Below are 65,128 nucleotides of genomic sequence, written 5' to 3' on the forward strand. Positions count from 1 at the left end.
ACAAAGTGTGAAATTTACTCCACACTCATTATGTTGTCATCAATATCCTTCTAACCGTTTTAAGTTGTAAATAGATGAGCCACAAATTGGAAAAGATCAGAAATCTGCTGGAAGGGAGTTGAAAGTTCAGTGCTATTGTAAGCTTTACTTCATGTCAATACCAATTTGTTTCACCTAATGATCTGCATGGGAATAAGCATAAAGTCTGTAAACAGGTGTGTGCTCGTGGTTATAAATCGTGTACTTGAGTTCATGGAGACTCTCTGGCCTGTGCCTGACATCTCCCATTGCTCAAGGTTGCTTACACCTTTCCCTAGGCAGGGCAGCCACCAGACCAGAGGTCACCTGGGTGCAGCAGGACCCGCTAACCTCATGCCATCTTCCCCTTCATCCCCACATCTCTGCGTCCTCCCTAGCACACAGGAATGACATCCTAAATGGCCGCTCAAAGGCTGGACGTTTTAACATCAGCATCCTTTCTTTATCTGAAAGCTGAATTTCAAGTGCTTCTCTGGACCATCCACCATGCATTTTCTGTTTTATACCAAACATCTTTGGATCTTCTCTTCTGTGGATTTTTTTTTAGTGTTTGTTTATTTTTCACTGTGCTGGATCTTTGTTGCTGAGCAGGCTTTTCTCTAGTTATGGCAAGAAGGGGCTGCTCTCTGGGTGTGGTGCACGAGCTTCTCATTGCAGTAGTTTCTCCCGTGGAGCCTGGGGTCCAGAGCACAGGCTCAGTAGTTGTGGCACTGTGGCTTAGCTGCCCCGCGGCATGTGGAATCTTCCCAGACCAGGGATCAAACCTGGGTCTCCAGCATCATCAGGTAGATTCTTTATCACTGAGCCACCAGGGAAGCCCTCTTTTGTGGATTTACTAATATTTCTTTTTTTAATTTTATTTTTTTGGCTGCACCACATGTGTGTGGGATCTTAATTCTCCGACCAGGCATCAAATCTGAGCCCCCACATTTTAACCGTTGAACCACCAGGGAAGTTCCAGTTTATTAGTATTTTTAAACCAGCAATAATATCTATAATTTTCCCCCATAAAAAAGTACAAAGTACAAAGTGAAGTTGCTCAGTCTTGTCCAACTCTTTGCGATCCCATGGACTGTAGCTTATTGGGTTCCTCCATCCTTGGAATTTTCCAGGCAAGAGTACTAGAGTGGGTTGCCATTTCCTTCTCCAGGGGATCTTCCCAAACCAGGGATTGAACCCGGGTCTCCCGCATTGCTGGCAGACACTTTACTGTCTGAGCCACCAGGGAAGCATGCATAATTCCCCCATGGTGTGCATCATTTAAGTTTTAATCTGTGTTATTCTTATATTCTGTCTCTTTTTACCTCCCGATATACACACAGTAAAAATATTATGCCCAATACTTCACTTGTTAGAATACCTTTTGCCTGCACATTTACACATTTCTGACTCATTTTCTACCATGCTGTGATGAGAAACTTAGACTTACAATGACCACAGTCTTTTGTACTAAGTAATACTGGCTATCATTTGTCTAGATCTGAGTAATACCTGATATAGAGACCAGGAACTTGGCAGCCAGTGTTTAAGGGACTTACTTAACATTACTCTGTTAGTAAGTGGTGGCTCTGACGCTTATTTCATGTCTCTTTTGACTCTAGAACATGTTTTCTTAACCCATGGCCTGGTTATGGTACCAAGTATTTGAAATAAGTACTGACACTAACATTTGATTGCTGTACCAGTCCCCTAAACTTCTAGACTCCTCATCTTTCCACATAATTCTTATAATTTTAGGAAGGTTGAGGGAATCCTTGTGCATTCTGTCCCGTCTTTATGCTGCTAACCGCAGGCATCTTCGCCTAGTCAATCCCACTCAGCAATTGCCCCAAGCCACACTCCCCATCCATCAAAACTCAGATGGTAGATGAAAGCAACCTGCTTTATTTTCAGACCTTAAGTGTAAAACGAATCCCACTTTAGAATCAGTCTAGCAGTCACTTTAGAAATGGTTTATAGTTTTGTCCTTGAACAGTAACGTTAAAATTTGGACATAACCTTTCCAATCTTCCTAGCCTGAAGATGAGCAAAACCTAGGGGCTGAAAATAACCAAGAGGATTTGAAATGGCTGGTGCACACCAAATTCCTTTTGTGATTAATAAATAACAAAATAATACACAATAAACACTCCACTTGAATAAGATTGAAAGATATTTTGTGGTTTAGATTTTCACCATTTGGGGGGGCTCCTCGTTGAGGGACATAGAGCAATTCATTTTCAGCCTGTCTTTCTGTTATCTGATTTGAAGGTCTGTACATCAAAGAGGTGAGAATACCTAGAGCTGGGGTTGAGTAGGTGTGAATTCCAGATTGATGGCAATTAGTATTTTAATAAGGTATCAGGTTGAATAAGGTCCTTTTTATCCTGATGTCAGTCTGCTCTCAAAATAACTTTTCCCCCGAATCTAGACTGTTTGGATGAATTTTGTATTATTAGAATGTTTTCAAATGTTCTTAGCAACTCTCACCTGTTCTCCAGATGAACCTTGTAATTACATTGCCAATTTCCAAAAAGTAGTCCCATCAGCATATTGATTGGGTTTTTAATAAGTAGATAAACTAATCTGGGACAAATTAACATTTTTACAGTATTCAACCCTGGTATCTAGAAGTATGCATATGTCTCCATCTTTTTAAAACTTTTTTTAAAACTATTTAAATTTATAAGTAATAAGTATATTTTGCTGTTTTACCTCCCAAACTATACTCATCTTATGCTATTTTTTAAAAAGCAATTTCTGCTTTTATATCTGCCATTTCATTCCTTCTGTTTTCCTAAGATTAGTTTTAATATTTTTATATTTATTTTTTATGAAGTATAGTTAATTTATAAATTTTATATTTTAGGTATTCAGCAGAGAGATTCAGTGTTTTTTACAGATTATATTTCATTAAAAGTTATTAAAAGATAATGGCTATTACTCCCTGTGCTATACAATATATCCTTGTTGCTTATCTGTTTTGTACATGGTAGTCTGTATCTTTTAATTCCATCTTGCCTCTTCCCTCTTTCTCTCCTCAACTAGTAACCACTATTTTTCTATCGTGTGAGCCTGTTTCTGTTTTGCTATGTACATTAGTTTGTTTTACTTCTTGGATCATGCATGTGAACGATACAGTATTTGTCTTTCTCTGACCTCTTTCACTAGGCATAATAATCTCTTAGGCTTCCCTGGTGGTTCAGATGGTAAAGAATCAGCCTGCAATGCAGGAGGACCTGGGCCCATCTATATTGCAGATGGCTGAATTTCATTCTTTCTATGGCTGAGTAATATTCCATTATGTGTGTGTGTGTGTATACAGATATTTCCCCCAGTAGTCTTTTATCCATTTGTCTGCTGATGGACGTGGATTGCTTCCATATCTTGGCTATTGTAAATAGTGCTGCTATGAACATTGGGGTGCATGTATCTTTTTGAATTAGTGTTTTGTTTTTTCCCATATATATACCTGGGAATGGGCTTCTCTTGTGGCTCAGCTGGTAAAGAATCTGCCTGCAATGAGGAAGATATGGGTTCAATCCCTGGGTCCGGAAGATCCCCTGTAGAAGGGAAAGGCTACCCACTCCAGTATTCTGGCCTGGAGAATTCCATGGACTGTATAGCTGTATAGTCCATGGGGTCAATGAGCGACCTTGACTTTCACTTTCACTTTCACCCAAGAATGGGGTTGCTGTATCATTTAATTGTTCTAGTTTCTTTCTTTCTTTTTTTTTTTGAGGAACCTCCAAACTGTTTTCCGTAATGGCTGCACTAATTTACATTCCCACCAACAGCGTACAAGAGTTCTCTTTTCTTCACATCTTCACCAGCATTTGCCATTTGTAGATTTTCAGTTCAGTTCAGTTCAGTCACTCAGTTGTGTCCGACTCTTTGCGACCCCATGAATCGCAGTACTCCAGGCCTCCCTGTCCATCACCAACTCCCGGAGTTCACTCAGACTCACGTCCATCGAGTCAGTGATGCCATCCAGCCATCTCATCCTCTGTCGTCCCCTTCTCCTCCTGCCCCCAATCCCTCCCAGCATCAGGGTCTTTTCCAATGAGTCAACTCTTCCCATGAGGTGGCCAAAGTATTGGAGTTTCAGCTTCAGCATCAGTCCTTCCAATGAACACCCAGGACTGATCTCCTTTAGAATGGACTGGTTGGATCTCTTTGCAGTCCAAGGGACTCACAAGGGTCTTCTCCAATACCACAGTTTAAAAGCATCAATTCTTGGATGACAGCCATTCTGACAGATGTGTGGTGATACCTCATTGTGGCTTTGATTTGCATTTCTCTAATAATTAGCAATGTTGAGGATCTTTTCACATGCCTGTTGGCCATCTGTATGTCTTCTTTGGCAAAAAATTTCTATTCAGGTCTTCTGCCCATTTTTTGATTGAGTTGTTTTTTTTGACATTGAATTGTATGGACTATTCATACACTTTGGATATTAACCTTTTGTTAGTCATGTCATTTTCAAACATTTTCTCCCATATATAGGTTGTCTTTTTGTTTTGTTGATGTCTTCCTATCCTGTGAAGAAGTATTTAAGTTTAATTAGATCCAAGTTGTTTATTTTTGCTTTTATTTTTTTGCCTTGCATAATAGATCTAAGAAAATATTGCTGTAATTTATGTCAGAGTATTCTGCCTATGTTCTCTTCTAGGAATTTTATGGTATCATGTCATACACTTAGGTCTTTAATCCATTTTGAGTTTATTTTTGTGTATGGTATGAGGAAATGTTCTGAACTCAATGTTTTACACGTAGCTATCCAGTTTTCCCAGTATTACTTATTACTTATTAAAGAGACTATCTTTTTCCCCATTGCATATTGTCTCCTCTTTTATCATAGATTAATTGACCAGAAGCACATGGGTTTATTTGGGGGTTCTTTCTTCTGTTCCATTCATCTGTGTGTCTGCTTTGTGTCAGTACCATTCTATTTTGATTACTGTAGCTTTATAGGATAATCTGAAGCCTGCAAGGGTGGTACCTCCAGCTTTGTTCTTTTCTCAAGATTGTTTTGGCAATTCTGTGTTTTTTTTTTTAAATAGTTCCATGTTAATTTTAGGATTACTGTTCTAATTCTGTGAAAACTGGCATGGGTATTTTGATGGAGGATGCATTAAATCTGTAGATTGTTTTAGGTAGTAAGGCCATTTTTAACAATATTCTTCCAATTCAAGAGCACAAGGTATCTTTCCATTTCTTTGTGTCATTTCTTTGTATTCTTATCCTTTTTTCTTTTACAAAATAAAAAAATGATTTGAGTCTGAGTTTACCTGTTAATAGTGCTTTGACTGCCTTCCATTGGACTTCATGTATTCATAGCTGATCTTTTTAAAATTACTGTTTTCCTCTTTAAACTTTTATTATTTGGGGTAATAGCTGGATCATCAAAAAAGCAAGAGAGTTCCAAAAAAATATCTATTTCTGCTTTATTGACTATGCCAAAGCCTTTGACTGTGTGGATCACAATAAACTGGAAAATTCTGAAAGAGATGGGAATACCAGACCACCTGACCTGCCTCTTGAGAAACCTATATGCAGGTCAGGAAGCAACAGTTAGAACTGGACATGGAACAACAGACTGGTTCCAAATAGGAAAAGGAGTACGTCAAGACTGTATATTGTCACCCTGCTTATTTAACTTATATGCAGAGTACATCATGAGAAATGCTGGACTGGAAGAAGCACAAGCTGGAATCAAGATTGCTGGGAGAAATATCAATAACCTCAGATATGCAGATGACACCACCCTTATGGCAGAAAGTGAAGAGGAACTAAAGAGCCTCTTGATAAAAGTGAAAGAGGAGAGTGAAAAAGTTGGCTTAAAGCTCAACATTCAGAAAACAAAGATCATGGCATCTGGTCCCATCACTTGATGGGAAATAGATGGGGAAACAGTGGAAACAGTGTCAGACTTTATTTTTGGGGGCTCCAAAATCACTGCAGATAGTGACTGCAGCCATGACATTAAAAGATGCTTACTCCTTGGAAGGAAAGTTATGACCAACCTAGATGGCATATTCAAAAGCAGAGATATTACTTTGCCAACAAAGGTCTATCTAGTCAAGGCTATGGTTTTTCCAGTGGTCATGTATGGATGTGAGAGTTGGACTGTGAAGAAAGCTGAGCACAGAAGAACTGATGCTTTTGAACTGTGGTGTTGGAGAAGACTCTTGTGAATCCCTTGGACTGCAAGGAGATCCAACCAGTCCATCCTAAAGGAGACCAGTCCTGGGTGTTCATTGGTAGGACTCATGCTGAAGCTGAAACTCCAACACTTTGGCCACCTGATGCGAAGAACTGACTCATTGGAAAAGACTCTGATGCTGGGAGGGATTGGGGGCAGGAAGAGAAGGGGATGACAGAGGATGAGATGGCTGGATGGCATCACCGAGTCGATGGACATGAGTTTGGGTAAACTCTGGGAGTTGGTGATGGACAGGGAGGCCTGGCGTGCTGCAATTCATGGGGTCGCAAAGAGTCGGACATGACTGAGCGACTGAACTGACTGACTGACTGAGAGGATGTGACCAAAAACTATTAACAGTAAAAATACCAATAGCTAGTATATATCGAGTGCTTATTATTTACCAACCACAGTAATAAGTTCTGTAAAAACTCATTTTGTCCTCATAATACCTATAGAAGGTAGGTATTATTAATCTTCACATTTTGCAGATTAAGAAACCATGGTTCAGTTAGTAAGCCAGAATGTGGCTCCACAATTTCTGCATTGTGCTTTCAATCCACATAGTAATCCCCACTCATCTGAACTTATTGAGATTGTCGTATGGGCTCTTATTTAAGTTCAGCTGTTGGTAATATAGCATATGTGCTTGATAAAAATGCTGTTGAAATTCATCAGTTTTGAAGTAGATCTATTAATGGACACTCCATTTGTCATTATTTGTATTGCCTCCCTCATAAAAGACCAAGAAGAGGTTTATTCAAGTCTCAATGATCATGCTTCTCTCTGTGTCTCCTGATTGTGCCTGAAATAACTAAACCTTTTAAAATTTGTAAAGATCTGCCTGCCCCATCATTGAGCCTGTTTGCCACAGTTTCAATCCTGTCCTTTATTAACTCCAAAGTGAATTTTGAAAAATTATTAAAAAAAACAATATATTGCCTTTTGGTTTCCCCACAAGCCTATCTCCACTGTCTCTCTCTCTCTCTTTTTTTTGCCTCACTCCATTGCATTTTCATCTCAGCTTCTCCCATTACTTTATTCTGTTTTGTAGAAACTGTATCTTCTTACATACTACTAACAATATCATATTACCCTCTACAATTTTCTTCTAGTTTCAGAGGCCCTCCCCACCAAGCCATGAAAATTGCATCCTTCTTTCTCCCCATGCTTTCTCTTTTTTCTCTGTTTATCCTAAACTTGCTTCCTGCTAAGAGACAGGGCATGGGAGTATCATTGGCCTTACTCTCGGCCCCTTTCTTGCTCTGTATTCGGCTTGAGTGTCAATGTGCAGGACCCCTACTCTGGTTCCTTGGTCCTTCAGGCTTTTTGTACCCAGCTTTGCTGAACAGAAATGGGACCTCTTTCCCCCAGCTCAACTTCCTGATGCTCTGACCAACGTGAACAGTCAAGGACAATCTAGGCTTGCGTGCTGAATAGAGCTTGTCTCATCTCCATCTTGGCTACCAACAGTTTTTCTCAAATGTGCATCCAGAAACCCATGAGTTCTATGAGAGTTTTAAAATCCTGTCTTTTTACTTTTATAATAATCTGAAAGCATTTATTATTATAAAGATTAATTTCCATTTCAGTGATAATTTACAAATGGAAGACATTTGCACAGGGCCAAGGTTTCATTTTTTTTACATCACAGATCTTAATTATCATGAGTCATTATTAGTACAACTAGCAGATTTCCTGATTTTGATAATTTTTTTATATTAATAAAAAAAGAAAGCTCTTGTCTTTAGGAAGTAGACATTGGAGTAATTATGAATGTGAATGAAGGCTACAGAGATTTTTCAGATGAGTGTATGTGTGTATACTGTAGGCTTGTAGATTGATAAATGAGCAAGTGGGGCAAAATGTCAAAAACATGTTAACAACTGATGAATTCGGTGAAGCTTATATGGATGTTCTTTATATTTCTTACAGTTCTTAGGTGTGAAATCATATAAAAAATATTTTTTTAAGTGTCATGACTTTCATGGACCTAGGTTCGATAAGTGCTCTTAAAGTATACAATTTTTTTTTCCTTAAAAGTTATTCAAGTTGAGAAATGTGAGTAAATCCTCCACTATCCCACCAGGCTGACCAGTTTTAGAACCCCAGCCGTTTTCCTTTCCTGCTTAGAATGTTCCGCTGGTCCTTGAGCACCACATTTCTAGCCTGGCCCACAGGACTCTCCTGACATAACCCTTGCCCAGTCCCAGCTGCGACAACTCACTGCACTTAATTTAAAAGCACTAAGTATCAGTACTTGTGGCTTCATAGGAGGACTCTGTGGTTTCCCTCTTCTCTGCCTTCGGCCTGGTTTCTCATGTTGTACAAACTGCCATCTTCTAACTTGCCCTCCTTACACACCCTTCTTTCTTTAACTGAATAAGTGTTAAGCATTTGCTAAAGTCCAGTTCAGACTCCTCCTCCTCCAGGAAGCCTTTTTTGAATCCTCTCAGGCTGTGTCCACTCTGGGCTCCAAGGGCCCCCCTGTGGGACCCTCCGTCACAGCCCTCTTACTGCTGTCTGTGTCTCCACTGGACTGTGAGCTCCAAAAAGGCAGAGAAGTCTGACCTAGCACAGTGACTGGGAACAGAGAGGACATTAGCCCTGAGGAGTAGAGAAGCTTAGCAGATGGTTAAGTGGGGTCCTGCCATGTGTGCAAGAAGAGAATAGAGCCACCTTGTGATGGATGAGTTTAAAAGTTCCTAAAGTATCTGCCTTCTTTGAATGTCTCCCATGATTGTTTCTCAATGTTTGAAATTTCCACCTAATATCCTTTCTTAGTAATATTGGTTCTAAAAAGATAAAGTTTAGCTACACTTAAGTTTTCTGGTATGGATGACCTATTTGTGTGCATTTGCTAGTGGTAAGCAATCCTCCTGCCAATGCAGGAGATGCAAAAGATGTGGGTTTGATCCCTGGGTCAGGAAGATTCCCTGAAGAAGGAAATAGCAACCCACTCTAGTATTCTTGCCTGGAGAATCCCATGGACAGAGGAGATTCATGGGCTACAGTCCACAGGGTCTCAAAGAGTTGGACGCAACTGAGCGACATGTGTGTTATTATAACAGCACAGATGATCACCATTAATGAATATCCTATAGGTCTGTAAGCACTTTGATTTATAACTGATGTAAGTTTCTTGAGGGTCTCAACTATCTTTCCATGTATTTTTGTTCTTTCCAGCCCGGCAAAGTCCCTGAACATACTAAGTGCTCAATAAAAGTATGTTGTGTAAATAAGTGAATGAAAGACGTTCGCACGTGTTATCTCAATAGATACTCACAGACAAAACCCAAAGCCAGGAGAGGTGGTTGACTACAAACCTTCCGACATCATTTACCTAAAGGAACGAACTGTTTGGAGTCAGAGAGGGGGCCACCCCAAAGTAACACACTTGTCTCATGAGTGTGTGCGTTTGCTCATGAACTGGGGCTAGCAAGAGTAAACTTTTTGAAGAGGAGGAATGATGATGGATTTACCTGAGCCTCAAGTAGGTGCTGAGATACCTTTTCTGAATCCCACGGATTCAACAAAGGGTTAATGGAAGCTTTTGAGCTGGCTAGATAATTAACAGGATTAAATCTCTACCTGTCAATTAAGCCAATATATTTGAGTATAATGCTATTTAATTCTGTTGCAGGAACAGTGCAATAAATCAAAGTTTACAGATGTCTTCAGCAAGCCCTTGATGGATGAAACACTGTAACTCAGAGGTGCATAGAAAATCTCAAATAAGATAACCTCCCATGTGATTAATATAGCTGTCTGCATTGGCATTGGCTCCAGAAGGTTCTAATCCAAACATGTTTAACATCACATACTTTATTGTGACAGATTTAGACACCAGAACTAACTAACCAGGCAAACGGTGCTTAATTATACTGACTCACTGTGGACCTCAGCCATAAAGCTGGGATGCAGAATTAGGTGTTAATTCCCATCACACACAGTCACATACAGCACAGGCAGCCCAGTGTCCAGAGTGCCTTCCAGGGTCTGGTGCACAAAGCACTGAGCAGAGGAATAATCTGATTCCTCTAAGGGACACTCCGTTTCTCTCTGTTCAGTGGTGCTTGTCTGCAGGCCTCATTCAGACTGCCTGACCACCAAATGCCATTACTGATCACAAGGGGAAAAGAGACAAGTGAAGATGAACATGTCTATGAATATTTCCCCTTAAAAAACAAAAAGAATTGAGGTTCAAGATTTTTTTTTTAAAATATTTATTTGGCTGTATTAGGTCTTAGTTGCGATGAGTAGGATCTTCCTTGTGTCATACAGGATCTTTCATCGTGGCTTAGTAGCTGTTGCATGATGGCTTAGGTTCTCCAAGGCATGTGGGATCTTCATTTCCTGATCAAGGATTGAACCTATGTCCCCTGCGTTGTTGTTGTTGTTGTTTAGTCATTAAGTCGTGTCCAAGTCTTCTGTGTCCCCATGGACTGTCCCCTACCAATCTCCTCTGTCCATGGGATTTTCCAGGCAAGGATACTGGAGTGGGTTGCATTTCCTTCTCCAGAGGGTCTTCCTGACCTAGGGATCGAATCAGTGGTCAAACCTGCATCTACTGGATTGGCAGGTGGATTGTTTACTGCCATCAGGGGAAGCCCCTTCCCTGCATTGCAAGACAGATTTTTAACTACTGGACTACCAGGGAAGACTCCCTCAAGTCTTTTTTAATAAACAAAGTTGGTACCTACTAAAGTACATTTACATGATTGGAAGTCTATTGTTGAACAGACTTGGATAAATACTTGTTAACATTCAGTATTTATTCTGGAAAACAATTCCAAAAGCATGGCCTTCTAAACAGGTATACAAATTTCGTTATCTAAGTGGGCTAGAAACTTGCAGATAGAAACAGCTAGAAACAACTCCCAGCCCTGTTGCTGAGCTGAACTTACTCAGAGAGGACCCCTCTCTGTCCCATAGGAGAAGCAAAATATGCAAAATTGATGCTAATTTTCCCAATAGGATCAAGTTGTCGGATTCCATCTGTGCTAATGTCATACCGGAACCATAGAGGAATGGGTCTCAGTCATTGCTTGCTGACGGACTGAAGGATCAATAAGGTGTGACACCTGTGCAAAGATGGTGTGAGACAGACATAAAGCAAAACAATGGTCTCTGCTCTCAGGACATGCCTAATTTATTGGGGAGAGCATCTCAACACATAGTAAGAATCAGTTATGGTGTTGGCTATACATGAAATAAGAATTCAGTGAGGAGAGACCAGTGTGGGCTGCAATTAACCAAGATAATCTTCATAAAGATTAGGCTAACTATGGAGAACAGTGTGGAGATTCCTTAAAAAACTGGAAATAGAACTGCCTTATGACCCAGCAATCCCACTGCTGGGCATACACACTGAGGAAACCAGAATTGAAAGAGACATGTGTACCCCAGTGTTCATCGCAGAACTGTTTATAATAGCCAGGACATGGAAGCAACCTAGGTTTATCAGCAGATGAATGGATAAGATGTGGTACACATACACAATGGAGTATTACTCAGCCATTAAAGGGAATACATTTGAATCAGTTCTAATGAGGTGGATGAAACTGGAGCCTATTATACAGAGTGAAGAAGTGAAGTCGCTCAGTCGTGTCCGACTCTTTGCAACCCCAGGAACTGTAGCCTACAACACTCCTCCATCCATGGGATTATCCAGGCAACAGTACTGGAGTAGGTTGCCATTTCCTTTTCCAGAGGATCTTCCCAACCCAGGGATCGAACCTGGGTCTCCTGCATTGTAGGCAGATGCTTTACCATCTGAGCCACCAGGGAAGTCATTATACAGAGTGAAGTAAGCCAGAAAGAAAAACACCAATACAGTATACTAACACATATATATGGAATTTAGAAAGGTAGTAACGATAACCCTGTATGTGAGACAGCAAAAGAGACAGGTATATGGAACAGTTTTTTGGACTCTGTGGGAGAGGACAAGGGGGGGATGGTTTGGGAGAATGGCATTGAAACATGTATAATATCATATATGAAATGAGTCACCAGTCCAGGTTCGAAGCACGATACTGGTTGCTTGGGGCTGGTGCACTGGGATGACCCAGAGGGATGGTATGGGAAGGGAGGTGGGAGGGGGGTTCAGGATTGGGAACACGTGTACACCCGTGGTGGATTCATGTTGATGTATGGCAAAACCAATACAATACTGTAAAGTAATTAACCTCCAATTAAAATAAATAAATTTATATATAAAAAAAGATTAGGCTGAGATGGTTAGAGAAAGTGGAGGCTTTGGACAGAGACAATGAAATAGGATGTTCAAGATGGGAGAAAACACAGAAGTATGGAAGTAGAAATTGATGTGTTGAGTCAGGGAGGCATTTAAAGAATGTGTATTACCTGTTAGTGGTGGGTGGGATGGGTGTGATAACACCACCCAGAAAAGCACCCAGAGAAGTCTAAACCTAAAACCAGTGTCAAAAGAGAGACATTCGACATAATTGGGTAAAGATGTGACAACATGAGAAGAGGGTTTTAAGAACCTTCATCTAGCAGGGGGTGTGTAGAATGAACTGGAGAAGAACAAGATGAGTTGGAGCAGGCAGGTAGGAAGCTATTGCAAAATCTTGACTTTGGTAGTCAGAGAAGAATTAAGACAAAAGGGATCAACCCAGGAGAATAAAGGGAAAATGACCCAAATTCTCTCTATTTCCATTTTGCAGCTGTAAATTTTGCCAAGTGGAAATATAAATAATGTCTGTGATAGACTCCCCAAATACCTATTCCACCCAAATGCTCATCCTCTTACACCTGAGCTGATGATTCTCAACCAATCGTGACGATTTTATCCTTCTCACCAGTGATGGCTTCAGGATTGTGCTTGTGATCACTTCTGACCAATGGGAAGTAGCTTCTGGGAAATATTTTCTCTCTGTAAGTAAGAAACACAAGATGGGATGATCTCTTATAACCTTCTGAACATCATCCTGTGTAGATGTGATGTCTGGAACTGTTGTACTGCCTCACTACCAACTTCAGAAAATAATCTAAGTCCTTGATGATAATCTAAGTCCTTGATAATGTGATCAAGCTGCTGGATGGGCTAGCCCTGAGCCCCACAAAGCCCCTAGACTCTTAAAAATGTGAGATAATTCAGCTCCTTACTGTTTCAGTTTGTTTGTGTAGGGGTGGGAGGGTTGCTGCTGCTGCTAAGTCACTTCGGTCATGTCCGACTCTGTGCAACCCCATAGACGGCAGCCCACCAGGCTCCCCCGTCCCTGGGATTCTCCAGGCAAGAGCACTGGAGTGGGGTGCCATTGCCTTCTCCAGGGAGGGTTGCTACTTATAGTCAAACATTCTAATTGCAGTTCTGTCTTCTTGAGGTGAGGATAGAAAACTTTTGTGACAATGGCACCCCACTCCAGTACTCTTGCCTGGAAAATCCCATGGACGGAGGAGCCTGGTAGGCTGAAGTCCATGGGGTCGCTAAGAGTCGGACACGACTGAGTTACTTCCCTTTCACTTTTCACTTTCATGCATCGGAGAGGGAAATGGCAACCCACTCCAGTGTTCTTGCCTGGAGAGTCCCAGCCTGGTGGGCTGCCCTCTATGGGGTCGCACAGAGTCGGACACGACTGAAGTGACTTAGCAGTAGCAGTACACGGAAAAGGAGGAGGAGTTGTGATTCAAAATTTACAACACAATTTAAGACTTGTTTTTAAATCATTTCATGAATCTGTTGCTAAGCAAAACATACAATTTCAATTATGGCACAACAAACAGATTATGTAATCCTCAGATTTACTAAAATTGGTATTTTCCTTCCATTCCCACTAACAAAGATGCCACTAACTCAGATGGAAATTAGTGCCTTCCTGCTTACTTTGCAGGAATAATTATTAGTGATTGCCATCTATATTTTTATTATTCTTCAAGAACTCTGTGGGATGGTGGCTGAGATTTTAACTACTAATATTCTGAGTGATTTCAGTTCATTTTAAGAGTTGACTATAGCTATAGCAGGCTAAAAGCCCACACTGTACTGGTTAGGATAAGCTAGGTGATGCTGCAGTAACAATGTAAATATCTCAGGGGCTTAACAGTAAATGGTTCCTTCTCACTCACATAAAGTCCACTTTGAATCTAGAAAACTGTCTGGGCAACTGTACTCCATGTGGTGATTCAGCGGCACCAGATATTCATTTGACTCACCCCACCCAGGCTTCCAGGATCATCATGGCAGGAGAATAGAGGGCTGGAGAGTCTTACCTCATCAAATAAGCATTCAGTCCTGGAGAATGACACCCCAGTTACAACCCACTGACAGGCACTAATCACATGGTCTGCCTGACCACCAGGAAAGCAGGGACATGAAACCCACCTGTACGCCCCCCAGAGAGAGAATAACTAGGTATGAGTGTGGTATTAGCATACGCAAACTATTATATATAGAATGGATAAACAAGGTCCTACTGTATAGGACCCAATCCATCCCAGGCTCCAATCCATTCCTCCCCCTCGATAACCCCAAGTCTGTTCTCCATGTTTGTGAGTCTGGTTTTGTTTCATATATAAGTTTGTGCTGTGTTTTAGATTCCACATATAAGTGGTTTCAGGCTTCCTTGGTGGCTCAGTGGTAAAGAATCCACCTGTCAAGCAGGAGACGTGGGTCCAGAAGATCCCCTGGAAAAGCAAATGGCAAACTGCTCCTGTATTATTGTCTGGAAAATCCCATGGACAAAGGAGCCTGGCGGGCTACAGTCCATGGAGTTGCAAAGAGTCAGACATGACTTAGCAAGTAAACAGCAGCAGCAACACAAGTGATATCATATGGTATCTGTCTGTCTCTTTCTGACTTAACTTCACTTAGTATGGTGACCTCTTGGTCCATCCATGTTGCTGCAAATGACGTTATTCTTTTTTGTGGCCCTCGCAAGGGTTCAATGTGTGAACCTCATTCATCATATGTGTTATGGGAGGTGGGGAAGTAGACCTGAGGACTACTGTCTTGGCGAAGGCCCTGTTTGTTTTGGCCTCTTCCCTGTTTGTTTTGCTTGCGTTCCGGCGGCTGGACTACTGGGTTAGGGGACAGCAGAGGCTTCTCCAACAAGAAAACGTGCATGACTTCCGTTTCAGGAGGGTTGTTCCTCTCTGAGTGCTAGGTCCTGGGAGGGCTGTCCTGGTGGGAGGAGCAGCTCTGTTCCATGCACTTTCTCCTTTCTTGTTGCGCCCCCTACCCTCCAGGGCATTGGGTCTGGATGGCCAAAGCTGGGTCACCTCGCCTACATGCTGGCTTGCAGAAATTTAGGGAAGGTTCCCTGGTGGCTCAGAGGGTAAAGAGTCTGCCTGCAATGTGGGAGACCCAGCTTTGATCCCTGGGTCAGGAAGATCCCCTGGAGAAGGAAATGGCAACCCACTCTAGTATTCTTGCCATAAAAATCCCATAGACAGAGAAGCCTGGTGGGCTACAGTCCATGGGATCACTAAGAGTTGGACATGACTGAGCGACTAACACACACACAATTTTCTTTTAGTTAGAATGCTGCTTTTTTTTTTTGCCATGCCACATGGCATATGGTCTTTTAGTTCCCTCACCAGGGATCGAACCTATGCCCCCTGCAGCGGAAGCATGGAGTTTCCCATTGGCCCACCAGGGAAGTTCCAAGGGAAAGTGATTTTCTTTTTTTAGTCATTCTCTTATTTTTATTTTCCTTATTAGAAACAGGGAATATATTTTGATATACTGTTACTCACAAAACAACCAAGAATCTCATGTGTTTACCGGCAGGAACAGTGTTGTCACGGGAATTGCCCACTGCAGCCACTTACCGTGGTGGCCCCTGAAAGCACATCAGTGGCTGCGGGCTGCTGCCTCTTTTTTTTTTTAAGAGTGCTTTTTAACATTTTATTTATTTGTTTTTTGGTTGCTCTGGGGCTCGAGGGCTTTCTCTAGCTGCAGTGAGCAGGGACCACTGTCTAAGGTGTGGTGCTTGGGCTTCTTGCTGCACAGGCTTCCAATTGCAGTGACTTCTCTTGTTGCGGAGCATGGGATCTACAGCACGCGGGCTCAGTTGCCTCAAGGCATGTGGAATCTTCCCAGACCAGGGATTGAACCCATGTCCCCTACACGGGTAGGAAGACTTTTAACCACTGAACCACGAGGGAAGTCCTGAAAGTAATTTTCTTATAAGCAACAGTGGCAGGTGTTGGGGCAATAATTGCAGTCTCTCACACTCATGCCAACCAGTTATTCCTTACTCGCTTCTTCTTTGGTAATTCTGTGAAGGGCCAAGTCTATTGGCTCAGGAACAGCGGGAACCCAGAGCATGAGGGGGAAATATATTATCACAAATGCAGAGTGTCTCATTCGGCGTGACCAGCTGTTTCCTTGTGCCAGTGAGAACAGAATGTAAAACATAGTCTTAAAATTCAGTGCAGAGACACACAGTTGATATAGGAAAGGACTGTCTTTTGGAGGGGTTAAAACATTGTAAGCTGGGATATTGTAAAAGACTGTCAAATCATCTTTCCTGCAGTCTCTTTCAGAACGCCATTGTTAGTGATCATTTCTGCCTGGAAAGCAGAAGGTGAGCAAGGTGACCCCTTGAACTCCCTCCAGATTTATGATTTTTATTACTGTGATCCCTAACAGGCATGTCATTCCTGCCATACCCTCCCAAAAGCAACTTAAAAAAATAACCTGTGTAAAAAGAAATGCTATCAGAGAGGGGGGAAAGTCAATTCCTAAATAATTCTACTTTCATGTTAGGAGATTTCCTTTCTTCTATTGTTCTGGTTTAGGCCATTTGCATGGAAACTGAATCATCATCCATCCACTAGCGTTACTTCTCCTTGTGTTCGTGTTCTCGCCTGTTCGGTGATGTGACAGTCGGTCGCCGTGGAGATGCCTGCGTGTGGCAGGAATACAGAGTGTCATCATTTCAGGTGTCGGATGACTCTCTCCATCCCTGGCTGATAGTTTCTGTGATAGTTCTGGCTCCTGAGCTGCTCTTATAAGAGCAAGGAAGATCTCCTGTTGAAAAGAATTCTTTTGATTAATATTTTGAAAACTTATTTCTTTTCTTATTCTCAACTCGCATGTATGGTGTCCATCCAAAGTCACCGTCACTTTACAGTTATGGCAATTCCAAATGTCAACAGAAGAATATCTCCTGGGTTGCAGTCTTGCAGAAAATAAGGTGATGCTATGCATTCATGAGCAACACATCAGAGTCCCCGGGGCTGGGAGTGAGCTGACATTTGGCAGAAGCCCAGAAGGTAACTTTATTTCAAGGGTCTGGGTAGTTTGCTGTCTCTCCCCAAACATATTTCTCAATCAGCTGACATTTTGTAACTTAAAATTCCTTCTTTGGTCATCTGCTAAAAGGCAAAAGCTGCCTTTGGTCTCCCACCCCCATCCAGTTACCTGAAAAAGAGACAAGGGCTCTGGAAGATGAGGTTGGAAGGGAAATGCACAAAACACAGGAAGAAGAAGAAAGGGGCAGCTGGGGATGCGAGAACCAACATCTTTTTCTTAGAATTTTCCTTGAAGGCAAGAAGAATGCATGGCAGAGCTAATGAATGCAGGGCAATGCATCCCTCCCCTGCCCAGCTCGAGTCACCTGCAACTCAATGGAAAGTTTCCATGCAAGGTGATGGCTAACTTTCTCAAGCACCTGTTATGCTTTTTTATTTTTTTGTTCTGTTTTAAACTGAAGTACAGTTGATTTACAATGTTCTATTAATTTCTGCTGTACAACCAAGTGATTCAGTTATAGATACATTATTTTTCATATTATTTTCTACTATGGTTTATCACAGGGTATTGAATTTAGTTCCATGTGCTATAGAGTAGGACCTTATTACCTATTAAGTATATAATAGTTTATATCTGCTGATCCCAGACTCTCAATCCATCCCTCTCCTACCCCCGCCCCCTTGGCAACCACAAGTGTGTTCTCTGTGTCTGCTGAGTCTTGCTTCTGTTTCATAGATACGTTCGTTCATGTCATATTATAGATTCCACATGTAAGGGATACCACATGGTATTTTTCTTTCTCTGACTTACTTCACTTGGTATGATAATCTCTAGGTCAATCCATGTTGCTGCAAATGGCATTATTTCATTCTTTTTTATGGCTGAGTTCTATTCCATTGTGTATACACCACATCTTATTTATGCATTCATCTGTCGATGGACATTCAGATTGTCTCCATGTCTTGGCTATAGTGAATAGTGCTGTCACTTTTGAAGGCTTTCTCTGACCTCATACTAGGAGTATGTTTAGCTTGCTTGCGGAGAGGCCATAATTGCAGGGAGTTAAAGACCCAGGTGCAAACTTCAAGCCAGTAAGATAGAACTGGATAGATCAAAACCTCAGCTTCCTCATGCCTCAGTGTGAGACCATCCTGAAGTCTTACTCACGACTGTGGCACTCTTCATTGTCAGACTTCACTGGAAGGCTTTAATTGTGTTTGCTAAATGCATGCTTATTCTCAGCTTTATTTCTGGAAGCTGAAAGTGAAAGTGAAGTAGCTCAGTCTCGTCTGGAAGCTTAACTGGGTCATGAAGTCTAACTGCAGCTTGAACTTTCTCATCCTTCATCACAGGCTAAATGTAAAGATACTTGTAAAGTTTGAATGAAATTGTGTTTCTTCATTTTCCGTTAACTATGAAGGAAAGTGATGATATCTTTAAAAATGGAAATTGTTCATTCTGTGACTCATGATCAATTCCAAGGGGATCAATTCCAAGGGAATCAATTCCAAGGGAAAAATCACTTGAGTGTTCCTCAAGTTTCTGGGAAGACCCCAGCAGGATTGCGCCCTGGTTATGCACAGTGACGACCCTCATTCACATGCTTTGCTGACTTTCCATCCTCCTATCTCACTTCCTTTCTCTTTTTTAATTTAAATATATGTTACTTATTTGGCTGTGCCGGGTGTTAGTTGCAGCATGCAGGATCTTTATTTATGTCACTGGAACACTTAGTCTTAGCATGTGGGATCTAGTTCCCTGACCAGGGATTGAACCTAGGCCCCCTGCATTTGGGAGCATGAAGTCTTAGCCACTGGACTGCCAGGGAAGTACCCCATCTCACTCTCCCACTTGCTCACCACATTTCTTGTTCTCACTTCCTGAATAAACTGCTTGTCCCCAATTCCATACACAGGGTGTGCTTTTGAGGGAACTCAGACCGGGACAGCATGTCTTCTCAAAATAGTCACTACCGTTTCATATCCCATGTCACCCAGCACTCTACATCATTTTTTCCCAAGTCCCCACCGAGAAACATCTGCTTCAGTCTCACCCTTTCCACAGCTGTTCTCTGATGCCTACTCAGTCCCATCTCCACATCTTTCAACACAATCTTGCCCTCCCTGGAAGAGCCTCCCAACCTTTCTCCCCACCTAAGTCCTTCAAGACCCAGGAGCCAGTCCTGCACATTTATGACAAAGTGATTTGCCAACATTGTAGACTTTTTGATGACTTCAGGTCATCTACTTTGCCTCCTGACCACCTCTGTTTCATTGCTTCATTAGATACTAGTCTATATCACTGATCCTATCAAAATAAAGATGACCTGATGACCAATGGTCTGTCTATATGCCTCAAATGACAAACGCTAGTCATCAAAACAGCTACAGACATGGCTTGATTAAAATTAGGGGACTTGTGCAAGAGGCGTGTGTGATTCTCTGGGCAGAAGCAGTAGTGTGTTCTTATTTTCTTTCAGTGGAAAATGGTAAATTTCACACACATGGAGAGCAAATAGAATTGTGACTTATGCTTCACAATTTATATAATTGATTTCTTGGATTTTTGACAGGTCCATCATGCCTTCAACAAATATTTCTTTCCTCCCTAGGAAGTTAGTCATATGGTGTTGGGAGGGGGTAGTCCAGGGAGCCCTGATTATTTTCCTTTCTTTCAATTGCAAGGCAATTACTGCCTAAATCATTTATTTGGCACTTTGCAGAAGCCATCTTGCATTTTTAATTTTTCTACCCACAAAAGCCTTGCTTCCCCAGGCAGGCGTCTTGCCTTTTACTTCTCCCAGGATCTGATAATTGCCAGTCGTCTAAAAATAGAAAAATAATTTTTTCTTGTTATTGATGAGAATGCTGACACTTTTCTGAAATGCATTATGAAATTTTCTGCCTTCCTTAAGAGAGATGTTGGCAGAATTGGGTCTCAGCGATCGTACCATGCACTGTGAGGTTTCCTCACTGAGTTTAGATTTCTGCCTTCCTCTTCTTTAACCAGCTCTTCTGCTCTCACCCATCTCAAATGACTCCTCTTTCTACAAGTCTCTTCCCAGTTCCCAAACTATAGTCTCTTGGAGGCTAGGGATCCAGTGTCCCAGCTGGGATTTGGCTTAGGGTGAAGAAGGTACCAGATGTCTATCTTTTGTTCAGCTCTGGGATGGACATATCCAGTGCTCAGAGACCATCCTCCCCACATCTCCAGACTGGGGCTGTTAGTTGCAGAATGCTTCCTTCTCTTCTCAGGTTGGCCAGGTCAGGGCAATGCATGGCCAGTATCAAATGATGCATTGACAACCTAAAAGCCAGTATGCAACCGCCATGCATGGCTGTGACTCATGCAATGTCATTTCTAGCCTTAGTTTTCCATGATTCCAGAACTGGAACAAAATGCAAGGCAACTCGCTTTCTCAGAATTTAGAAGTACCTATTGATCCTCAGCAGCTCTGCCCACCCAGGACAACCTTCCCCAGCACTCCCCTCTATTAAATTTACTTTGGCCCATGGCTAGAAAAGTTTATCCCTTAGGGGGAAATCAACCTTAGGCAGCCATCCTGGATCCACTACAGAAACTAACTTCAACCCATGTCCTATTCAAGGTGATATGGTAACATTAAAATTCCCATTCCAATGGGGGCTGGGGGTGGGGAAGAATGCAACCTACAAGGCATTTAAAAAGGTTTGCTATCTCTTTTCTACAAATGAGGTATGTTGGTTGTATAAGCAACCTGCTGTTGCATGCAAAAAAAGAGTATAACTGAACAACTGGTCCTGTCTGTAATTCAGGGTCTTAGGAAATTTGAGCTACATCATTTGTGGGCATTGGGCTTCTCTGTTTTAGTGGACTAAATTATCACAATATTTCATATACATGTTCCCTCCTGCAGTGTCAAAACCCTGCCAGAAAAGCTGTGTCTGGCAAAAAAAAAGAAAAATAGAATGGAGGGAACTTTGGTTCCCCTTTGACAGAAAATCCTGGTAAAATTCCATTTTCATGGATATTTTAGGTTCTGTGCATGCCCAATCAGAAACAACTCCTCTGTGCTGCCAACAAGCTGGTGATGACTGTTGGTGGAAAGTTTCTGTAGCTGAGTGAAGTTAGCTAAAAAATGTCCCCATGTCAGGAGTGGGCTTCCCAGTTGGTGCCAGTGGTAAAGAATCCACCTGCCAATGCAGGAGACACAAGAAACGTGGGTTCAATCTCTGGGTCAGAAAGATCCCCTGGAGAGAGAAATGGCAACCCACTCCAGTATTCTTGCCTAGAAACTTCCATGGACAGATGAGCCTGGCCACGAGGTCGCAAAGAATCGGACACTACTGAGCACGCGCATGCATGCATATGCTTCTCTCTCATTTCGTCCTCCTTCCTCCCCCTCTGTGTCCACAAGTCGGTTTTGAATGACTGTGCCTCTATTCTGGGGCTTCCCAGGTAGCTCTAGTGGTAAAGAACCTGCCTGCCGATGCAGGAGACATAAGAGATGCTGGTTTGATCCCTGAGTCAGGGAGATCTTCTGGAGATGGAAATGACTACCCACTCAAGTATTCTCGCCTGGAAAAGTCCATGGACAGAGGAGCCTGGGGGGCTACAGTCCATGGGGTCGCAAAGAGTCGGACATGACTAAAGTGACTGAGCAAGCACACATCAACAGTGGTTCAACTGAGGAGAATCATGGAAAATGATAGTGAAACCAGCAATTTCTAGGGAAAATTCACCACCTTTTTGGCAATCTAAAAGGCTATCATTCAGGGACTTCTCTGGTGTCTAAGACTCCGCATTCTCAATGCAGGGGGCCCAGGTTCAATCCCTGGTCTGGAAACTAGATCCCACATGCTGCAACAGAGATCCCATGTGCCACTAAGACCTGGCACAGCCAAGTAAGTACATTTTTTTTTTTTAATGAGAGCGCATGCTTAGTGACTTCAGTCATTTTTGAATCTTTGCAACCCTACAGACTGCAGCCTGCCAGGTTCCTCTGTCCAGGGGATTTCCCAGGCAAGAATACTGGAATGGGTTGCCATTTTCTCCCTCCAGGGGATCTTCCCAACCCAGGGACCGAACCAGCATCTCTTATGTCTCCTGTATTGGCTGGCAGGTTCTTTACCACTATCACCGCCTGGGAAGCCCAGGTGTATGCATGCACTACAGATAACTTTGTGGTCCAATATTAGGCCAAGGTGTACTTGGCGATCTTGTGACAACACTAGCTGATGAGCAAGGTGACATTCTCAGATATGCTTTGTATGGACAAAGATGAGGCCAGTGAGCTCCAGTTAGGGCCAGAGGCATTACCCACATTCATTTAGTCTCACAATCTGCCGCATAGGTTCTGGGATAGGTATTTATCCTCATTTTATAAACAAGCCTCAGAAAACTAAAACAATCTGCCCAAGGTCACCCAGATAGTAAGAATCGGGACCAGCATTAAAACCTATGACTTTTCCATTGAAGCTACATACACATTCTCAGGAAGATGCCTATTTTGAAACAAAGTTTCTGGTGATACAAGTTCTCTGCCATGACAGTCAAAATATGGAGCCATCCTAATGCCAGGGCACTGCCCAGTGGGATGGGAGCCAGTAGTAAATAATGTATACAGCCATAAGGGTGCATATCTGCTGAATACCCGCCCTTCCTCAGCAGCCCACGAACGAGCTTCAGCACTCTCTGATGATAGAAGAGAGTCTGACTGGTCGTTGTCATCAAAATACTTTTTCTTTCAAGTAATATTTTTGATGACAGAGAAATGTAGATTGATTGCATAAAAAGACAAAATATTTGAAGGCATAAAGAGGAAATAAAAATTGTATGTAATTCACACACCCATATACTCTTGCTGTACATTAGATCTTGCTTCTTTTTTAAAATATGTTCCCATATTGTTAAAAAAAAAAACAAAACTTATGACATTATGTACAGGGCTGCTTAATATTTCACTTTAGGGATGTAGCATAATTGATTTAACCTTTCTCTTCTTATAGCAAATTTTGAATATTTCCAAGTTTTTGTTTGTAGAAATAATGCTTTGGTAAATATCTTTGTGCCTGAAGCTCTATTTGCCTGTCAGTTTATGTCCTTCAGAAAATTCTTAGAACAGTTGCTGGTATTCACCTAATATTGTAAACCTGAATTCTAAACTGATCATTATTTTCTAGTTCAGCTCCTCAGTGAAATGCTGGGAAGTGGTTAAATGTAAAACCTGATTTCAGTCTTTTGGCAAACTTGGGGAGAGTTCACAAACTCTGGAGTGTTCACATATTTTCCCATTTGAGTAACTGCCACATAGAGGATTCCTACCACGCTGTTGGAGACAAAGGCAAGGCTTCAGGAATGGGTGAGATTAGAGCTGGTCCTTGAAGTGAACCATGCAGCAAAGACCTCCAGCAAGAAACAGCCCCTGTGGTGAGCCAGAGGCAGAGCCGGTGGTTAACATTTGCCCTCCCTCAGAGTTCTAGAGGCTAAGAGGGCCGGGTGCTCAGGAAAGCTTGTGAGATGTGACAGGATGACACAGGGTATATTCATGCTGTAATCCTCATTCAGAGACAAAGTCTCTTAGTGCTTTTCTCTGTGGAACCACTACTAACAATACTTTTAAACGTCGCTTTAAGGACTTTAGGGGCTTCCCTGGTAGAGAATCCGCCTGCAGTGCGGAAGACCTGGGTTCAATCCCTGGGTTGGGAAGATCCCCTGGAGAAGGGAAAGGCTACCCAGTCCAGTATTCTGGCCTGGAGAATTCCATGGACTGTGTAGTCCTTGGGGTCGCCAAGAGTTAGACAAGACTGAGCGACTTTGGCTTTGCTTCACTTCTTCAGGGACTGACCTGGTGGTCCAGGGTTAAGACTCCATGCTTCCACGACAGGGTGTGTAAGTTCGATCCCTGGTCAGGGAACTAAGATTCTGTATCCTGCATGTCATGTGATGTGGCCAAAAATAATAATAAAGAAATAGTGTTATTGTTACTTCTTTTACATTTGCACTAGCACTGTTAGTACTTCTATATAATTCACGGGACAAAGAGCTATTCTCAATGGAAAACAACAAATACATTAACTGAATAAAATGAAAATGCAACATATCAAAAAGAATTTTTTTAATCGCTTTAGCTCAGCATAGGTTTGGCATGCCTATATTTGCAAGTGTGGCCATTAGACCACGGAAATGGAGTCTTCATCTCTGACCCTCCACCTGGGAGGAAAGAGGCAGAGTAAACAGAACTCAGTCAGGCGCTGAGTCTGGATTAGACCCTCAGCCCCCCTGTGACCCCTCCCTCTGCCCAACTGTCTCCCCATCTTGGCCTCCTATTACCCAGTGAGTCATCCGCTGCCTCCCTCGTCTGGCAGGCTGGCTGCCTGATGAACCACGGGGCTTTAATGGCTGAGACATTTTTTTGCTGCTCAGCATGTCCACCTTTCACATAGAAGATCTCGCCTCCTCTCCTGTGTCTACATGTGGATTTCCAGTGGGGGAAAAGAGCACACAAAAATGAAGGAAAGGAAACAAGAAGGAAAACAGGACAGAAAGGATGTTCTGGAATTGTTTCTCTGGACGCTTGGGAGCAGGGGACTGAAATGAAACCAATGGAGGACCACCTCTGTGCCCCTCCCGCTGAGCCCCACGTCCAGCTCAGGCTTCACGGCTCCCTTTCTGTATGTGGTTGTCAGGAGCGGCAGCCCTGTAATCTGTAAATCATGTCACATGGATTCACTTTCTTAATTGCATTTTTCATAGGCTATTAAAACGAATTTGGACTTGACCCTGTTAAACAGCAGGGACCCATCACAAGTTCTTAGTTGAGAGAAATAGTTGAATGTAGCGGTTTATATTTTGTATCTGCCAGAATGGTGGCAGAAATGAATGGCATGTTCCCAGTTGGTGCTTGAAGGAAGTTCATTAAAGAGACAAAGTACAATGGGGTGGGTGGAGAATAGCAAATGGAGCAAAGGAAAGTGTGGGAGACCCTGAACAGTTACTGCAACAGACGGCGGGGAGCTGTGGCCTCTGATGGAGGAACAGAGCGTGGTTGGGATGGAGGGAGCCAGAAAGAACCTGGCTCCTGCCCTCCAGTCTCCTTCAAAAGCCTCCCATTGGCTAAACGTGGGTGTGAGACCCAGTGTGGGGGTCCGGGGGGCAGGCAAGGGAGCCCTCAGACACCGTGCATTCAGGTCAGCTTCCCAGGGTCAGAGCCAGAGACAGGTAGGCACATGAGGTGCTGGGTCTAACAGAGAAGATCTAGTCTGCACTTGTGTAGTATATTCTGACATCCAGAGGCAGAGACACGTAGATCTTAATATAGAGATCTATCTTTAAACATATTTTACAGGTTTCTTTTAAATTTTATTTTACATTGAAGCACAGTTGATTTACTGTGCTGGTTGTGCTGGTTTCAGGTGTACAGCAAAGTGATTTAGCTATACCTAGGAACCAGAGATCAAATTGCCAACATCCACCGGGTCATCAAAAAAGCAAGAGAGTTCCAGAAAAACATCTATTTCTGCTTTATTGACTATGCCAAAGCCTTTGACTGTGTGGATCACAATAAACTGGAAAATTCTGAAAGAGATGGGAATACCAGACCACCTGACCTGTCTCTTGAGAAACCTATATGCAGGTCAGGAAGCAACAGTTAGAACTGGACATGGAACAACAGACTGGTTCCAAATAGGAAAAGGAGGACGTCAAGGCTGTATATTGTCACCCTGCTTATTTAACTTATATGCAGAGTACATCATGAGAAACGCTGGGCTGGAAGAAACACAAGCTGGAATCAAGATTTCTGGGAGAAATATCAATAACCTCAGATATGCAGATGACACCACCCTTATGGCAGAAAGTGAAGAGGAACTAAAAAGCCTCTTGATGAAAGTGAAAGAGGAGAGTGAAAAATCTGGCTTAAAGCTCAACATTCAGAAAACTAAGATCATGGCATCTGGTCTCATCACTTCATGGGAAATAGATGGGAAAACAGTGGAAACAGTGTCAGACTTTATTTTTGGGGGCTCCAAAATCACTGCAGATGGTGACTGCAGCCATGAAATTAAAAGACGCTTACTCCTTGGAAGGAAAGTTATGACCAACCTAGATAGCATGTTCAAAAGCAGAGATATTATTTTGCCAACAAAGGTCCGTCTAGTCAAGGCTATGGTTTTTCCTGTGGTCATGTATGGATAAGAGAGTTGGACTGTGAAGAAAGCTGAGTGCCGAAGAATTGATGCTTTTGAACTGTGGTGTTGGAGAAGACTCTTGAGAGTCCCTTGGCCTGCAAGGAGATCCAAACAGTCCATTCTAAAGGAGATCAGTCCTGGGTGTTCTTTGGAAGGAATGATGCTAAAGCTGAAACTCCAGTCCGTACTTTGGCCACCTCACGTGAAGAGTTGACTCATTGGAAAAGACTCTGATGCTGGGAGGGATTGGGGGCAGGAGGAGAAGGGGATGACAGAGGATGAGATGGCTGGATGGCATCACCGACTCTATGGACGTGAGTTTGAGTGAACTCCAGGAGTTGGTGATGGACAGGGAGGCCTGGAGTACTGCGATTCATGGGGTCACAAAGAGTTGGACACGACTGAGTGACTGAACTGAACTGATACATCTATCTATTCTTTCTCAGATTCTATTTCCCACATAGATTATTACAGAATATTGAGTAGAGTTCCTACTGTGCTACACAGTAGGTCCTTGTTGATTATCTATTCCCACCTTTCCCCTTGGGTAACCCTAAGTTTGTTTTCTAAGTCTGTGAGGTTGTTTCCGCTTCACAAATAAGTTCCTTTGTATATCCTTTTTAATCTCATTTGATCCTCTACACAATGCTCCCGGATATTCATGTGTTTCTAGCAAGGTAACGGTTCTCTAATAGATCAAATCAACAGCCTAGCTAGAAGCGATGGCAAAGTGAGGACACGAGTCTAGGATTTTACCCTTATGCCTGTCGCTCCCTGCCTGTCTCTTTTCATACTGTACCTCCCCTACCCCTCACTTCCTAGGGTGGACGTGTCCTTAAAGTCTAGTTCAAGCCCCGTTTGAATGAAGTTAAGTCCGTTGATCCCACCCCTTCTGACTACCAAGCACCCTTCATGGTGTTCAACTATACTCAACTTAGCAACTGTTCCTTTATTGACTTTGTATGGTCCTGGGGTGCTGATCCCTGAGTTCCAGAGTCTATTTTCCCTTGTTCTGCCTTTAAAAAATGTTTATTTATTTTTGGTTGTGCTGGGTCTTTGCTGCTGCATTCAGGCTTTCTCTAGTTGCAGCGAACAGGGGCTACTCTTTAGTCGCGTTGCATGAACTTCTCATTGTGATGGCTTCTCTTGTTGTGGAGCGCAGACTCCAGGGTGCCTGGGCTCAGCAGCTGCGGCTTGTGGAATTAGTTGCTCCACAGCATGTGGAATCTTCCCAGAGCAGGGATCGAACCCATGTCCCCTGCACTGGTAAGCAGATTCTTAACCACGGGACCACCAGGGAAGTCCCAGAGTCTATTTCCTTAATATGAGTTCAAAAGAAGTTGCCTTTGGACATCAACTTCTGATAGCCCTTGGCACACTGTATTCCTCAGCAGATAACAGATGAATACTTCCCAAAGATAAATCACAGGGAGTGGGAAGACAGCCAGAAATACATATGTGTATGTGAGTGAGCATACATGTGTCAAGCAGGAAACAGAACCTCTCCTGCTGAAATGGATGGAATATAAGAATTAGGCATTCCTGATATCACTGGGCAGGCAGAATAAGGGACCACCTTTAAACTATTGGTTTCAAGTTCAAATTACTCTGTGATTCCCAGGTCAGAAAGCTGGTATTGCTGGTGATGCCACACCATGACCTCACAGCTCTGCCTGCTTCTCCACTCTTCATGCCAGTCCAGCTCACTGGCACAAGCTGAACTGCACCTAGAACCCTAGCTCTAAGAAAGAATGAGAAGGCAGCCTGTACATGCTGCCATTTTTCAGAAGCCAGGACTGTCATGTCAGGGTATCTAGGAATCAGGAGGCTGGGTGAGGTGAATTCTTTGGAGGTATTTTAGATTGAGCACCTTTCTTCCAGTTGGTGCAATTTGATGGAGGTCTTCAAGATCAGCCTTGGAGAGATGTGATGGCAATGAAAAATGATCTGTAACATGAAAGGGGTGTATGGACAAGAAGGCAAGCATCCTTCCCACTAGGGGTGCAGTAGGGTGCAGCCAGCAAACCAGAGACTTTGAGGTATGTGAACCAGCTGCTCAGTAAAATCCCTCTCTCTAAGCCCCCTACCATCACCCTACCACCCACTCCATCCCTCAACCCTGGTTGCCATCTTGAGTTTCTCCTTGATCAACAGGGCCCCCTAGTGGTATGTCAAAAACACTCACATTTTTTGGAACATAGCAACAAATTAGCTCAGTTTGAATTATACTTTTATTCGGAGGAAAGACATAAATGTAAACTGAGAGAACGAGAGAATTGGAACTGGAACTCAGCATGCTTAGCTCCTGGCAACTAGGGAAGCCCCTACCTCTTCTGATGTGCCAGGTCCTGATTCAGGGCAGTGGTTCTCAACTAGGGGCTGTTCTGGAGACATTTTTCATTGTCCCAGCTTGGAAAGGGGGGCCTACTGGCATCTGGTGGGTCGAGACCAAGGATGATGCCTAAACATCTGCAGTGCACGGGACAAGAGAGAAGTATCTGGTCAAAAATGTCAATAATACCTCAGTTGAGAAATTCTGCCTTTAGAAGATTGTCCCCTCAGGATGCTCTCCAGGGTGTCACCAGGCTCAAACCCTCTGCATTGCTCAAGGCTGTCTTTAAACTTGAGACAGGAGAGAGATGCAAAATAGGATAAAAGCCCACATATCTCACACCTGTCAAGATGGCCATTATATATATATTTTTTAAAGGGAAAATAAAGTGTTGGTGAGGATGTGGAGAAATTGAAACCCTTGTCCAGCACTTGCAAGAACATAAGATGGTGCAGTCATTGTGTAAAACGGCATAGCAGTTCCTCAGAAAGTTTAACATAGACTTCCCTTGTGACCTAGGTGGTGCTAGTGGTAAAGAACCCACCTGCCAGTGCAGGAGATGTAAGAGACACAGGTTCAATCCCTGGGTCAGGAAGATGCCCCGGAGAAGGAAATGGCAACCCACTCTAGTATTCTTGCCTGGAGAATTCTAGAAAAGCCTGGTGAGATACAATCTATAGGGTCAGACATGACTGAAGCAACTTAGCACATACCTTTTGACCCAGGAATTCAGTATATTCCCCAAAGAGCTGGAAGTAGGGACTTAAACAGATATTTGTGCACCAGTGTTCATAGAAGCATTAATCACAATAGCCAAAAAGTGGGAAAAAAACAAATGTCCAACAGAAGAAAGGATAAACAGAGTGCAGTATATGCTTGCAATGGAATATTATTCAGCCTTAGGAAGTAATGAAATTCTGGTAGATGCTACAATATAAATGAACCTTGAAAACATCATTTTAAGTGAAATAAGCCAGACACAAAGGACAAATATTGTGTGATTCCACTTTTACCTAGAAGAAGCAAATTCATAAACACAGGAAGTAGGATGGTAGTTACTAGGGGCTGGGAGATAAGGGGACAGGAGTTATCATTTAATGGGTAGAGTTTCTTTTGGGGAAGATGCAATAGTTCCAGAAATAGCTGTGATGTTCGCACAACACTGTGAATGTACTTAATGCCACTAAATTGTACGCTTGAAAATGGTTAAAATGCTAACCGTTTCTAAAGATTTATTTATTTATTGGTTGTGGTGGGTATTTGTTGCTGTGCGAAGCCTTTCTCTAATTGTGGCGAGTGGAGGCTACTCTTGCTTGCAGTGCCAGCTTCTCATTGCGTGGTTCCTTTTGTTGTGGAGTACAGGCTCTAAGCGGGCTTCCTGATAGCTCAGCTGATAAAGAATCTGCCTGCAATGCAGGAGACCCCAGTTCGATTCCTGGGTTGGGAAGAGCTGCTAGAGAAGGGATAGGCTACCCATCCTAGTATTCTTGGGCTTCCCTGGTGGCTCAGATGGTAAAGAATCTGCCCACAGTGCGAGAGACCTGGGTTCGATCCCTGGGTTGGAAAGATCCCCTGGAGAAGGGCATGGCAACACACTCTAGTATTCTTGCCTGGAGAATCCCCACGGACAGAGGAGCCTGGCGGGCTGCAGTCCTTGGGGTTGCAAAGAGTTGGACAGGACTGAGTGACTAAGAACGCACACACGCACAGGCTCTCAACTTGTAGGTTTCACTAGTTGCAGCTTGCGGGCTCGGTGGTTGTGGTGCATGGTCTTAGTCGCTATGCAGCATGTGGGATCTTCCTGGACCAGGGATTGAACCCATGTCCCTTGCATTGCAAGGCAGATTCTTAACCCCTGAGCCCCCTGGGAAGAACTTTTGTATTATGTATATTTTATCACAATAAGAAAAACCTCATAAACTTGAGGTTCTTGGCTCTTCTAGCCCAAACAGCAGCCAAGGTCAGCAAGGTCCCCAGCTTACCAAGAACTTCTGACAATGACCCATCAAGGCCCAAAGTATATTTGCCAGGACTTAGGCCAGGTCATGTCATATTAGCTGAGGATTGGCTGCACATGGCTTTGATAACCCGGGCTCAGTCTGGATTTCATGAAAGTGGGGACAGCTGGCAGCCATGCATCCCCAGCTTCAGCTCACCAAGAGGGCATCACTTAAAGGTCTGAAATGCATCTCCTCAGAAGCCTTTTTGGCTTCATTTGCAGAGTCAGCAGGACTGTCTTTCTGGGGGAAAGAAGATAAGAAAAAGGGGCTGGAATTTGTCAGAGGAACAAGGATGTTGCCAAATCCTTCTGGCTTTTCCTGATTCTCTGCTGTGCCCAGGAGATGCTAGCTCTGCTCAAGTTGTGACAAGTCTACGTTATTTATCTCAGTCCATTTCTCTGTGGCTTCTCATTGTCTGTACGTACATGCAGGTGTGTGTGTGTGTGTGTGTGTGTGTGTACACTCATGGGGCTTCCCCCAGTAGCTCAGATGGTAAGGAGCCTGCACTGCAGGAGACCCGAGTTTGATCCATGTATACCCATGGGTGGTTTATTTAGCAGTTTCCTCTGAGCTAGTGATCTCGGTTTTTAGAATACAGAGATGATGGGTCCAAGGTTGTAGGTTCAATTCCGATTGTAAACTAGTAAGCATTACATAGTGAAAACTGTTTTAGGTCACAGAGTATCATGGTCTCAGCTCACTGGCTTGCACAGAAATCAGTAAAGGAATAGGATGCCATCCAGGAAACAGAAGCCCTTGAAAAGCAGAGAGTGGAGCTGAAGGGCATGGAGCACATGCTCTTGCTCACGCAGAGGATGCTACAGACCCCAGATGTACCCCATAGCTGTTATCAGTCACTTCCCATTGGCTGAATAAGCTTCATGCTTCAAGCTTAAGCTTAAGCTTCAAGCAGCATGCTCTCACATTTCTCTTCCTGAAGCAATGGGTGATATCCACTGTGTGCAACCCAAGATTTTCCCACTGGCCCCTTGGGGGTCCCCATTGAGAGCATCCAGTGAAAGAAAGCTGGAGCTGGGTGAATGCAGTTCCTCAGCGGTCAGGACTGGAGACTTCTATATACCAGACCAGTCCCTGCAGAATCCACAGACCTTGAGGACATCCTCTTCGGAGGGTCTTGCCCAGCAATGCTAGAATTCCTACAACATTCGCTTCAGACAGCCAGAGAAAAGCACGTTCACCAGGGACATGGGTATAGGATCAGAGAAGCCGTGGATTTTCTAAAGCCTAGATGGAGGGGTAACGGTGAACGGCCGCACCCTGGAGTTCAACAGTATCCCTGTCCACTGCCTATTGGTGCAGAGTTCACGGCAGACTGAGAAACACCAGATCTCTTAAATCTTTGCCATGCCTCCTCACCTGAGATTTTCCCTGAATAGAATGCCTTCCCATCCACCTTTTAGTACAATCTTCCCCAGTTTCTATCCATATTTATGCATCATATTGTAGCAAGTCAAAGCAAGCCTTTATACACTGTGTTCCTTCAGGAGCCTTTTAGTTGCAACACCCAGATCTGCCAGCAGGTGGCGGTGACACCTCACTTTTTGCTCTTCGGGTTCCCAGAGAACAAAAGCCTGCCTGTCAGACTGCGCTGGGAGCGATGCCTGCGAGATCTCTCTGTGGTCTACAGGGACACAGGGAATTACCACCCCTCCCTCTCCCATTTTTGCAGAGGAGGCTGAAATTCTGAGAGGCTCAATTAACCGACCAAAGATCACACCCCGCTCATTAGAGGCAGGGCTGGAGTGGTGGCTGCCCTCAAGCCCACAGTGTTGGCTCTGCGCTTTGGTGTCAGGGGTGCAGTTTCCTGAAGAAAACTCTGCGCCGGCCGCCTTTTTTCTAATGGTACAAGCTGCTCGGTTGCCCTCTAGTCCAGGCCCCATCTTGTTTGGCTCTCACCCGAGGACTAGATGACCGGGTTCCACGTCCTGAGCCACATGAGCTGAGAGAGGGCTCCGTGCACTTGGAGGGCTCCCCCGGCATGAGCTCGCGGTGTGGGGGGTGGGGGGTGGGGTGCTTACTGAACTTTAAATATTGGGAAGCGGGGGGATGCTGCCAGACATCCCCTTAATGAGGAGGAGATGAGCAGGGCTGCGCGTGGGGGTTAGTCTGCCAGGCAACCTAAAACCTGTCGCGGTCCAGGCTGGAGGGGTGATGTGAAGACCCCTCAAGGCCCCCCATCTTCCCTGGGGTGCCCGCAGCTCTTATGAGCTGTGTGATCAGCTTTGCTTGATAAAGTGTCTGAGACGGGGGTGGCAGAGGGGGAGAGAAAGGCTGGGGTCAGAGAGGTGTTGAGAGAAGGGCAGGTGAATGAGCAGGAGGAGGGATGGAGCCAGGGCTTGCCAAGGCTCTCAGTGTTCCTGGGGCACCGCCACGGGGAGGTGATTGCATCAGCTGAGGGAAGGGAGGTGGGAGCCCCTGTGAGGAGCTGGGGCGGGGGGGCGGGGTGGGACGGTTTCCAGTTGGCATCCTGGGCTTGAAGAACCCTGGTCCCTACCATCCCCTCAGGCTCCGAGGCTCCCCTCTGGGTTCCGGGTCCCCTTCCTGTCCAGATGATCCTAAAGAGCATCACTTGATCAAATACCCGCGCTCCCCCGGAGGAGGGGCAGAGACGCAGCCAGCGTGGTGGGGGGCTCCTGCGAGGTTGGTGCGGGGTGTCTGGGTGATGACGGAAGCCCAGGAGCAGATAGAGCCAAGAGTCCGGTTCCGTGTAGGATGTGGAAATTCAGGAGGTGGAAGCGGGAGCTCACAGGCAGGAAAGGCGGATTGGAAGCACAGGAAGTGAAAAGAGAGGTCAGAGGGCAGGACCAGGTCGCTGACAGGAACCAAGGAGGGTCCAGCCCTGCCTGCAGGGGGTGCTGTTGGCCTCCCCTCCCGGCCTATTGCCCGGGAGGCTCAGCCAAGTGGACCTTGAACCTCGCCGCAGGTACACTTGGTTGGGCCCTGCGAACGGAAAATGAGGCTCTAGGGGTCAGCCTCTGAAAATGGCCTCTGATTTCTAAGAAGAATCCTCCAACGACTTCCCTGATGGTCCTTTGTCTGAGACTCTGCCCTCCCAAAGCAAGGGGCCTGGGTTCAATCTCTGGTCAGGGAACTAGATCCCACATGCCGCAACTAAAAAAAAAAAACAGATTCTGCATGTCGCAAGGAAGACCCAGCACAGCCAAATAAATAAGTAAAAAAAACTTTTTTTTTTTTTTTTTTAATGGCCTTTGAGACATGACAGCAATACCAGCACATGCAGCTGTGCTGGGAATCTCCTGAAGCCACTTCTGAAGTGGCTGGGCTCGGACTTAGCTTGAACTGCATGACCGTGTGATGAGTGATTGCTTATGAACCCTCTGAAATAACTGGGACTTCAGTCTGTAGGATGCTTTTGCAGGAATTCTCTGGAATAGTGGTTCTAACGAGCAGAAGGAAGGTTGCGGAGCACAGCATTGAGAGTCCTTACTGGTCAGAAAGCCTAGGGCAAAGCACTGGAGAGGAAAGGAACACAAACCCCAAACAGGACAGACAGAGGCTGACTCACTCCCACCTTGTACCTCCAATACTGTCGCCAAAAGAGACCCCAGATCCCCCAACACTCCAGCACCTTTTCAGCCACAGCCCTGTTGACAAAGAAAGAACACTTAGCCCCTCGGAGTAGAATTTCTGATGAGCAACCGTACCATAGCGGCCAGAATTGAAGCATCACTTACATCATCTCAGTCCTATATGAAGGGGAAGTTACCTACGCAGCTCTGGATTGCCTCTTTGGTTGAATCACCTGCAGGCTCCAGAGTCCGTGTGTGGTTGACTTCTGCCTGCCTCCTGACAATTCACAAAGCCCTTTAGCCCTCTCGCTTGTGGACTCTCACTCAAACCTCACGATGGTCCTGAAAAGTGAGCTTTACCATCCCAATTCTATGACTGAGAAAGCCAAGGCTGAAAGACAAGAAGTAGCTTGCCTCATGGAGAAGGCAATGGCACCCCACTCCAGTACTCTTGCCTGGAAAATCCCATGGATGGAGGAGCCTGGTGGGCTGCAGTCCATGGGGTCGCTAGAGTCAGACACAACTGAGCGACTTCACTTTCACTTCTCACTTTCATGCATTGAAGAAGGAAATGGCAACCCACTCCAGTGTTCTTGCCTGGAGAATCCCAGGGACGGGGGAGCCTGGTAGGCTACCGTCTATGGGGTCGCACAGAGTCGGACACAACTGAAGCGACTTAGCAGCAGCAGCTGCTTGCCTTGAGCCATGGTTGAATGGGGGTGAGTGGGTCAGGACTTGAGCCAGATCTTTAATCCCAATATCTGCCACCCCCACCTTTTTATAATCAGAGTCAAATGATTTAAAAAAAATCTCAATCTGGTGAGTTCCTAAAAATTTAAGTTTTTCATTTTATAAGATTGTCCTATATTCTGTGATTATTTCCTTCCTGTTTTTTTTTTTTTTCTTTAAAATGCCTTTTCTTCATGAAATGATACTAATTGTGGATTAACATTTTTATGTTAGGTTAACTTGGCCAGATTGAAAAATGACAATCCTATGTTAGACCCCAAGATATATTGATATATTGGGACCTTCCCTGGTGTTTGACCCAGGAAATCCCAGGAAGCAGCAGCCTACAGTTCACAGTGGGCTGGTGGGTCCGCTTATACTCCCTGGGAAGCACTCAAGGGCAGGTGTGTTATTTATGTTACAGCCCCAGGCCTGAGGCATCTGCCTGGCTGAGAGTGGGAGCCACGTTTTTCTGAAATTCCCTTGCTTTTTCTATGATCCAATGAATGTTGGAAATTTGATCTCTGGTTCACTTAAGAAGGCTGTCTTAATCTCTCCTTGCTATTCTCTGAAACTCTGCATTCAGTTGGGTGTATTTTTCCCTTTCTCCTTTGCCTTTCACTTCTCTTCTTTTCTCAGCTATTTGTAAGGCCTCCTCAGACAACAACTTTGCCTTTTTGCGTTTCTTTTTCTTGGGGATGGTTTTGATCACTGCCTCCTATACAATGTCACGAACCTCCATCCCTAGTTCTTCAGGCACTCTGTTAGATCTAATCTCCTGAATCTATTTGTCATTTCCACTGTATAATTATAAGGGATTTAATTTAGGTGATACTTGACTAGTCTAGTGGTTTTCCATACTTTCTTCAATTTAAGCCTGAATTTTGCAATTAGGAGCTCATGATCTGAGCCACAGTCAGCTCCCGGTCTTGTTTTGGCTGACTGTATAGAGCTTCTCCATCCACAGCTGCAAAGAATATAATCAATCTGATTTTGGTATTGACCATATGGTGATGGCCATATGTAGAATCATCTCTTCTATTGTTGGAAGAGGGTGTTTTTTATGACTAGGACATTCTCTTGGCAAAGCTGTTAGCCTTTGCCCCACTTCATTTGTACTCCAAGACCAGACTTGCTTGTTACTCCAGGTATCTCTTGACTTTCCATTTTTGCATTCCAATCCACTTTGAAGAAAAGGACATCTTTTGTTGGTGTTAGTTCTAGAAGGTCTTGCAGGCCTTCACAGAACCATTTGACTTCAGCTTCTTTGGCATTAGTGGTTAGGGCATAGACTTGGATTATTGTGATATTGAATGCTTTGCCTTGGAAATGAACCAAATGAACCAAAATCATTCTGTCATTTTTGAGACTGTACCCAAGACTGTACCCAAACATTTTGAACTTTTTTGTTGACTATGAGGGCTACTCCATTTCTCCTAAGGGATTCTTGCCCACAGTAGTAGATATAATGGTCATCTAGATTAAATTCATCCATTTTAGTTCAGTGATTCCTAATATGTTGATGTTCCCTCTTGCCAACTCCTCTTTGACCACTTCCAGTTTACCTTGATTCATGGACCTAACATTCCAGATTCCTATGCAATATTGTTCTTTATGGCATCAGACTTTATTTTCACCACCAGACACATCCACACCTGTCATTTCCGCTTTGGCCCAGCCACTTCATTCTTTCTGGAGCTTTCTCTGCTCTTGCCCAGTAGCATATTGGACACCTACTGACCTGGGGGGCTCATCTTCCAGTGTCGTATATTTTTTCCTTTTCATACCATTCATGGGATTCACAAGGCCAGAATACTGAAGTGGATTGCCATTCCTTCTCCAGTGGACTGTGTTTTGTCAGAACTCTCCATTGTGACCCATCCATCTTGGGTGGCCCTGCATGGCATGGCTCATAGCCTCATTGAATTACACAAGGCTGTGATTCCTGTGATCATTTTGGTTAGCTTCTGTGATTGTGGTTTTCGTTCTGGAGGCTGTGGGGTTGTAATTCTTGCTGCTTCTGTCTGCCCTCTGGTAAGAGGCTTGTGCAAGCTTCCTGATGGGAGGGACCAGCTGTGGGGAAAACTGTGTCTTGCTCTGGTGGGCAGGGCCATGCTCAGTAAATCTTTAGTCCAATTGTCTGCTGATGGGTAAGGCTTTGCTCCCTCCCTGTTAGTCGTTTGGCCTGAGGTGGCCCAGTCCTGAAGCCTATAGGCTCTCTGGTAGGACTAAAGGTGACCTCCAAAATGACCACGTGCCAGTGTCCCCGTGTCAGGCCACTGCTGACCACACCTCCACAGGGGCTTAAATGCTCACAGACAGGTCTTACTGCCAAGAAAATCTTCCGGGTCTGTTTTTACATTGTGACACTTTAGCAATTAGATATTCAAAATTCTTTAAGCTCTGGGAAACCTTGAAACGGTGAAAGAAGTAACGCTTCTTAAATTTCGACAATCAAAACAATATATTTTAATGACTCTCTGAAAGCATCACCATGAAGGTGAAAATAGGAGGACAGTTACCATTGGATCCGTGTTTGATCAGTCATGTCTGTTCCTGGCTGTGTGATGCTTACTTGATTGGCTCCCATTGATTGTGAACATAAACAGCTCGTGGAAGATACGTCCAATAGCAGGTGGTCATGGGGCAGGCTTGGTCAAGCCTCGTTTAGAAGACATTAGTCTGTCCACCAATCCGTATCCACTGTTGTTTGGAGCTTATATCAACCTCACTGATGACATCAACTTCCTCCCATTTTAAGTTGGAAAAGAGCTGCTCCATGTGGTAACGTCACTTCCAAGGGTAAATATTATGCAGTCAATGACAAGAAAAACAGACAAAATTAATATCCTTTTATGAAGCAGAAATTATCAAGATAACAACTGCTCAGGTACCCCCTCAAAGCCACCAGCCAAGATCCTCACTCTCCCCATCTTGTTTCATGTGCCAGTAGGTAACTTCCTCAACAAGCTGGCCATAGAGCCCTCCTGACAACAGGCCTGGTCCTGAGAGTGGGCTGGATATAAGGGTTTATCCTCAGCCATTTACTCTGCCTTAAGCTTCTCGCAGTTAAGGAAAAGAAATGTTTGGGCCAAACTGCTTTCTGGCAAATAAGGGAGCAATGCCCACCAGAGCAGCCTTTCTGGACCCTGGGCTGGTTTTGTGTTTTTGTGATAATGTGGCCCTGAAATGTCTGTGTGCTGTGTACAGTAAGTCACTTCAGTTGTGTCCAACTCTTTGCGACCAACTCTATGGACAGTAGCCTGCCAGGTTCCATGGGATTCTTCAGGCAAGAATACTGGAGTGAGTTGCCATGCCCTCCTCCAGGGGATCATCCTGACCCAGGGATCAAGCCCACATCTCTTATGTCTCCTGCATTGGCAGGTGGATCCCTTACCATGAGCACCACCTGGGAAGTTCTAGCATCACCACTGTGCCACCTTCCAAACCACACAGGGCACATTGCCAGCAAAAATGCAAGATTCTTTTTTTTTTTTTTTTTTTTTTTGCTGTGTGGCATGCATGATGTTAATTTCCTGACCAGGGATCAAATCCATGCCCCCTGCATTGGGAGCACAGAGTACTTAACCACTAGACCATCAGGAAATTCCCACAGGTTCTTTTTATAAATAATCTTCAGTTCATGTCATGTGAATATTTACATATATTTGGGGTTGCTTCTTACCTTGGAAGAGTGTAATTGCACATGTTCTACGTTCCACAGGACCTAACCCTGCACCAAACATTTACGTCATAAATGTTGCACTAAGTGCTGGATGAGTTTTAAGTCAGCACATTATAGAAGCCCCTATGGGGCAGACTCCCTGAGACAATTTCTTGTCGTGTTAGAGTTCAGATCTATAAGAAATATCACAGATGCTATGCTCCTGAACTACACCTTCCATCTAAGCATGCCAGAGGAAATTTGAAGGTGATCAGAGGAGATTCATATAGGTGAAAGAGATGAAATAATTTGAATGCCACTTGATAGTTCCAGAAACAGAAGTTACTCCCAGAGCATACATAACCTAGAAGGTTCTAATCCTAACACATGCTCCTAACACATCCTAGAACAAGTTGATGGGTCCTGGCTTCAAGATGAATCCAGAGAAGTCAGCAGAGCAGCTACAGCTCTGAGCACATAAATATTGAATATCATGTGCCTATAAAATACTGTGCAAGTGGAAAAAGAATTTTCACTGTTTTGACCAACCACTGCTGAAAACTACAGCTAGTAGCCTAGAGGAGAAATAATAAATTTCTTCATGGTTCACAGTTTACAAAATACTTTCACATACCATATCTCATCAAATCCTTCTAACATCCAGGTGAAGGAGGTGTTATTTTCAGAGGAGGAAGGCTTGGAAATGTTGCAATTTGCCCAAGTGCAGTGGGAAAATAATGTCTCAAAACCAGAATATTTGACTCCTGAGCTAGGCTCTTTTTCTTCTCAGATATATAAAGCTGTATTTTAAAAAATTGCTTCCATTACAAAGCTTAAAGTCTGGGAAGTGCCTTTTTCCCTACCCAAAGAGCTCATAAACATGTAGAGGAGAACAAATTCATTTTTAAAAGACTATTACTAAAAAGGCAAAAGATGCTGTCCACAGGCACGGATTTAGATCATCCAACCCTAAGAAACTTACTTAAATGAATCCAAAGGACAATGTGGATGCAAACTGATTTGATTGAAAGTTATTATCTTGCATGTTGGTAATTCCAGTGCATCATGGAATTGTTTTGTAGCCTTCTTGTCTTTTTGGGAATCCTGTCTAATTTTCAGAGTTTCTTGTGGGAAACCTTTTGCTCTCTACTTGTAATTCATTCCAGCAAGTGATTCCTGATCTGCCTTAATCGTAGTTGCAAAACACTGGAGCACAGAAAACATCCAACCACAGAGGGTGTGTTAGATCAGCCCCGATGTCTTGGCTTCTCTGCTAGAGTATGGAGAATTCTCCCTTTGATCATTCAGCTGTGTCACTCTGCAATGTGAGTTGCCAGCTGGGCTGGTATCGGTCCCTGCTGCTCCCCCAGGCTCAGGCTGGAGTCCAGGGGCCATGTGACCACAGGAGTCACAGACCTTCTGCTCAGAATTGCCCCTCCCCGCTGTTGGATAAGAGGGGGATCCACTTGGTAACACACATCACTAACACCAAATATTAAGTGCCATGCAGTGACAGCCTAATAAAACACTAAATTGTAAAACAATAAAAAAAAAATCTATGCCTTTACTAACTTCAGCTGTGGACCAAAGCAGTCTTTTTTTATCCTAAGCAAGATTTCATACACTCTTTGTCCTCTTATCTCCCTATCCCATTACATTTGTATGTTGTACACACCTACACACGTGTGTACGTGTGTGCTAAGTCACTTCAGTCATGTCCAACTCTGTGCACCCCTATAGACTGTAGCCTGCCAGGCTCCTCTGCCCATGGGGATTCTCCAGGCAAGAATACTGAAGTAGGTTGCCATGCCCTCCTCCAGGGGATCTTCCCGATCCAGGGATTAAGCCCGTGTCTCTTATGTCTGCTGCATTGGCAGGCAGGTTCTTTACCACTAGCGCCATTTGGGAAGCCCACACAAACACACACACACCCTCATTTCTGAGGCCCAATGACCAGAAGGATATAAAATGAAAAATAATGGGGGAGGAAGGGTGGAGGAAAAGAAACCACCCAGCTAGATGGACAAGCCTCTGAATCTCAGGAGTACTGGCTAATGTTAGTGTAGCTTAGAGACCGCCTAGTCATTTAATGAAACACAGAGAAGAGAGAGATGCATTTGCTATTCTAAAAAGCCACAAGTCAGTAAATGCAAATGTGCCCTATTGGAGAAAACCAAATTAAAGGAACCACTGGGAATTCTCTGCATAGTTAAGCAGAACAATTTCCCCCCTTTAAGGCCATATTTACCCTTCAGAAATCACATACCCTAAAGCACAGAAACCTAGACAAGCATCATTTTCAGGAAGGATGTGTTGCATTAGCCCAGCCCCATCCTTTGAAGGAAGAAACACGAATGTATCATTGCCCTGAAGGGCTGCTGCAGCTGCCAAGAGAGAGAACTCCAGGGCTCACATCTGACTCTACTTCCAGTTGACCGGTGTCCTGGTGGTCAGAGGCTTGGCCTTCCTGAGCCCATGGCTACACTCCAGCACAAAGACAGTTGGAGAGACTGTAGATCAGAGAAGTGCCATCCCAAACTGGGAACAGGTAACAGGCACTCCATGGGCTGTGGAGCGCTCATGCCCCTGTTCCTGAAATTTGTCACTGAGTCCATTGCAACAAGTGATTCAAGATGTGTATTTTTTTTGCTTAAAGGAAAACTTTCTTCCAGTTGTTCTGTCTCCATCTCTAAACAGCCCTTCTTGGTTTCAAGTCATAGAAATGTACTCAGCTTAGCCCAAGCTAAAACAGGACTGGTGTGAGGATTTTGAGATCTCATAAGGAAAGAAAAAAACTAACAAAACCAAAACCAGAGAAGGCAGGGGTGTATCTGCCTCTCTCTGAGCCTGTGTCTCTCCCTGTCTCTCCACCGCTGGGTCTATATCACTTTTCTGGTAGGAGTTTCTTCTCTTGTTTTCTGTTCTCTGGTAAGAGATTCATTCCCACAGCTTCTGGAGGATTTGTCTTGAATGCAGGCAATGAATAGAGACTGATACCATCTCTGATTCTCAGTTCCAGATTCCAAGAAAATATTGGGTTGGCCAAAAGTTTGGGCTTTTCTGTAAGATGGTAAGAAAAACCCAAGTGAACTCTTTGGCTAACCTAATAGAAACTTGTGAACAACACAAAAAGTACCCCCAGTATTTATGGAACTGTGATTTAGTAGAGATAAAAAGACACAACCAAAATAGGCACATAAGTTTATAAGTTATAAAGCGAGAGGAAGTAGTATGCAGAAGTACAAACTGTTATGGTAGAGAAGAATGGTTGGGGGGAATGATATAGACTGAATGTTTGGGTCTACCCCCAAATTCACATGTTGAAACCTAAGCCCCAATGTGATGTACTTGGAGGTAGGGCCTTTGGCAGGAGCTTACATGGTGAGGGTGGGTCCCTCATGAATGGGATTAGTGCCCTTTTAAAAGAGACCCCCCAGAGAGTTCCCTCACCCCTTCTGCCGTTTTGGACATTGTGAGGAAATGGCCATCTATGCACCAGGAGGAGGGTCTTCACCAGATGCAAAATCTGCAAGCTTAATCTTGGACTTCCTGGTCTCCAGAGCTGGGAGAAATATATTTCTGATGTTAATAGGCCACCCAGTCTGTGGTATTCTGTTATAGCAGCCTGAATAGACAAATACTGGAGGGATATATAACTTAGGGGTTTAAGCTGAACCCTGAAGAAGTAGAAATTAGTCATTCAAGGGGAAGGGGAAGAATATGGATGACCAATAAGAACCTACTGTACAGGACAGGGAACTCTGTTAAATATTATGTAACAGCCTAAAGGAGGAAAAATCTGAAAAAGAATGGCTACATATATATGTATAACTGAATCACTTTGCTGTACACCTGAAACTCTCATAACATTGGAAATCAACTGTACTCCAATATAAAGTTAAAAGTTAAAAAAAAAGGGAAGGGGAAGAATATTCCAGTCTAAGCAACCACACAAATGAAGCCACAGGGCAGGGAAGAGCTGAGTTTATTTTGTTGTTGCTATTGTTTTTTAGTCACTCAGTCATGTCTGACTCATTGTGACCTCATGGGCTGCAGCATACCAGGCTTCCCTGTCTTTCACCAACTTCTGGAGTTTGCTCAAACTCACGTCCATTGAGTCGATGATGCTATCCAACCATCTCATTCTCTGTCATCCCTCCTCTTGCCCTCAGTCTTTCCCAGCATCAGGGTCTTTTCCAAAGAGTTGGCTCTTCACATCAGGTGGCCAAAGTATTGGAACTTCAGCTTTAGCATCAGTCCTTTCAATGAATATTCAGGATTGATTTCTTTTAGGACTGACTGGTTTGATTTCCTTGCTGTCCAAGGGACTCTCAAGAATCTTCTCCAGCACCAGAGTTCAAAAGCATCAATTCTTAGAGATTCAAAAGCATCAACTCACCCTGCTTTATGTTCCAACTCTCACATCTGTACATGACTACTGGAAAAACCATAGCTTTGACTAGACTGATTTTTGTCAGGAAAGTGATGTCTCTGCTTTTTAATATGCTGTCTAGGTTGGTCATAGCTTTTCTGCCAAGGAGCAAGCAGGTTTTAATTTCATGGCTGTAGTCACCATCTGCAGTGATTTGGAGCCCAAGAAAATAAAGTCTGTCATTGTTTCCATTTTTTCCTCATCTATTTGCCATGAAGTGATGGGACCAGATGCCATGATCTTGGTTTTTTTAATGTTAAATTTTAAGGCAGCTTTTTACTCTCCTCTTTCACCTTCTTCAAGAGGTTCTTTAGTTCCTCTTTACTTTCTCCCATTAGGGTGATGTCATCTGCATATCTGAGGCTATTGATATTTCTCCCGACAATCTTGATTCCAGCTTGTGCTTCATCCAGCCTGGCATTTCGCATGATGTACTCTGCATATAAGTTAAATGAGCAGGGTGACAATATACAGTCTTGACATACTCCTTTCCCAGTTTGGAACCAGTCCGTTGTTCATTTCTAACTGTTGCTTCTCGACCTGCATACAGGCTTCTCAGGAGGCAGGTAAGGTGGTCTGGTATTCCCATCTCTTGAAGAATTTTCCACAGTTTGTTGTGATCCACACAGTAAAAGGCTTTAGTATAGTCAATGAAGCAGAAGTTGATGTTTTTCTGAAATTCTCTTGCTTTTTCAGTGATCCAACGGATGTTGGCAATTTGATCTCTGGTTCCTCCGCCTTTTCTAAATCCAGCTTGAACAACTGAAAGTTCTCAGTTCACATACTATTGAAGCCTAACTTAAAGGATTTTGAGCATTACTTTGCTAGCATGTGAGAAGAGTGCAATTGTGCAGTAATTTGAACATTCTTTGGCATTGCCCTTCTTTGCAATTGGATTGAAAACTGACCTTTTCCAGTCCTGTGGCTACTGCTGAGTTTTCCAAATTTGCTGGCATATTGAGTGCAGCACTTTAACAGCATCATCTTTTAGGATTTAAAGTAGCTTAGCTGGAATTCGATCACCTCCACTAGCTTCCTTCATAGTAATGCTTCCTAAGGCCCACATGACTTCATGCTGCAGGATGTCTGGCTGTAGGTGAGTGGCCACAACATCATGGTTATCTGGGTCATGAAGATCTTTTTTGTATAGCTCTTCTGTGTATTCTTGCCACCTCTTCTTAATCTCTTCTGCTTCTGTTAGGTCCTACCATTTCTCTCCTTTATTGTGCTCATCTTTGCATGATGTGTTCCTGTGGTATCTCAGATTATCTGGAAGAGATCTCTAATCTTTCCCATTCTATTGTTTTCCTTTATTTCTTCGCATTGCTCACTTAAGAAGGCTTTCTTATCTCTCCTTGCTATTCTCTGTAACACTGCATTCAGTTGGGTATATTTGAGAACCTTAAATGCCAGGGTGGCCCAAGGCTGAATTGGGCTGGGTCTCAGAAGTCGCGCTTTGCTAGGTCTGACAGCCAGGTTGTGAATGTTATTGGCAGTGCAATTAGGGAGCAATGACAGAGTTTTAATCAGATACATCATTTTTTGTTTATTTCGGAAGATCATCCTAGTGACAGCATAAATGGGTAACTGGAAAGGAAAAGTGGAAGCAGGAAGATCAGTGAAGAGCAACTGAGGGTCCGGAGGAGAAACTATACTGACTTCTTAGTCCAAGATTATGGCAACAGAGATGAAGAGAAGGATTCTAGATTAACTTGGGAGACAGACATGACTGGTGTGTGGATGTATTCTATCGGGAAGAGCAGGGAGTGAGATAAAAGGTAGAACTAAGAGTGCTCCCCAGACTTCTGGGTCTGAGCAGCTGGGTGCATGCAGGTACCAGCACCGAGACCAGAGCCCTGGAGCAGTGAATGGGCAGGAGGGGAAAGTGCTCTGCTTCAAACACATGAAGCATCAGCTGCCTCTGAGACATCAGAGTTGAAGTGTAGGTCATTGTACTTGTGAATGTACTATGTAGAGAGAGCTCTCACCAAGGATAAAATTTAGATCCATCAGGATAAAGAGGGTTTTAAAATCATGGCAGTGGTTGAGTTCACCCAAGGAGTAAGAGTGAGAACAGTGCCCAGGGCTGAGAGTGAACACTGTAACATCTAGAGCTTTGGTAGAGGAAAATCAGCTAGGAGGTCTGAGGGGCAATGGCCAAAGAGGAATGAGGAAAAACCGGGCAAACATGCTGTCACAGAGCAAGGAAAGGGCGGGAATTGAAATCTGGAACAACGGCTGCTGCTGTCGTCACCCAGATCAATAGCAGTTCAAGGACTGTGCGTGCAGACGGTGCAGCGGTGCTCCAGAAGGCGTCGGTTATCCATAACTAGTGACTCGTGTGCGTGCTAAGTCGCTTCAGTCGGGCCCCACTCTGTGCGACTCTATGGACTGTAGCCTGCCAGGCTCCTTGTCCATGGGATTCTCCAGACAAACTTACTGGAGTGGGTTGCCATTTTCTCCTCCAGAGGATCTTCCCAATCCAGGGATCAAACCCAAATCTCTTACATGTCCTGCATTGGCGGGTGGGTTCTTTACCACTAGTGCGGCCTGGGAAGCCAGTGATGCTAATCCGTTTTCCTCCCAGGCCCTTCCTGTTTCACAGCTATTCTGGGTAAACTTTTAACTGTAAACATCCAGTCATCGATGTGCCTACCTATCCATCCATCCACCTATTCATCTACTCATCCATCCATTCATCCATCCACCTATCCATCCATCCATCTACCCACCCAGCCAACTATCCATCCATCCACCCACCCACCCACCCATCCACTTATCCCTCCATCCTCCTATTCATCCATTTATTTATCCACCTATCCCTCCATCTGTCCACCCATCCATCCCTCCATCCATCCATTTACCCACCTATCCATCCATCTATCCCTCAGCCCCTCCTTCCATCCAAGTCCTAGTCTTCCCGCTGGGTGCAGGGCACACAAGGGTCCACAAGGGTCCACAAGGGTCCACAAGGGTCCCTCGGTCCTCTTCCTTTTGTTTATTTATTTGTTTGTTTGTTTGCATATTTTACTAGTTTTTGTTTTCTACCTCTGAAGGCATTGTGCAAGATTTGCCTCACATACAAACCATGATATCCATCCTGATGTTTGGTCTTGGTAAAGCACCTCGAATCCCAGTTTAATTACTGCATTGAGTCCACGGTAGTAACCATAGTGATAAAAGGAACACCATGATTGAACAATCTTCCTCTTAATGAAGAGAAGGAGCATTTCTAGCTTCCGCATTATGCACACTGTGTTTTCACACAGCCGAGATTGCTTCTAGCCCATTTAAGGCTCCTCGCCCTCAGTCAGTTTTTCTCAACATTTGCATTTTCTTTCAGCCTGTCAGCATGAAAAGCTCTTCTGTAGCGATGCCTAAAAGGTCAGCACAGTACCTTCACAGAGGCCGATGAGACTCCTTCCTGTTGTGCTTCACTTGATAGCGAGCCTCATTCTCGCCTTGCACAGTCCTGGCTTAGCCAGCATCCTTGCCCACAGCCAATATCCGCCCCCCAGTTGCTACCTCCAGAACCACACGTTCTCCTTTCCCTCCTGCTACCACCTGGACTTCCCTTTTCATAGGTCACTTACCCATCCAGCTTTTGAACCATGGCAGGATTCATTTGAACTCCCCGACATATTCCTTGGTAAAGAATGTCTCTCCAACACAGGAGACTTAAGAAATTCGAGTTCGATCCCTAGGTCGGGAAGATCCTCTGAAGGAGGAAATGGCAACCCACTCCAGTATTCCTGCCCGGAGAATCCCATGGACAGAGGAGCCTGGTGGGCTACAGTCCATGAGGTTGCAAAGAGTTGGACACGACTGAGCACAGCACATGTTCCTTAAGGATCCTCTGTGACACAGGGTATACACTGAGATGTAAGATTTGAGGATTACTTCCTCTCATCTTCTACTGTGTCAAAATTTACCTGTTGCCACTGTCTTCTTTCCCTAGAGAGTTTCAAAGCAACTTACACACAGTTTTTTCACTCTGCACCAGCTGTAGCCCTGGGACTCTCTCTGCCCCTCGGTCCATTCCAGTTATGCTATGTCCAGCCCAGATGCTCACACACTGAGGCCACCCTTTGTCCTTCTTTAGGCCAACACATCACATAGCCCTCAGCTTCTTTATGTTCTCTTTTCCCTAAGCTCTGAGCCAGCTCCATCAGCGGGTTTCCTCACACACCTTTTGGAAGTGGTAGGATTGTAAATCCTTAGAAAAATAGATAGACTCCATAAGCTTGTGTTTGCTATGACTGGTGATGAATTAGGGGGATTCAATTTCCAGCAAGCGAGAGTTGTTAACACTGCAATGGCTCTACCAAAAAAAAAAAAAGTTTTCTGGGGGTCTTTCAAAATAAAACTACCTCCAGTGATTTAGGGGGGGACAGATTAGATAACTTTTCAAATGCCTTCCAGTTCTGAGTTGCTACTATTCATTTCTCCCCAACTCTGCCCTCTGATTTCAGAAGTTATGCCCTGATGAACTTACCTATCCCTCCATCGGTTTTATCTGTTGAACCAATTTTATTGATGGAATGAGGTGTACACCCCATCAAAAGCATATCTGAAGCATATTCTGGGGTCCATATTACATCTGGGAACCCTATACCCTTTTATTTCTGTCCCCGAATAACAATTAAGCATCTGGGAACATACTTGACTGTGTCTTGGATTTGCCAATTTTGCTGATTTTCTTTGCCTATTCATCATTCCAAATTTCGAGTGAATGGGCACTTCTGTGAGGCACCGAAAGTCTCCTGAGAAATAATTAAGCCATGAAATGTTTTGCTTGAGAGGTTAACTGTGAACTCAGAAGCATATTCCTATGAAGCCTTCTGAGTTTAAAAGCCAAAGAGGATTGACTCACGCCATCTTGCTCAGCACAGGTGTTTTGGGTGGATTAACTGAGTTCACGCTACTCCAGGATTTGCTTGTGTGATGTCCAGAAATACAGCCCAGTGTTGGTGATTCAGTGGTGAGCACAGATGCCGTCCCAAGACATAGCGTCTTCTGTAACAGGAAGAAAGTGCAGGGGGCAGGGAGAGCTTGTGTGCTCTGGAGTCAGACACACCTGGGCTTCTAACCCAACCCTGCCTTCACCACTTCACAACTTCACAGTGTCTTTCCTGAATCTGCTGGCCCCTTACTTTTGGACTTCCCAGCCTCCAAGATGGTGAGAAATAAATATTTATTGTATAATTTTTTTTTTAACTTAAAACCTGCTAAGCCTTGGTTTTGCCCTCTGTGAAATGGGGATAAATGTAAAGATTGCTGTAAAGGTTAGGTGTGCAAATGAATGTGAAGTGTTCAGCCGGTGTCATCAGCATCCTGTGTGCATTAAACATGTCATGACAACTGCTGGCCCCTGAATTAATCCAGGCATGTCTCGCTGAAGGGTTGCATTCAAAAGAAACACCAATTCCATCACAGAAAGCAGTGGAAGGTAATATGTGCCTTTTCTGAAAGTGTCTCAAGGAGGCAGAGAGAGAGCCAGACCCCCCCGCCAGTCTAGTTCTCTTTGCCCCCAAATCCCAATTCTCACCCAGAGACCCTACCTCTCTACTTCTCATTGGTTGTCCTCACCTGCTCCAGCCCCCTGGCTCTCACATTTCCTTTTTTATTCCCAAAGCACCTCCAGCTCACTCCAGCCCACTTCCCTGAAACCACCTCTGGGGGTGTCCTGAGTTGGTTTTAAGCCATGCTAGACACATAGTAAAAGTGTCAGTCACTCAGACATGTCCAGCTCTTTGTGACCCCATGGACTGTAGCCCACCAGGCTCTTCTGTCCTTTGAAGGCAAAAGGAGAAGGGAGTGACAGAAAATGAGATGGTTAGTTAGATAGCATCACCAACTCAATGGACACGGATTTGAGCAAACTCTGGGAGATAGTGGAGGACAGGGGAGCCCTGTATGCTATAGTCCATTCGGTCTCAAAGAGTAGGACACAACTTAGCAACTGAACAACAAGACATGTAGCAGTATTTCTAAAGATTGTGGAGGCTATTAACTTGAGGGAAGTTATTTTTTCCCATTTGTACTGAACAAGACTTGATTATAAGGAGAAAATTTATAGGAGACTCTGAAAGGATGGAGGAAAAAGCAGGACAGAGTGGAAGGCAAAGTTCTTCCCTGCTTCACAAGACAGAATGGCATCTGTCCTGCCAAAGCAGGGACGGCATAACTGCCCAGGACTTTCCCCCGGGAGGAAGGAAGTGTCACTGGTCACAGCGAGATGGAGTGGCTTCCGTTCCAATCCTCCCCAGAGCCTGTGATTACGCCTACCATCACTTGCAAGAGCAGGGCTTCCTGCCAGAGTTCTGAGAATGCCCTGGAATGCCCCTCACCTCTCTCTTCTCTCAGACCCAAGGTGGAGTGTACATGCTGACGAGGCAGCAAACTCGATGTATGTTTGATCACTTCATTGCTCCTCCAGGCTCCTCACTCCCAGGTCAGGCTTACTCCTCCAACGTCATATTGCATCTCCGAAGAGGACTGAAGCATTCAAGGATCTGGATTCTAAACAAAGTTGGTGTGCAGTAAGCAGCTGCCCAGAGCTCTCTGGGGCCCCAAAGCCTCCTGAGGCTGTGGGTTTGATCTGGCCACTGTGAGAACCGGTATCTGAAAACACATTCAGCAACAGCTCTTGTATGCAGAACACAGAGCCTCCTCTGGTGACCTTGGCTGTGCATTTCATCTGCTGCATCTTAAGGTGGACAGAGGGTGAAAAGCGATTAAAGTTAATTGAGTGCATCCCTTGTGCTGGGAGCTTTACATATGTAATATCACTGAATTCTCAGGCTTAGATAGATGCTATTATTCCCTTTTACAGACAAAGAAGTGGAAGCTGCAGGTTTTTAAACAACTTGCTCCTAACACCTAGTAAGAAACAGAGTTAGGGTTTGAAGCCAGTATCTGATTCTAAGCGTGTATTTACTTTTCCTGTAACTCCATACTGTTTCTCTTATTTTGGTGTTTTACATTAAAATTAGAACCTGTTAACTCTTACAGACCAACTTTACATTCCTAAATTAAAACTGGATAGAGAAACCCTCAAAAACTCATTTGCACAGAAAAAAACAAAAACCACACATACTGAACTCAAAATCATCACTTCACCCAATGCTCAAAACGTTGCCCGTATCCTGCCACTTTCGTCTCCATATTTATTTACCTAGAGCTGACTCATTAGAAAAGACCCTGATGCTGGGAAAGATTTAGGGCAGAGAGAGAAGAGGATGACAGAGGATGATGGTTGGATGGCATCACTGATCAATGGACATGAGTTTGAGCAAGCTCTGGGAGATGGTGAAGAACAGGGAGGCCTGGTGTGCTGCAGTCCATGGGGTCACAAAGAGTTGGACACGACTGAGGAACTGAACATGTTCAGTATGGACACATGACCATGACACCTGACATATGAGTCAAATAAAATTTCTTTGCAAATGGAGCAGGACACCCTTTTTTTGAGAACATTATGGTCCAGGTTTCACCCTGGTGCAGGCTCACAAAGGCAACCACAATGCCCAAATCACACTGAGCATTCCACACTGTTGTTTGCCATTTCGGGAGCCAAAATCTGTGCAATATTTTTCACAAAATGTGGAACCAAATGGCAAATGGACCTAATTCCTTCCCTTCGAAAGCATATTGCCCAATGGACTCCCTTTTGTTACCTGGTTAATGAAATTTCCAGACCACCAGGTGAAGAATGGAAAAGAAATATGTATCTTTGATTAAAAAGAAAGAAGAAGGGTCCCTTCATCATTAGCTACCTAGTCTGGAAGGTCTGCACGGAGTGTCTGAGATGGCTCCATTAACGCTTTTTTATAGAAAAGGTACTTCTTAACTGGCACCTGGCTTTCTTGGTCTTGTACTTCTAATTTGACCTTCTCTAATGACATTGGGGTCTATAAGGAGATATGGGGAAAGGGAAGGTCTGAAAGAGAAGGAATAATTGCAGATTGAAGAAGGTCATGGGCTCCAGGATCTTTTTTCTTTTATCTCTTCCTCTGTTCTTCGTAAATGGGACCAAGAGGCCTGTCCTTACTTGCTGAGCTGTTGGGCAGAGAAAAGCCTCCTGCAAAAATGAAGCAAAGCAGGCATGCAGAAGAAAAAGTGAAGCTGAGTATCATCTCCCCGACTATCCAAGGCAGTGTTAGGAGACGAGAAGAGGAAGTCAAGCCCAAATGTCCTCTCCGGCGTGGTGCCTCACTGCACATCCCTGGAGGTTTTGTGTGTACGGCTGCTCCACCCATAATTAGACAAAGTGGTTTCAGAGTCTCCCCGCATGGTGAGTAACATGTGGTGGCCTCACCTCCCAAGACAAGTCACTTGCTGTTCTGCTTCTCAACTCTCCTGTGAGGTCCCGGCCAAGAACAGGGTCCACCTCCTGCAGGCCCCCACATTGCTACCTGGCATACCACTGACGCTGCATTAATGACAAAAGTGAAAAGGTTGCTGACACCCGCCAATAAAGGAACCAGAGAAACCTCTGATCCTCTTGACCCATCAGCAACTTACAAGTTGAGGACAATCACTGAAAACTTAGTTTGGAAAATACATTACCAGTTGAGTGAAAGTGAAGGCGCTCAGTCATGTCTGACTCTTTGCAACCCAAGGGACTGTAGCCTACCAGGCTCCTCCGTCCATGGGATTTTCCAGGCAAGAGTACTGGAGTGGGTTGCCCTTTCCTTCTCCAGGGGATCTTTCCAAGCCAGGGATCGAAGCTGGGTCTCCATCATTGCAGGCAGGCACTTTACTGTCTGAGCCACCAGGGAAGCCCTATGTGGCCATTAAGATTCTTAACCAGATGGAAAGGCAGGAATAGCACAATACCAAAGTGCTCCTTGGAGCAGCGAGGCCTTACAGCCAGTTGAAATATACACTGCGCAAACAGTCTGTGCCAGAGACCTCAGGTACCTGTGATCAGCAGCAGGGGAGAGTTGGTCTGGATATAAAGATTTTCTAGCATGAGATCATTACTCTATATACATATCCAACTCTGCAGGAAGAGTTTCCTTATAATCCCCTGACAACTTTCTACAAGTTTGTGCAAAGTGGGAGGCAAGGAGCTTATAGATATAAAACTTGGACTCCAGTAGGATATGCCCATGGGTCCCAAGAAAGTTCTAAAATTTGAGGAGCTCTGGCTATCAATCTGGTTCCTGTAATGTGAAATTCCCTCGCATTGTAATTTTGTGCCTCAGTGTTCCGATCTGTAAATTGGAGAGAAAATCACTAGTGCATCCCAGAGGACTACCAAAATGGCAAGAATTTAAAAGGTTAAATGCATGCTGCAGGTATAAATTACATGTGCAGTATATAAGGTTCCTTTATTCTGAGACATCAAAAAGATATATCACTTTGCTAATATTTACTGAGCATATGCTGTGAGTGGCCAGGAGGTGATGGGATGGACCAGCCTCACACACAAAACCTCCAGGGACATGCTATGAGATTGTGTGCCCGAGAGGACATCTGGGCTTGGCTTTTCCTCCTCATCTCCTGAACACTGCCTCAGATAGTCAGTGAGTTCATGCTCTGCTTCATCTTTTTTTTGTTTTAAATTTATCATTTAATTTGGCTGCACTGGGTCTTCGTTGCTGCACAAGCTCTTTCTCTGGTTGTGGCGAGTGGGGGCTACTCTTCATTTTGGTGTCTGGGCTTCTCATTGTGGCCTCTTCTCTTGTTCTGGAGCATGGGCTCTAGGGCTCGTGGGCTCAATAGGGATCTTCTCAGACCAGGGGTTGAACCTGCGTCCCCTGTATCGCCAGGCAGATTCTTAACCACCGGACCACCAGGGGAGTCCTCTGCTTCATTTTTGCAGAAGGCTTTTCCTGCCCAAGAGCTCAGCAAGTAAGGGCAGATCTCTTTGTCTCACTTATGAGGGACAGAAGCGATCAAAGAACAGTTTCTGGAGCCCATAACCTCTCTCAGTTTGCAGTTATTCCTTCTCTTTGAGACCCTTCATCCTCACATCTCTTTACAGAGCCCGAGGTCATTTGGTAAGGTCAGATCACTTTGGGAAGGTCAAATGTGACATCCAGTGATATCATCAGCTGCTGGTGATGCCACAGTGGACAGAACAGCAAAGTCCCTTTCCTGCAGGAACTTACATTCTAGTCATGAGAGGCAGAAAGTATGTGATATATGGTATATTTTGGGTGTTGTAATAACAATTTAAAGAAGGTGAGGGAGGGGCTGGAGGGTAATGAGGTTGGGAGAATATTGCTATTGCAGATGGGTGGCCAGATACAGTCTGTCTACAATTTGGAATTTAAGCAGAGAGCTGACCACAGTGAGGAAGTGAACCATATGAATATTGGAGGAAGGAGCATTCTAAGCAGAGGGAACAGCAAAAGGCAAAGTCTCACCACTCCTTGGTAACACATTCAGAAAAGGGACAAAGATTGGTCTCCTCCAGTGGAGACTAAGAGCTGAGGTCCAGAGAGAGGCAGGGACCCCGTGCAGTCACTGAAGGGCCAGGGTCTGGGGGAGAGCAGTGTAGTGACCTGGAGGTCTGGCTGTGGTCCCTGGTCCCTGCCACTCGAGCAGGTATCGGACAACCTCAGAGCTGAGCTGTAGTAGCCTCTGTGGTTTTCTGAGACCCGTATTTCTCAGACTATGTAGGTCCTCTATGTTTTTCTGTAAAACAGAGTTGAATCGTGTGTGCCTCTGAAAAATGGCAGTGGGAAACTTGGTTAGTGGTCTTATTTATACAAAGTATAAGTATACTTATACAACTCTCTCGTCCACCTCTAGTCTGCTCATGAGTAGGCAGCAAGCCAAGCACAACCAGGGCCCCACACTTCCTACTCAAAGTGCCCATTACCCTCTCACTAAATATTATTATTTTTGCAAAAGCTTTAGCTAAATTACAAGCCACTTTATAGTCTGAATATACCCCCACTGTAGCATGTATATTACACTGAACTATAAAATGTGTTGAGGTTTCTTGGGATGGGAATAGGTGTAAAATTACAGTCCATTATTATTATATATTTCTTTTCATTACTCTTTGTTATATTTCTTAGGTCTAAGCAAAATAATTCTTAGCCTGCTGACTTTTTACAACCTTCAGATATGAGTAGATGGTCCCTGAGTTTCCCCAGATCATCATTTACAAAGTTCCACCATTCAGCTCTTTTAATCGTCCTCCATAAATCCAGTTTCCCTCCTCCATCACTCTTGTATCTTTCCTCCCAACACTCACCCCATTTGTTGGTACCCGGCTGGTAATTAGATGCTCAGAGCCAAGCACAGTCTTCCAGGTGGAGTCTCAGCAGGGTCGTCTGTTACTCCAAGCATTGCTTTGCAAATCCATTTCTTTTTTTTCCCTGGGTCCCACATTTCACTCCAGACAGGATAAGCCAAAGAGAGTACAAAGGAGAAAAGCACAGATATTAGCCCGACCCATAGAATGGGTCTTGGAGGGAGAACGACAAAGCTGGGCTGTGTTCCACTCAGAGCCCAGAAACTGTCACAGGAAGATGGCGTAAGGAGAGCAGGGATCCATTTTCTCCTCCATCCTCAGCAGCTGAGACATTTTGTCGTAAATGTTATGAAACTCTGCATGGAGCTGAGCTGTCTGGGGTTTCTCTTCTTCCAGAAGTCACCAGAAGCTGCCTCTACAGTGGGATGAGATGCAGGGGAAAAGATCCCATCCACAGGCGTGCTGAGAGCACCAGCCAGCTCCTTGTCTACACCTCTCGCCTCAGCACCGGCTCCTTCCTCTCCCAAGCCACCTCCAGGGCACTTTCCTAGTTACTTGCTCACCATGATCTGGGATCCCTTCATTTTTCCCACCAGCAGGTTTACAGAAGGAGAGGAAACCACATTAGTAGATGAGTTTATATTAGTGGATGAGTGTATATGAATCAGCCACACCTTCCTGGATATTTTGTTAGCTGTTTTTCCTCATCTTGGGTGTGCACCCCAGTCCTGTATATGTCACATGTATCACAGAGTAGGGATCTGACAGACACTGGGGAGATGACCCATAAGAGTGTATCCAGATGTATGTTTAAACCAGGCAGCTCTGGGCTTGTTATGTTATTTTCCCATCAGCCGTGTGATTCAGGGCAGGGGACTTCACCAGGCCTCAGTTTCCTCACGGATAAGACAGAAACAAGCATCTCACTGGGGTTCTATGAGTTGTGAGAAGGCATAAGTAAAATCCCTGATATATAATTGGCATTTATACAATGTTTGTTGTATAAATGAACGATTTATACACCATGATCGTGGTGACTGGCTCTGGTAGACCTCACAATCTCTCATGCTTGTAAACTTTCTGTAATCATCTCTACTTAGGGAAAGTTAGTATTTGGAGAGGGAAAAAAATTCAAAGAACACAGTAGTCTAATCCATTAGCAAGACAGCGCAGAAGTTCATAACCTAGCTTTGATCAGCAATTTGGAGGAAGGAGTTTCCAAATACTTGAGGGATCATTTCTCCCCCTTGATGTGATGTTGGAATTTAACTCCCATTAACCATTACAGGCTTAATGAGTCGCATCCTGGGGAAACATACCTTCTAGTGCTTAATGAACACAAAATAAAATATTTCCTTTTATCTTTGACATCTACCAGAGGCATTTCAATAATGATATTCATATTCATGACGCATAAGACCCTTCCATCAGCTCAGCATTGTCACCGAGGCTCCTACAGAATGCCAATAAGGACGCTGAGATCCTTTTGATGAGACTGTGATATGGAAGCTGCTCCTGCAGAGGAATCACGGGGTCCCAGGTCAACAGAAGGTAAGGAACATTCTACAGTGTCTTTCCACTAGAATCAGTGGAATTTGGTGGCCTTGAAATAATAACCTTCAGACAGAGCACAAATCAACTTTACTCCAGCAGGGATGCTCTACCACCTGGTAAGATAAAAGCAAGGGAGTGGCAATAGTGAAGGTCATTATTCCCCAAGCATGAGGTTCTGCAGTTTGTCCAGCCGGGACTTGAAGGGGGCAGACCAGGGGCTTTCAAAAGGACTGGGAAAGGACCAAACAAGTGAAGACACAGAGGTGGTACAGGAAGTGGGGGTAGATGCTTCTAGAAGAGTGCTGTCCAATAGAACTTTCTGTTCCCATCTGAGGTTCTGCCCATGGAATATTCTCTAAATCTATCCAGAATGATAGCTGCAAGCCACACATTTCTCTTAGTACTTGGGATGTACCTAATGTGACTAAGAACTGAATTTTCCATTTTATTTACTTTTAAATTCTTTAAGTTTATATAGCCACATGGGGATAGTAGCTACCATGATGGTTCTAGAAGAAAAGGTTAGGGAAAGGTTCACAATAAGGAGGGCCACACTTCTGATGCCATGCTTTGAACCTTATCCTGTGGGCAAGGGGACGCTCCTGAGAAGTGTTAGACTGGAAAAGACTAGTGGTCAGATTTTTGAAGCACTGTGCAGGATACCCAAAGCACAGAAACTTTTCTTTTAATAGTTAATTTTTAGTTGTAAGATAATTACAATATTGTGATGGTTTTTGCCATACATCAACATGAATTGACCATTAGATACACATACGTCCCCTCCCTCTTGCACTTCCCTCCTTCTTTCCTCCCCGTCCCGGCCCTCTAGATTGTCGCAGAGCAGAGCACCAGCTTTGGGTTTCCTGGGTCATACAGCAAACTCCCACTGGGTATCTATTTTACCTATGGTAATGTGTATGTTTCACCCTCCAGGTGGAGCTGGTGGTAAAGAAAATCTGCCTGCCAATGCAGGAGACATAAAGAGACGTGGGTTCCATCCCTGGGTCAGGAAGATCCCCTGGAGGAGGGCATGGCAATTCACTCCAGTGTTCTCGCCTGGAGAATGCCCATGGAGAGAGGAGCCTGGTGGGCTACAGTCTATGGTGTCGCAAAGTGTCAGACACAACTTAGCATTCACGCAATATGTATGTTTCAACGCTGTTTTGCAAAATATCCCACCCTCTCCTTCCCACACTGTGTCCAAAAGTCTGTCTTTATGTCTATGTCCCCCTTGCTGCCCTGCACATACAATCATCAGCACTGTCTTCCTAGATTCTGTATATATGTGTTCATATACGATATTTATCTTTCTCTTTCTGACTTACTTCACTCTGTGTAATAGGCAGCACAGGACTTTTTAAGATGGAGTCCCAACTCAGGATGAGGTCACGGGAACTACCTGAAAGAGGAGGTTGCACCTGAGCAGAACTGAAGAAATGAGCAGACATTTGCCAGGTGGCTCTAAAGGGAGGACTTTGGAAGTGGAAATAACAGACGCAAAGCAGCAAGGCCACACAAAGATGGTCAGTGCATGCTCAGGAGGCCCAGGTACTTCTCAGGACCCAGGGCCCAGCGCACGGGCTGGAGGGCGTCAGATGCAGCTGGGAAGATGGGATGAGAAGGCCCTCATCACACAGCAAACTCCCACTGGGTATCTATTTTATGTATGGTAATGTGTATGTTTCACCTGCCAGGTGGAGCTGGTGGTAAAGAATCTGCCTGCTAAGGTAGGAGACATAAGAGACATGGGTTTGATCCCTGGGTCAGGAAGAGCCCCTGGAGGAGGGCATGGCAATTCACTCCAGGAAGTGAATTCCTTCCTTTTTGAAAGGAAGTTTGGATTTTTTGGTTTTCTTTTTCTGTGAAGATACATGATATCAATGAAGGGTTTTAAATAGAGAAGGGAATCTTAGGTAAGTAAGCTTGGGCTAGTGATCAACCTCTATGAGCTTCCGTTTCGCTGTTTGGGGGTTGCAAAACTGCAGATAACGAGGTCCACCTCACCTCACAGATCTGTCTGTGTCAGGACTGTCCTGAGCAGAAGTATTAGTCACTCAGTTGTGTTCTTCCCTTTGAGACCGCGTGGGCTGTCCATGAACTTCTCCAGGTAAGAATACTGGAGTGGGCTGCCAAAACGCTGGTTTTCTAGTCTCTTCCAGCTGCCTCGTCAACACGTGGCATCTCTGGCTGAGCTGCAGCCTCCTTTCTCGGTGGTTACCCCCGAGGGCCTGACGTAGAACAGACTAGAACTTCCTCTTTTCCAATCCACCCCTCTCCTCTGAACTACCCTCCTCCCTGTTGCATGAAACTGTGGGTGTTGGGGGTTTAGGGAGGAAACCAGTGCTGACTGTGTGTGTCAGTCACTCAGTCATATCTGACTCTTTTGGCAACCCCATGGACTGTGGTCTGCCAGGCTCCTCTGTCCATGGGATTCTCCAGGCAAGAATACTGGAGTGGGTAGCCATTCCCTTCTCCAGGGCATCTTCCTGACCCATGGATTGGACCCAGGTCTCCTACATTGGAGACAGATTCTTTACCATCTGTGCCACCAGGATTATTCCATGCTGCTGCTCCTGCTAAGTTACGTCAGTCGTGTCCGACTCTGTGTGACCCCATAGACGGCAGCCCACCAGGATCCCCCATCCCTGGGATTCTCCAGGCAAGAACACTGGAGTAGGTTGCCATTTCCTTCTCCAATGCATGAAAGTGAAAAGTGAAAGTGAAGTCGCTCATAACCATGACCAAAAGAGCATCTGTCTTGTTACAGGGTTTGTTCATAATGAAATGCTAAAACTTTTAACAGAAACTCAGACTACCACATTGTTGCCTCAAGGAAAACAGCAAACTCCAGGAGATAGTGAAGGACAGGGAAGCCTGGTGTGCTGCAGTCCATGGGTTGCAAAGAGCCAGGCTTGACTTAGCGACTGAACAACAACAAAACTTCTAACAGAAACTCAGACTACCATATTGGTGCCTCAGGGGAAACAGTTGATAGTAATTATGAGTTGTTTTGATTTTGTATGAAAGAACCGCCTTCCCTCACCCTTCCCTTCAAGACCAAGCCAAAACAGGTGGGGTAGGTTTGTGAAAGACAGAATCTTCCAGGTCCACATTCAGAGAATGATTATCCTCCAGCAGGAGATCAGGGACTGACACTCCACTTTCGCAGGGCATGATGCAACTTCCAGCAATCAGAGCAGCTCAAGGAAAGCAGGATGCAAAAACTACACTCAGGGGAAAAGAAAAAAAAAACCACCCTGTTGACATATCATCAAAAGCCTCGGAAAATATTCTGCATAGGAACGAGCTTTCCTTGTATTAAAGAGGTGGGCAGGAACACAAAATCTTCTCTGCCTAGGAGGTCCCCTGACCACTCCTCATTACCGTTCACTCAAGGAGCGGTCTGTCCTTTATAAGCCATCTGTCATAGCTGGAATAAAAAGCAGAGAATGGAAAGCATCCTGGAGGAAATTGGTCCTGGACAAGCAGGCTCCTCGTGTGTGACCCTGGTGGGGCTATGCTGTGGATGCTGAGGCTTGAGAAGCTCATCTTCCAGTTGGCTTCTCTGTGAGAACTTGTTGACATCAGTGCAACATGGAAGAGAAACTACTCTCTTCTGCAAGTTTCAAGAGGTTGACTGTATAGCTCTGCCGGAAAAATAAGCCCGGAGAAAACGAACTCTCAGGATATAATGCATAAATGTTGTGGTTGTTATTTATTTGCTCAGTTGTATGACTCTTTTGCAATCTCATGGACTGTAGCTTGCCAGGCTCCTCTGTCCATGGGATTTTCCAGGCAAGAATACTGGAGTAGGTTACCATTTCCTTTTCCAGAGGATCTTCTCAACCTAGGGATAGAGCCCACGTCTCCTGCTTGGCAGGCGGATTCTTTACCATCCGAGCCACCTGGGAAGCCCACGATGAATTATAGGAAAGAGCATTTTCACATCCTAGCTCAGCTACTAACTGCCATGGAACAGGTTATCCAACCTCTCTAAACTTTGGTTACCTTGTCTGTGCCTGTAAAATGAGAAGAAAATACAGTTCTCGTAGCGATGTGGCAAAGTAATATATGAGATGCTGTAACATGAAACATCTGGCAAAATGCCTGGCACAGAACTGCTGTTCAATATTTGCCAATTATCTTAAAGAACAGTTATCTTAATGATCTTAATTTGTTCATTCGACAGGTATATTGAGTGCTCCTATGTACAAGGCACTCTTCTCATTCTGGAGGTACACACAGAGTCCCTGGCTTCCTGGAGTCAAGTCTCTAGTGGAAGACACAGAAAATTAAAAAAAAAAAATCCATAAAAAGATAATGACCATCATGTTAGGTAACGGTAAAAAAAATAAAGCAGGGGTGGGCCAGATGGAATGTCAAGGGATGCTATTTTAGATATGGTGGTCAAAAATGGGCTCTCTGAGGAAGTAACAATTAAGCACAAAATTGAAAGAAATGAGGAAGAAAGCCATGGATATACCTGGGGGAAGAGTGTTCCAGGCAGAATGAATAGCAAGTGCAAAGGCCCTGGAGCAGGAATGGGCTCAACATCCTGAAAAAAAAAAAAAAACCAGCAAGGTGCCCAGAGCGGCTGAAGAGTAGTGGCCCAGGAAAGAGTGGAAGAGAAGTACCAGGGGCTGGGTTATAGCTGGAGTGTCCCGAGACACCTTGGTGGTTTCGTGGGAGTTTATCTTGCACCTCTGACAAAGCTGAAAACCTCGGGGGTCAGTGGAGCAGAGCAGTTACAACTCCAGACTCTAGTATCAGGCAGATCTGGGAGTTAGCCAAGGTCACAACTTTGCATCAGCTTGGAAAGATCTCTTAATCTCACTAAGCTTCAATTTCCTCCTCTAGAAAATGGAGCTCGTAATAGTGCCCACGCCTATCTCATTGGGTTTTTATGAAGATTAGATGAGAGAAGTTGGAAAAGGTGCTGGACATTGAATAAGTGTCTAAATGTTGTTGTTCAGTCACTAAGTCAGGTCTGACTCTTTGTGATCCCATGGACTGCAGCACGCATGCCAGGCTCCTCTGTCCTCCACTATCTCCCAGAGTTTGCTGCAAGTCATGTCCATTTAGTCAGTGATGCCGTCCAACCATCTTATTCTCTGTTGCCGCCTTCTCCTCCTGCCCTCAGTCTTTCCCAGCATCAGTGTCTTTAGCTATTACCATTGAGGACAGCAGACCCATGCTCTGCACTTTTATCCATCAGCAGATCCATCTGAAGCTCTTACCACGGACATGCCTTGTGAGGTATAATCCCATACTTCCTAGCATTGTGTTGACCACCTAACCCAATGCCTAATTAACTTTTGTAGATTTACAAAAGAGCAATAACTTTCTAACCCAGGAATCAGTTTACTGACAACTCTATTTGGAACCCAAGAACCAGAAGGAAAACAAAACATGTCTTTAAATTCCCCAAACACTTGCCAGAAAGATTGCAAGCTAAAGCTCCTCCTTCCAACTCTCTGTAACCTAAGAAACCAACTGATGGAGCACGTGATTGGGTTTGAAAACGTTAGGAATAGAGAGCTCCTTGGCCTAACGTTTTCAAACCCAACCAGGTGCTCCATCAGTCGGTTTCTTAGGTTACAGAGAGTTGAAAGGGACAGTGGCCAAACACCAACACACTTAGCTTAATGTATAGATAGCAACAGTGCAAAAGAACATCAAATGAAAACCATAGAAAGCAAGGAGGAGAATTCAAAACAGGAAAACAGGAATCTACTCACTCACCCCTTTATTCACGTATTCATTAATTCAGTTACTCAACACATATTTATGGATGATTATTGTTAGCTAGGTACTATTGTTAAGAGCTGGGTATGCAAAAGTGGCAAGACCCTCATCCTTGCCCTGGCAGAGCTTGTGGTGTGGCGGGGGGAAGACAAGCAAGGAAACAATTTCAATACAGCGTTAAGTTATAGGCCAGAGTAAGCACAGAACACTAGAGGGCGCTGGAGGAGCGTCGATCAACCTTCATCGGGCAGCGCTCATTTCCTGGAGAAAATTGGAGGCCATTTAGCATCAGGGCACTCAGAGGCCGTGGTCCATCCAGTGACTCAGTAAGAATCACCACACTGCAATAATGGATGCTCAAAACCACAGTGTTCAGTGCACAAGACAAGGATCGGCAATGTTCCCTGTATTTTATTTCATAAGGCAGGGAATAACATGAAGATTTCCATTAAAAATTATTTCAGTACTATTTACAGTTCTTAAATTGATGCATTATCTGGAAATTTTTGCTTCATTGCAATCTTGCCCTCGTGGCACTAACATTTATTTCCTAGTGATACAAGATCTATGAGGGATTATTGTTAGGCCGTAGTTTTTCAGACAATGTATGAGGCTTACTATATAATATTTTGTCTTGTATATAAATATTAGATAAAGCGCCTACTTTTTTAAAAAAACTGGTTATGGGGAAAGGTTTAGGAAGAAATATCCTTTGCTATGGAAGTCCTGTGAAAGTTTGGCATTTTTTCCCCCTATTTTCTTTATTGTGGTAAAAAGACAAATAATATTTTAATGCAATATTTTAAAACATCAAAATCAGTGCAGAAAAAGCCACAATGAATTAAATAACAGTTTTTAATACAGTAAGCTGGGTGAGGCGACTATGCAAATTGAGGGTTGGATCCTGCTTCGTTTTTATTTATTTTTAATTTTTTGGCTGCACTGGGGCTTCATTGCTGTGCACAGGCTTTCTCTGGTTGCAGAGAGTGGGGGGCAGCTCTCTAGTTGTGGTGTGGGGGCTTCTTTCATTGTAGAGCACAGGCTCTAAGTGCATGGGTTTCAGCAGTTGTGGCATGTGGGCCCTGGATTGTACAGGCTTCAGTTGTGGTATGTGAGCTTAGTTGCTCCAAGGCACGTGGACTCTTCCTAGACTAGGGATTCAACCCATGCCCCCTGCATTGGCAGACAGATTCTTATCCATTGTACCACCAGGGAAGTCTCTATTTTGTTTTTAATGATGTGCAATTGACATACAATATTATATTAATTACAGGTGTACAACATGGTGATTCATTTGTATATAACGATCACCACAATAAGTCTAGTTCCATATGTCATCATACAAAGTTAGTACAATATTGTTGACTATATCCCCCATGCTGTACTGTACATCCCTATGACATTTATTTTATAACTAGAAGCTTGTACTTTCTGATCCCCTTCACCCATTTTGCATGCTCCCCCACACTTCTCTCCCCGCTAGAAACCACCAATCTATTCTCTGTACCTATGAGTCTGGGTTTGGTTTGGTTTTGTATGTTTGTTTGCTTTATTTTTTTTTTAGATTCCACATATAAGTGAAATTGTGTGGTATTTGTCTTTCTCTGTATGACTTATTTCACTTAGCATGATACCCTCAAGATCTATCTCTGTTGTTTGAAAATGGCAAGATCCCATTCTTTTCTATGGTTGAGTAGTGTTCCATTGTGTTTGTATAAATGGCAACCCACTCCAGTACTCTTGCCTTGAAAATCCCATGGATGGAGGAGCCTGGTAGGCTACAAGTCCATGGGGTCACAAAGAGTCGGACATGACTGAGTGACTTCACTTTCACTTTCGTGTGGACATGTGACCATGTGCATGCGTGCTAAAGTCCCTTCAGTTATATCTGACTCTTTGTGACCCCATGGACTGTAGCCTGCCAGGTCCTCTGTCCATGGGATTCTCCAGGCAAGAATACTGGAGTGGGTTGCCATGCCCCTCCTCCAGGGGATCTTCCCAACCCAAGGACTGAATCCACGTCTCCCATGGCTCCCATTGCAGGTGGATTCTTTACTGCTGAGCAACTGGGAAAGCACGTACATATCGTGTGTATGTAATATATATGTGCACCATATATACACATCTTCTTTCATCCACTGATAGGCATTTAGGTTGTTTCTGTATCTTGACTATTGTAAATAATGCTGCATTGAAAAAGCTTGGTGCTATTAATGCTGCCAATCTAGAACATGAATCTAAAACCTGAGACAGTCAGTTAACTGGGCTATGTTTCATAGCTAAGTCATGACCAGTTGTCCACTTCTTTAGAGCAAAATACTGTAAACAACCCAAAGATCCAAAAACAGGGAACAAAATGTTAAAATGAAACATTCTTCAAGACGTACTGTTAAAGAAAAAATTGAGTGAAAAAACCTACATCTTTTACAGTAAGTGGAAGGATGCCCAAAACATCAGTGACAATGCTAGCCTCAAAGTAAGGGTGCTGGGCGACTGAGGTTCAGGAAAGGGAAGGAAATTATTTTACACTGGTATCCTTTGTACCTTTTGAATTTTGTACCATGCACATGTGTACAAATTCAAAAATCTACAAAAAAAAATTTTAATGAGGAAAAAGTAAGAAATGTCATCAATTGAAAAGGCAACCTGGTGAGATGGTGGAGCAGATTGACCAGGTGCCAAATGAGGGCCGAACAAGAACCCCCTCCTCCTGGTTCTGTTGCTCAGAGCATGATCCAGAGTCTCCAGCCTGGAGAAAGAACATAGCTCAAAAATCCACGCTTTAAAAATGTGAATTAGATGGACTCCAGCACAGATATGCAAATGACTGGTGAGCACATGAAAAGATGCTCAATGTCAGTAATCACTAAAGAAATACAAATCAAAACCACCATGAGATACAACCTCACACCCATTAGGATGGCTACTATTAAAAAATAATAATAAGTGTTGGTAAAGAGACAGAAAAAAAGGGAATCTTTGTGCATTGTTTAGAAACAGAAAATAGTGTGATTGCTGTGGAAAATAGTATGATTGTTTCTCAAAAACTTAAAGATAGAATTAACATCAGATCTAGCACTTCTGAGTATATTCCCAGAAAAATTGAAAGCAGGGTCTCAATGGGATATTTGTACATCCATGTTCATGACAGCATTACTGACAACAGCCAAAAGATGCAACTCAAGTGTCCATCACTGAATGATGGGTAAACAAAATGTGGTGTGAACAGACAGTAGAATATTATTCACCCTTAAAATGGAAAGAAATTCTGACACCTGTGACAACA

The 65,128-nt window shown here is 44.1% G+C and overlaps 1 non-coding gene across 1 annotated transcript; it reads right to left on the minus strand.

Annotated features, from left to right (window-relative positions):
* Positions 1 to 11,941: 11,941 nt before the first annotated feature.
* Positions 11,942 to 12,013, minus strand: TRNAC-ACA (transfer RNA cysteine (anticodon ACA)). Its single transcript has one exon. It is a non-coding gene; the product is annotated as a tRNA-Cys (tRNA).
* Positions 12,014 to 65,128: the final 53,115 nt, after the last annotated feature.

This window comes from Bos grunniens, chromosome 4, assembly GCF_055505025.1.
Source record: "Bos grunniens cultivar Pamir isolate PY7600 chromosome 4, Bosgru_T2T1.0, whole genome shotgun sequence".
Lineage (NCBI taxonomy): Eukaryota > Metazoa > Chordata > Mammalia > Artiodactyla > Bovidae > Bos > Bos grunniens.